The 57,061-nt window shown below is 39.4% G+C and overlaps 1 protein-coding gene and 1 long non-coding RNA gene across 2 annotated transcripts in view; both read right to left on the reverse strand.

Annotated features, from left to right (window-relative positions):
* Window positions 1-643: 643 nt before the first annotated feature.
* Window positions 644-27,817, reverse strand: LOC135479468 (4'-phosphopantetheine phosphatase-like). The gene is made up of 17 exons (XM_064759312.1): window positions 27,565-27,817; window positions 22,875-23,035; window positions 21,916-21,992; window positions 21,383-21,603; window positions 19,817-20,000; window positions 15,818-15,910; window positions 14,860-15,022; window positions 13,453-13,640; window positions 12,104-12,185; window positions 10,726-10,823; window positions 10,243-10,398; window positions 9,273-9,385; window positions 6,947-7,034; window positions 4,940-5,147; window positions 2,516-2,673; window positions 1,898-2,067; window positions 644-1,016 (listed from the first exon to the last, which is right to left on the reverse strand). The coding sequence occupies exons 2-17, from the start codon at window positions 23,008-23,010 to the stop codon at window positions 782-784; spliced, it is 2,370 nt and encodes a 789-aa protein (XP_064615382.1). The 5' UTR covers window positions 23,011-23,035; window positions 27,565-27,817; the 3' UTR covers window positions 644-781.
* Window positions 27,818-53,384: 25,567 nt separating this feature from the next.
* Window positions 53,385-57,061, reverse strand: part of LOC135479563 (uncharacterized) — a 4,912-nt gene continuing 1,235 nt past the window's right edge. Inside the window, exons 3-4 of the long non-coding RNA XR_010445862.1 lie at window positions 54,914-54,962; window positions 53,385-54,039 (exon numbers count right to left, since the gene is read on the reverse strand). This is a non-coding gene — a long non-coding RNA (uncharacterized LOC135479563). The remainder of the gene's footprint in view (window positions 54,040-54,913; window positions 54,963-57,061) is intronic.

Below are 57,061 nucleotides of genomic sequence, written 5' to 3' on the forward strand. Positions count from 1 at the left end.
GATCAGTTAGACTAGCCTTACACCTGTTTGACACCAAATTTGTCAAATGACAATATCTCCTTTATAACAAAAAAAACGATGCGACAAATATCTTCATTTAGTCATATTAAAGTAACGTCTTCGCCACAATTCCAACAATCTATTTGCAAAAGCAATATGCCTCAGATGAATTCTGACCAGGCCTATATAATCAGTACAAGTGTACTAACAGAAACAGAGATCTCTGATGGTCAGTATTTTTGACAACCAAGGTAAAAATCTTGTCCCTTTCTCCTGTCTGCTGGCTTTCAGCCCCCTGTTCCTCTCTTTATCATCATTAAAGTGTAAGATTGTTACAACAACACAACACTTGTATAATGTTAATGCGTTTCACTTGTATTTCACGTGTAAACATTCTGATCTGAATCCTAAAAAATTTTTGGATAATAAAAGACTAAAAAAAAAACAAAAAAAAAAAAAAAACACACACACACACACTTTCCGTTTGAGAAAAAGTTGCAAGTTGCAAGTTTCATAAAACACAACATATGTATTGCCAAAGTAAAATTTTAACGCAGTCATAAAAAAATGATTTCCTGTACATCTTCCGCTGCATCAAAAATCAAGTAATCAAGTAAGCCATGTTCTACCATGGCAACTGTATATTGTAATGATATAAAGTGCACTTAGCCAAGGAGTAAACGCTAAGTACGCTTCATGAATCCAGCCACTGATCACTTTGCAACCACCTTAACCAAAAACTCCCCTGCCTTTACCCTGGTTTCTCCCTGGCACACCATTATCACCTTCCTGCGGATGCAGCCACTTTCCGTGAACGCTCAAACTTGAACATGACATCAAACATGTTTCCTCCCAGTCTATTGGCCAGCCACCTGTTTTTCAGGACAGCCACTTTCAGGGCGTCGCACGCGAACGCTGCATGACAGTTTGTATGAACGGCTCGTCCCATCCCCACTATGACGATCAAGTCTGTGCCCTGCCGGCGCATCATCTGCACAAGCTCATGATCAGTCAGTCTGTAATTTAGAGCAGAGGTATTAAGTCAGTCAGGTAACGTTCAGTCAGAGTGGTTTCGACTTCCTGCTGGTAAATACAACCACCGTTACCAACACCGGCAAACGTGTGAGTACAAGGAAGACTATTATTCCACAAAAGCTGGATTATCAGTGTGTAACCTTGGTAACTCTTGGTAACCTTGGTAACTCTCCTAAAATTTCACCCAAGAAAGAGCATTTCCACTGAGAGGCAAATAAACATCATGAAGTATTACTTTTGATGCTGAATCTCTTTTGCTAAAGGATATCCTCCTCCCTGTCAAATTAACTGGAAAACACTTTTTCAAGACCTATAAAACTCTGAATCCTGCAAAATGAGTAACTTAGTCATAGACTAAATTCTAGGCCATTTATAGACTAAATTCTAGGTCATTTATCAGGCATACTTTACAGTATAAAAACAGAGGGAGCTTGGATCACACTGAGCCTGGCTGTTGGTGTTTCCAAAGTGTACAGTATGATGAAATCAATGTATTACAAGGGCATTATCATGGACTTATTAAAATAGGCTACTATTTGTCACCTGCTGGAATAAGTGTAGCGAAATTGTACCAACATTTTGTATTCAAGACTGACAAATTATTCATTTTGTCAACTTTAATGAACAAATGTCCTCAAAGGAATTGGAAAGTTTTCTAAAAGTGAATTCATATAAAACTTACATGTAAACATGACTCCGTCAGTAATCTTGGTAATGGTCTTCCCCTTTTTTATTTTTCATATTAGCTAGTTTTACAGTGCATTACAGTTTGTACTCAAAACACTAATTATATAATTTGCATTTTTGTAACATGACTGTAACCAGTTGGAATATACAGATATACAATTAAGTATTTCTGTACCTGAGATCTAGGCATGGGGAGCCTTGGCCAGACTCCATGACCTTGAGATGACCTTGATCCAGAGCAGTCCTGATGACATCACTGACAGCAGCCACTCTCTTCACCAGAATTAGCAGCTCTGTGAAGGTCACATCATTCAGAGTGGGCCGAGAGTTGGCACACAAAATCACCTGATTATAAATATGACAGAATGGAATAGATTTATTTATTTATTTATTTGATTAGTGTTTTACGCCGTACTCAGGAATATTTCACTTATACGACGATGGCCAGCATTATGGTGGGTGGAAACTGGGCAGAGCCTGCGAGAAACCCACGACCATCCGCAGGTTTCGGAAAGACCTTCAGAATGGAATAGAAGTAAATGAAACAAAAGTATATGATATTACACTGTAAACTTTGAATATATCTCGACGGCCAAGGTATGAAATGATTTATTTGATTGGTCATAATAACACTTAACGGATTTCAGCACAATGCAACAAAAAATCTACCGCGACTATACTGACAGATGAACAGACAAACCTAAATTAATATACAATTTGCTTCTGCACAAGCATGTGACAATGAAGTTTTCTGACCCATTACAAACAGCACTAATGAAGTTTTCTGACTTACCTGAGTGCCTCGCTGTAAGAGGTCCACAGTGAAGGGCATGACCCCCAGGATGATGTCAGCCCCACTGTTATCACAGAAGATGGCGGCACACTTGTGGGGAGGGCCCTGGCTCACACGTTCATACCAATGGTCGTAGTCGTCAAACAGCCATGGACGCCCTGTTACAAAATACACTGTACATATACTGAGAAAAAATGCCTTTGTGGAATTACAATGCAGCACCTGTTTAGCAGTATGTTACCATGAGGGCATCTGAGAAATGTAATTATGACTTCAAATCCACCAAAAACAATGGGTTAATAACCCTAGCCGATCTTCAGCCATCCTCTTGGTAAAGCTTAGTGGGTGACGTCATAGCTGGGCAACACAAGACCAGCCGGCCAGTATAACCTGGGAATTGGTATCCAAATGATGTCATTTTCAAGACAGATTCTAGCTACACAGAAGTAAATATACTGTCATATCAATTTGAACCCACAGTGGACGCAATGGAAGTTTGGATTTATGACAAAGACATCTTGGGTCAGATTTCAGACTCCGAGTTTTCAAAGGTTGAACTTGATCGGTCAGAAACCGTTAGCACTGCCATAGCTGTCAAACAACCATTGCACTGTTGTACACGGTTCACAATTTGTTAGAAGCTCATTCATTGGTCCACAGTAGAGACATAGCCAATGAGATAGCATGTATCAAGCATCATTGTATGTACTTTTCTTCCACTTTACCGGCATATCAAAGACTGATCAAACTAATGACAAATGAACTCCCGCTTTGTTTCACACCCACCCAGTCCTATCACCAGAGGTTATATACAAGTATTTAAAGCCTAATTTTGTCTTCCTGCTGTTTTGCTGCAGCCTGCCAGGATTTCTCATCCCAACTCCTGCAAGCCCGGACAAAGATTTGGCTGTGTTTGGTGGGTATAAAGCCCTTCTGTCTTGTGCCATGAATCCATGCTTTCTTGGGGGCCAAACTGTCTCGAAACTTGAAAAACTAACTCGAGGGTTCTTCGACAACATGTTTTTACAGCCATACGCCAAAGAGCAAACCATTTCATGGAGAAATTCGATATGCTTGTTGTCACTTGTGTGGCTTTGTATGATGTCAATCAGGGGGAGACTACTATATACAGGGGTATCTAATTATGAATAAATAACCAATCAGAACCCTCATCCCTAATCCTCATATTAGAATTTAATTTAATGAACGCTCATTCTTAATTTTGTCATGAAAGTCTCAGGCAACTCTCAGTATTAAAATAAGAATTCCTCAGATAATTCTCAACTTTATCAATGGCCCGTATTTATCAAACAACTTGAAACTTTACCAGTGTTTAAAAAGCCCAAACTCAGAACAGGACGGAACTGAAATTGTGGTAAGTACTATTTTTGTAGTACTTTTTTTTTTTGCAGTAAAGAATCAGTGTGCAAATTTTTCCTTTCTAGAGCAAAACATTTTAATTGTAGCTGCGTTCAAATGTTTAATTCAAGCCTTTACGTAAGACATTTAATAAATACAGGCTGGGTACATGTAACCTATTTTGAAGTTAAGACCGAGTCTGGCTTAAAAACAGCTTTGTGATTCTGGCGCTTGGAACTGTATTTCGCCACAGACTGTAGTGGTGTCATGAGCAGACGACACCATCAGACTGTCCAGCATATTCAGTCACCAGGTGATAAACTTCCCACATGGGTACCATTTTCACCTGCAGTGCAATTACAGTGAGTAGCCCACAGTGTGATCATTAACAAACTTCATGAAAACCACCGAGGCCCACAGAACAACAGGGGCAGAGTATGCAGCTTTACAGGCTTACAGACATGCTTCGTGCAACAACGTGCAGCTTTAAGAACACAACAAACACATGTAATTATGCGGGGGTCCTTCGTGACAAATGTGGTTTGTGTGACAGCGCAGCTCGATGACCCAGGAGCCTCTCACCAAGTTAAAGTCCAGCTCCTGCTGGCTTCCTCTCCGGTCATATGACCAGAAGGTCTGCCAATGACCAGTGGATGGTCAAGGTTTCCCCCAGGCTGTTTCCGGTTCCTGCCCGCCATGATTCTGGCTGGCGTTGTAGAAGTAAGATATTCTTGAGTACCACGTAAAACACCAATCAAATAAATACATAAATAAATACATGTACAAAAATATGACGTTAAACGATGGTTTAATAACATTTACCCAAGAGTATGATGAAAGCTTCACTATAAACATTCATTTTTTTTTATATTTCATTGCAGTTTTATGCCGAACTCAAGAATATTTCACTTTTATGACAGCGGCCAGCATTATGGTGGGCGGAAACCTGGCAGAGCCTGGGGGAAACCCACGACCATCCACAGGTTGCTGGTAGACCTTCCCACATGCAACCTGATAAATAATTAAGTTTATTGTACATATAGGTATCACCAATGGTGCAATTACCTTGCAGCTTATCCTGAGCCTCCAAAAAGCCAAACTCTTTGTTCTCGGAAAGGATCTGAACCACCTCCTGAGCTCCCCAATCAAACACATTGCCTGCTAGTAAACCCTTGGAGATGGCAAACTGTCGCTGCTCAAAGGTCATCTCGCAATGCTGTCTTAGAAGATCTGGCAGGCATTTCAGAGCCTGGTCATTTTCAAACTGTTTTTGCTGAAATACAACAAAAATATCATGTACGCAGGATCAACTACAACTCTGATGCATATATATTAAGTAATGACTCGGGATTTACTCTGTGGGGCAAATGATCCCGCACATGGTACAAAAGAGCCCTACTGACACTGAAATGTAAACATCTTTCATACTGGAACAGCCAGAAATATACGCTCGTAATATATATGATAGAATGCCACGGTAAAACGTACATAAAATCTTCATAAACCTATATAAAATGTACAGGTGAACATATATAAGAGTACACGATCATGTCTGCGCGAATATATGTCCAATGTCAGTTTAGTGATGTGGGCCCGCAAAATTGTATTAGCGGTTAAGCCCGGTACTAACTTTCATCTGGACTGAAATGCCGTTAGTTTTGCAGTATGTTGCGTCTGGTATTAAGATTTAAGCCTCGCTTAACTTTTCATACACTTCTGAACAACCGGCCTGTGGTTGTTAAAGAGCCAGTAGTATATTGTATTCCAGATTAGAATATAACAAGCATTCTGGAAGTTTTGCTTTGCAATACATGATCTCTACTAGTTTGTTACACTGGATTAAAAGCTACAGCAATTCAGTCCACAACAGAACAAAAAGAACCATAATTTAGTTGAAAACAGACAAAACTCTGAACTTTGTCTCTAACTAGTCTTGGTGATATCAAGTACCAAGTTTTCAATTCAGAATAACCCAGTGTTCAGAAAAAAAAAAATACATAAAAGGACAAAATGGCCAGGATTAGCTGAAACTGAATATGATAGTGCAAACCTCAATTTTTTTCATTTATTTATTTGATTGGTGTTTTACGCCGTAAGAATATTTCACTTATACGACGGCGGCCAGCATTATGGTGGGTGGAAACCGGGCAGAACCAGGGCAAACCCATGACCAACTACAGGCTGCTGGCAGACCATACCACGTACGACCGGAGAGGAAGCCTGCATGAGCTGGACTTGAACTCACAACGACTGCATTGGTGAGAGACTCCTGGGTCAAAACGCTGCGCAAGCGCGCTAATCAACTGAGCCACGGACGCCCCTCCAAACCTCAAACTTGATCTGTCCCTTGTAATGGTGAAGCCACGTACCAAGGTTCAATTCAATATGACAGAATCCTTTAAGAAAAAACGTCTTGAAAACTGATTTGAGATGAGCTGACAGACTAACTGACCAGAGGACACTTGCACAAAGGGGGGGATTGTAAACCTAAGCTGAGTATAAATCACTACGTTCTTCATCATAACCTTTGCTTACAATCGAAACCCTCTTGCACAAAGTTATTCTAAGCTACAATAGTTGTAACTTACTATCAGAAATTACATTCGGGTGGACCTGGTTGTGAATACTTACAATCACCCCAAAATTAACCTTAAGTACAAGTAGGCTGTTGTGTAGACTACAGGTAGACTGTTAGTTGGTAATTTTAGACTCGGTTTACAAAGATGCACAATGTAATTGTCTGAAAAAGATGCTATGAGCATTTTATAAGATATTAGCTGTTGAATCATTATGACGTAGAACTCTTTAAAATGAAGGCAAGAAAAGTTACTGACTGGTACATTGTCCATTCACACAAGCCACCTTTATACACAAGTCAAATGTGTCCTACAATCCCCGCTGTAACATCAAAAATTGACAATTGCCTTAAAATTCCTTGGCTCAACTTATTTTCACAATCAATTGTATTCTCAGTTGTACGGTCTACAATGTCTTTGTGCAAGCCTGCTCAGATGTAAACCTCAGCTGGTACCGGTATTAATGAGTTCCTCAGCATAAAAGTTGATCCCCCACCTGTAGGTATGGATCTGTGAAGTTGAACTCCTGTAGACAGTGGTTGACCATGTCCAGCAGACTCCTCACGGTCAGGGTTCCGTACGCACTGACAAACAGACAACAGATTAATTCATTTCTCTGTCCAACATTTTACTTTTAAAAGCTACACAAGAGTATTAATTAAGTGAATTTGGTCATATCACAACATGCCAATCTCAGTGTTCACATACTTTGCTTTGTCTTTGTTTATTTCATAAATTTTATTGGCATTTAACATCATACTCAAGAACATTTCTCTTACAACTGACAGTCCCACATCTCGTGTTATGGGTCATCAACAGGTGCGTGTTCTTATAAAACCTCCAGACTTCAAGGTACACCTCAGTGGCCAAGGGCCTGAACAAGCAATGTAATTCAATGGGTCTAAGGTGTGTAATACTTTAACATGCCTGTACTGTGATGAAACAGATAAAACCGAGTTTTGTGAGGGTTCACAGTAACACAGTCAAAGAACCTACCATGAAGGTGAGAAGGTTTAATACTGACACTGCTTAGAAATGTACCTACCCCTTTGTTTCTGAGAAGGTTTAATACTGACACTGTTTAGAAATGTACCTTCCCCTAGTTTTCTGAGAAGATTTAATACTGACACTGCTTAGAAATGTACCTTCCCCTAGTTTTCTGAGGGCTAAATACTGACACTGTTTAGAAATGTACCTACCCCGAGTTTCTGAGAAGATTTAATACTGACACTGCTTAGAAATGTACCTTCCCCTAGTTTTCTGAGGGCTAAATACTGACACTGTTTAGAAATGTACCTACCCCTAGTTTCTGAGAAGGTTTAATACTGACACTGCTTAGAAATGTACCTTCCCCTAGTTTTCTGAGGGCTAAATACTGACACTGTTTAGAAATGTACCTACCCCGAGTTTCTGAGAAGATTTAATACTGACACTGCTTAGAAATGTACCTTCCCCTAGTTTTCTGAGGGCTAAATACTGACACTGTTTAGAAATGTACCTACCCCTAGTTTCTGAGAAGGTTTAATACTGACACTGCTTAGAAATGTACCTTCCCCTAGTTTTCTGAGGGCTAAATACTGACACTGTTTAGAAATGTACCTACCCCGAGTTTCTGAGAAGATTTAATACTGACACTGCTTAGAAATGTACCTTCCCCTAGTTTTCTGAGGGCTAAATACTGACACTGTTTAGAAATGTACCTACCCCGAGTTTCTGAGAAGATTTAATACTGACACTGCTTAGAAATGTACCTTCGCCTAGTTTTCTGAGGGCTAAATACTGACACTGTTTAGAAATGTACCTACCCCGAGTTTCTGAGAAGGTTTAATACTGACACTGCTTAGAAATGTACCTACCCCTTTGTTTCTGAGAAGGTTTAATACTGACACTGTTTAGAAATGTACCTTCCCTTAGTTTTCTGAGAAGGTTTAATACTGACACTGCTTAGAAATGTACCCTCCCCTAGTTTTCTGAGAAGGTTTAATACTGACACTGTTTAGAAATGTACCTTCCCCTAGTTTTCTGAAGGCTTAATGCTGAAACTGTTTAGAAATGTACCTACCCCCAGTTTCTGAGAAGGTTTAATACTGACACTGTTTAGAAATGTACCTACCCCTTTGTTTCTGAGACGGTTTAATACTGACACTGTATAGAAATGTACCTTCCCCTAGTTTTCTGAGAGGGATTAATACTGACACTGTTTAGAAATGTACTAACCCCCAGTTTCTGGGTTTAATACTGACACTGCTTAGAACTGTACCTTCCAATAGTTTTCTGCGAGAGCTAAATACTGACACTGTTTAGAAATGTACCTACCCCAAGTTTCTGAGAAGGTTTAATCCCCACACTGTTTAGAAATGTACCTACCCCGAGTTTCTGAGAAGATATAATACTGACACCGCTTAGAAATGTACCTACCCTGAGTTTCTGAGAAGATATAATACTGACACCGCTTAGAAAATGTACCTACCCCAGTTTCTGAGAGGGATTAATACTGACACTGTTTAGAAATGTACTAACCCCCAGTTTCTGAGAAGATTTAATACTGACACTGCTTAGAAATGTACCTTCCAATAGTTTTCTGCCAGGGCTAAATACTGACACTGTTTAGAAATGTACCTACCCCTAGTTTTCTGAGAAGGTTTAATACTGACACTGCTTAGAAATGTACCTTCCCTTAGTTTTCTGAGAAGGTTTAATACTGACACTGCCTAGAAACGTACCTTACCCTAGTTTTCTGAGAGGTCTTAATACTGACACTGTGAAGAAACCTGCCACAGGTTTTGCTAGAGAGTTTTTTATGACAATGTGTAGAAACCTACCATGGGTTTTGTTTCAGATCTTGAAGCCGAGACAGATATTTCTCTTTGAACTTTGAAGCCCGCTGTTCCACATCATCAGAGTTTGGCTGACTACTTACAGCTTGACAACGGGTCTGCAGAGTACAAACAAACACTCATCATTACCAAGCATCAAAGTTGTCCATGGTTTAATTACCAGTATTTGACTACACGGATGCACATGACTATTATCTAATATCAAGTCCACAGTGTAAGTGAATTTACCCTTTCTATAAACCTCTGAGAAGCACTACAGTCAGTATTCCCTGACATCTAGGCTATGTGAGTTTACTCTCTCTATACTCTCTGAGAAGCGCTACAGTCAATATTCCCTGACATCTAGGCTATGTGAGTTTACCCTCTCTATACTCTCTGAGAAGCACTGCAGTCAGTATTCCCTGATATCTAGGCTATGTGAGTTTACCCTCTCTATACTCTCTGAGAGGCACTGCAGCCAGTACTCCCTGACATCTAGGCTATGTGAGTTTACCCTCTCTATACTCTCTGAGAAGCACTACAGTCAGTGTTCCCTGATATCTAGGCTATGTGAGTTTACCCTCTCTATACTCTCCGAGAAGCACTACAGTCGGTGTTCCCTGACATCTAGGGTATGTGAGTTTACTCTCTCTATACTCTCTGAGAAGCACTACAGTCAGTATTCCCTGACATCTAGGCTATGTGAGTTTACCCTCTCTATACTCTCTGAGAAGCACTGCAGCCAGTACTCCCTGACATCTAGGCTATGTGAGTTTACCCTCTCTATACTCTCTGAGAAGCACTACAGTCAGTGTTCCCTGATATCTAGGCTATGTGAGTTTACCCTCTCTATACTTTCCGAGAAGCACTACAGTCGGTGTTCCCTGACATCTAGGGTATGTGAGTTTACTCTCTCTATACTCTCTGAGAAGCACTACAGTCAGTATTCCCCGACATCTAGGCTATGTGAGTTTACCCTCTCTATACTCTCTGAGAAGCACTGCAGCCAATATTCTCGCGCCTCCCTGTCATGTGTCAGGTCCACAGTGTCCGGGATGTAGCTGGCTGGGTCCAGCAGTAGAGGACAGCAGATCAGGGGTTTGGACAGCTTATCCAGCTCTAACATATCAAACTGAAGCACAAAAGCAGGAAGACATGCAAAAATTAACAAGTGTACATGTAATTTCAGAAGAAATTATTTGGACTTCCACGTCCAAATTCCACCAATCTACCAAGAACTCCAACCGCATTCGTTCACGAATTTCAGATGGTGAAATTTCAAATACCAATAACAAATCTGTTGATTTTATCATCTTTATAGTTGAGGTTCAAATTTGTGTATTCATCGTACAATGAAAAATAGATGTATGGATAAATCTTGCCAGACTAATCTACATCTTCCCAAAACAGAGTTGATCACACATTGGAATTTTCTGCTGAACATATACATAGATCGTACCGTGGAGCTTCTGGTCTTGAACTGGAAGGCACTACCCTGGGGGGACTGTAAGCCTGAGCTACCTGCGTAATTCTCCCCCCAGCTGTACAGCCCACCATCTGGTAAAACAAGAGAAACATTTAAAATATTAACACAGTTGACAACTGGACAGAGGTTTTCAGTGGCTCCCTGCCAGCTCATCACTAGCACACCTCTAGGAAGGCTCTATATGCCTCAGCTATCCTCATAATTCTCCATACAACCACTGCCAACGGTACATCACCCACCATCTCGTGAAACGATAGAAACATTTAAAGTATTGCCATGATATACGGAAGGACAGACGTACGTTCTCAGTCACCCACCACTTGCTCACCACGAGTACATCTGATATACACAACAGACAGAAACATTTAAAGTATTGACATGATATATGGAAGGACAGACGTACGCTCTCAGTCACCCACTACTTGCTCACCATGAGTACATCTGATATACACAACAGACAGAAACATTTACAGTATTGCAGTGACATATGAGAGGACAGACATACGCTCTCAGTCACCCACTACTTGCTCACCTCGAGTACATCTGATATACACAACAGAATTGCCGCTTACACATTACAGGATACAGGTTCTCACTGGCCCAATTGTATTTCACCATTGTAGCATTATGTATTCAAATGTCTGAGGTACATTTCGTACCCATGTACATGTAAATCTCCTACCCCCTCCAATCTAGTAAGATAACACCTAGATAAACAAAATATCATGGCAACCATTCACTCAAATAATGAATTTGTAACCACTGACTAACAAAGATCCAAGCTGTCTAATCTAGCAGACGGGAAACCCACGGTCATCCACAGGTTGCTGGCAGACCTTCCCATGTACGACCAGAGAGAAGGATACAGGTTGATATCCAGCCATCACAGAACTCAAGAGTAATTTATTTATTTTCTACGTTGTTGTACAAAGCCACTCCATGCACCGTTTTACTTTAAGTTTCCGACAAGCTTTGACATTTGTGTTGTACAGATACACGTATGCTCATCATACAGGCATCAAAAAGTGGTCTTCAACTGATATTGGACTGTGCCGTCAGCCACTTTAATATTGTCAGTATGTCTCCACAAACAGTGAGAGAGAGTGGGGAATCCCCTGGCCAAGACCCACACCACCTTATGTGTCCTAGCGATTGACAGATAAGCACCTCTAATAGCCATTCAGCCAATACCAGCTCCATTATAGCCTACACGTATATGTACGTATATAAAAGCTCGGGGCAATTTTCATTTAGCTCAGTTGGTAGTGCTAGATCTCCAATGTAGAGATTCAAGTTCAAATCCTGGTGTGCCCCAAAGACAAGACAGAATGAATCCTTGAATCAATTGTACCTTCCTCCTCGGCACCCTTGAGGAAGGCCCCAATGGCCCCCAGGTAACCCTCGTGACGCAGGAACAGAGCCTGTATGTCCCCCTGGAAAACAAGAAAGTCAAAAAAAGTGGTGCTTTATTGGCACTAATGTGCAACTGAAATATTATGGAAAACTTGATCTGATTAGCAGAAGCTTGTAAAAAACTTCAGCAACACTAAATGATTTAAAATTTTGTCCATGATTAAGTTGCTCATTTTTCCAGATTCTGGGAGTTCTATTGATTTTAGAAAAGTGCTATGAGAGATGTTTTGAAGGTTGGATGATATCCTACTGGGAAATGTAAAGTTTAGCATCAGAAGTAGTGTCTGATGACATTTAATACTTCAAAAAATGCTCCTTTGAGGTCAAATTTTTAGGTCAATTAGGGTACTTTTCACCAACTTATCACCTTTCCTTTCTCCAGCTCATACAGCAGGGAGTTTAGTTGGGGAAGTATCCCATGAAATTACATGTGATTTACTGTAAATATGTTTCTATTTAATAATAGAAATATGTGTATAACAGGGCATCAAAATATAGTTCTTGTGATATGTAAGAATTTCCAGAAGAGAAATGTAAATTCATACTCATGGAACTGCTCACACTGATTAGGAGTGAGTGTTAAGCTTTCCATCGTCCTTCAGTCTGCTAGGCCTAGCAGTCATGGCTAATGACCTTGTAGACTGACTGTATGCCCTAATCCCTAACATGTCCTATGTACACTGTCACATGGTAATGGAAATACTCCTCACGTGTTTATTTACTTATCTGATTAGTGTTTTACGACATACTCAAGAATATTTCACTAATACGACAGCGGCCAGCATTATGGTAGGAGCAAACCGGGCAGAACCAAGGGGAAACCCATGACCGACTACATGTTGCTGGCAGACCTTCCCACATACGATCAGAGAGAAGAGTATAAATAAGCCAGTAACCAAAAGGCATTATAATACATATAGTTAAAAGTATATACAAGCATCAGCAAATGCATAGGGATAATAGAAACCATAGGCTGGCTAAACCTAAGCCGACCAAAGAATATTTTACCTGTATAATGGCTGTTTAACTGGTAGGGTACAGAAAAGCTCAATACTAGAGTAAAGCTGCGACGCTCTTCACCACCTGCTGGCCAGGCATCTTAATGTTTTGTGGGCACAAGAACTTGGGCAGCCATACCGCTCAACAGTATAAAAAATGTTGTAGATATGTCATCAAAAATAGTTACACATGTAAATCCAAATCGGCCTCCACCCCGCACCCTCCAAACCTCACTACCCATCCCCCCAACCCTCACTGTCCAACCCCGACGAACCCCTGAAGCCTCACCTTTGACCAGTAGTTGATGGCATAGGTTATCGTATGCATGGTCATGGGGTGACCGCGGATGAAGAAGCCACCAAAGTAGATTTTTTTCAGGTTGTGTAGTTTGGCATGGAGACAAGAGATCTGGCCAATGTCATTACTGATACTCAGCAACAGGCTTTTGGCGCAGTCAGCTTCTTTACTATTATGATCTGTGAGTTAAAGGTATGATACAAGATTACAAATGAGTCATGATATCTTTCCCGATATAGCGTACAAACCCTGGCAATTTATTCTTCCAGTAGTAAGCACATTACCATAATGTGCATAAACAGTGCGCGCATTTTATCCTAAGTGCAGCATTTCTCAAGCAGTGCCACAAGAGAACTTTGATGAATTTCTTAGCAGAAAAACTTAAAGGGGTACAGAGTGGACGCTGACTGGTTGGAAGTCCTGGGTTAAATCTTGCAGCCTTGGTCACGTTTGAATAAATATATCATACCTAAAATTCAGCTTAGGCAAGGCATAACCTGGACCTGAACCTATATGACACCAGCCAATCTGAATCGATTCTGTATCTCTTTAAGTGTTGGCATCATTAGTAACATTTCAAGGCCATTCAGTGATTCTGAGAGTCCCTTTTTACATTCCAAAACTTTAGCTGAAATACGGTAAAGTATGATTTCCTGGAATCTGCTTGTTAAAAAATGAACTGAAACTTTTTGTAACTAACTATATATATCACCATTCAGTACTAAATCTTCCACATCATGGTTATTAGTTGATGAAATATTCCATACAATTATATGTGATCTCTCCTTATGTTACACTGCACAAAGTACAATTTGTATACAAAAAAATATGATGCTTGTAGACCGTCATTTGGATTTCATTCCATAAACAATAAAATATAACTAATAATCCAAATATCATAAGGATATGAAATAACACATTCAATTTTATTCCAATAACCTGACACTTATCCAAATATTTCTAAGTACAGCGTTAAACTGTAATAAAGGTGTGATATTTTAGAAAACCCACATTTTTCATGCTATATGAGTCTTTTCCAAAGAGGTGTCAAAAATGTCAGGCACTTACATGTACAACCATGTATTTTCAGACTTGAAATCAAGAAATGACCTAAAATTTCGTCCATGACTAAGTCGCTCATTTTTCCAGATTCTGGGAGTCCGATTGATTTTTGAGGGTGCTTTGAGAGGTGTTTAAAAGGTAGGATGATATCCTACAGGCAAAATGTACATTTCAGCACCATCTCATAAATAATATCTCATGACATTTATTTGCCTTCAAAAATGTTTTTTTTTGAGGTTGAATTTTTAGGTACATGTAAAAACTGAATTCTGCGATATAAAAATGCCATGCTGCATTAACCAACTACACATATTCAAAATAGTCTGTATGACTCACTGTTCTGATGGGTGCATGACCTGGCTGCCTTCCCGAAGCTGCTGGCGATTACCTCCCCTGGCAGTCCCACGCAGGTGTACGCCCCTCCGTAGATATCCTTCACCAGCATGTCTACGGAGCGGTGGTCACCTGACTCGGCCAGTTCCAACAACTCGTCAAAGTCCTGTGTAACAGAGTGAATAGCGAGAAAAAAATCAGCAACATAATACGTCATTTATAAAACATTTTGTATGCGATAATGTATAGCAGGGCATGCAGAATATGTCAAGAAGACCACATGTATGGCGTAATTACTCAGAAGCCTCTTACTAATAGAGTTGCTATATGTTCAAGTTCAACTCATGCTGGCTTCCTCTCTGACCACACTGCAAAGGTCTGCCAGCAACCTACAGATGGTCGTGGGTTTAACTTGGGCTCTACCTAGTTTTCTCTCACCATAATGTTGGCTGCTGTCATATAAGTGAAATATTCTTGAGTATGATGTAAAACACCGATCAAATAAATAAATAAATAAATATCTACAGCTTGATAAGTTGCAGAGGACAACTATATGTACAGCAAATCACTGTTCTGGATAGACAAATGCTGTTTCCACTTCTACATGTACTTACATACAAGAGTAACAAGAGTTCCTGAAACTGTATTAAATACCTTAGTACCAAGACTTCAAAACACTTATTTTGTCAGGGGATTCACTTTACACAATACACGTATGAAGCTGTTGTGTATTTCTCACAAACATAAAATGCAAGATACATTGATGTTATGTATTAGCATTGTTCCCAGTTAAAATCACTCTACAAACACCCCCACACCATCACACAATTATTCTCCTGCAAAGATTGTCCCCAAACCCTGTTATAAAGTACCGTGATGGAACTTTGCTCCCAGTTAGAGTGACCCCCCCCCCCCCCCCCCCCACCCACCGCCAGTCCTGTAATGTGATCCCCTGACTCACCTTGGCTCCTGTGAGAAGTGACCCCAGACCCCAGAATGTACCCCCACCTGTAGATGTGCCCCCTATCCTCTCAAACTGATTCTCAGCTTCCACCTGTAACATAAAAAAACCCAACTATCAGTCACTTCTTATCAGCTGTTCAATTAGACAGATATTTACAGACACATAGACTTACTGATTTTCAGACACCGGGAACATCCACAGCTCCTATGTTGACTGGCAATAGAAATATTTGTCGCAGTCGTAACTGACAGGGTGCCAAATGGTTTAATTATTTCTTTAGTTGACTGCTGTTTAATGCAATTCTCACGAATGAGACACCATTCCCACTTATATGGCATCAGTCAGTTTAATGGGAGGAGGAAACTGGAGTGCCTGGGGTAAACCACTGACCTTTGGCAAGTTACTGATGAACTTTCCCAAGCCACGGGATGGCGATGTACATGTTACAGATTTGTATGCCATGTAGGTGGAAGACAAGTGGCTTTCCACGTTCGTTTAATAGTGCAGATGACCACATGATTGCCAATAACGGCTTATTATCAAAAAGGCTCAGCTGGATAGCGCACTAGCGCAGCGTAATGACCCAGGAGCCTCTCACCAATGTGGTCGCTGTGAGTTCAAGTCCAGCTCATGCTGGCTTCCTCTCCGGCCGTACATGGGAAGGTCTATCAGTAACCTGCGGATGGTCCGTGGGTTTCCCCCAGGGCTCTGCCCGGTTTCCACCCACCATAATGCTGGTCGCCGTCGTTTGAGTGAAATATTTTTTGAGTACGGCGTAAAACACCAATCAAATAAATAAATAAATAAATAAATCAAAAAGGCCAAACAAACAAGGCGAGTAAGGGAACCAGCTTCCTGTCCAATGTCAGGTTTGAGCCCACACCTAGTGTGTCCTACATGTGACGACTGAAAGGTAAGTACTGTAAATCTTCAACATTTTCCACCACTAAAGCACTTTTTTTTTAGTGGAATTTATGCACACAATTATTATGAAAAACGATGCTAAAAATGATTTGTTTATGTAATTAGGGATACAAGCTTCATAAAACTGTGCAGATTATTTCTGTACACAAGATACTTATCACAGAATGTTTCAAAATATTGGATGCGTTTGCAGTTGAAAAGGTTGAAGAATTATAGTATATCTACCCACCCAGATCATGGCCTTCTCCCCAAATGGTAGCTTTGCCTACACAGATGCATATGTACACTACAATACATACATGTATGAACTTATTATTGTAAAGAGCTGCTACAGTGTCCAGGTCTGTATTTCTTAAAAGATGGGTTAAATGTTAAGGATTGAGATAGTCCGAATGACTTTTTCTAAAGTGTAAAAAAATTGCATTGCATTAAAACTAATGTTGTCTTTTCAGAGGATAATACAGAAACAAAAGGTTTTCTGTCATTTTCCAATTTTGCCAGGTGTCACATCATGCATGAAACACTTAGGCTCACCCATCGCTGACATATAGCCACAAATGACGTCGTAATATCAAATGCCCATGACGTCATTCTAGCATAACTGCCTTGCTCAATGTCACATTTGCCTGAGTCATCATCACTCAAGGAATATGACCATGGTCACATCAGTAAAATTTATGGACTCTGTTGAAGATTTGGTTTTTTCAGGACTCTTCATTTACTGAGAATAAAAAAGAATATTCATCATAAATCTTTTTGAACCCTGGTGTTAGTTCTGTTTCATAAGGTATCCTTCATATCATTTTAATATTTCCCCCTGTTTTCTCTTGGGGACAGAAGTAGCACTTTTTTAACAGAACTATTCAATGGGAGCATCATGGAATTTGGTGTACAGGTGCTATCATTATTTAACACTAACCTTGATGATACAGACACCTGGCCCAATGTTGACCAGCAGGTAAGGGAAGATGTCATGTTCTACACTCTGGGACTTGTACTGAGGTGTATCATGTAACACACACTAACCTTGATTGACACTGACACCTGACCCAATGTTGACCAGCAGGTAAGGGAAGACGTCATGTTCTACACTCTGGGACTTGTACTGAGGTGTATCATGTAACACATACTGACCTTGATGATACAGACACCTGACCCAATGTTGACCAGCAGGTAAGAGAAGATGTCATGTTCTACACTCTGGGGACTTGTACTGAGGTGTATCATGTAACACACACTAACCTTGATGATACTGACACCTGACCCAATGTTGACCAGCAGGTAAGAGAAGATGTCATGTTCTACACTCTGGGAATTGTACTGAGGTGTATCATGTAACACACACTAACCTTGATGATACTGACACCTGACCCAATGTTGACCAGCAGGTAAGGGAAGATGTTCATGTTCTACACTCTGGGACTTGTATTGAGGTGTATCATGTAACACACACTAACCTTGATGATACAGACACCTGATCAATGTTGACCAGCAGGTCAGAAAAGATGTCATGTTCTACACTCTGGGAATTGTACTGAGGTGTATCATGTAACACATACTGACCTTGATGATACTGACACCTGACCCAATGTTGACCAGCAGGTAAGGGAAGATGTCATGTTCTACACTCTGGGACTTGTACTGAGGTGTATCATGTAACACACACTAACCTTGATGATACTGACACCTGACCCAATGTTGACCAGCAGGTAAGGGAAGATGTCATGTTCTACACTCTGGGACTTGTGCTGAGTGTATCATGTAACACATACTGACCTTGATGATACTGACACCTGACCCAATGTTGACCAGCAGGTAAGGGAAGATGTCATGTTCTACACTCTGGGACTTGTATTGAGGTGTATCATGTAAACACACACTAACCTTGATGATACAGACACCTGACCCAATGTTGACCAGCAGGTAAGAGAAGATGTCATGTTCTACACTCTAGGACTTGTACTGAGGTGTATCATGTAACACATACTGACCTTGATGATACAGACACCCTGGCCCAATGTTGACCAGCAGGTAAGGGAAGATGTCATGTTCTACACTCTAGGACTTGTACTGAGGTGTATCATGTAACACATACTGACCTTGAGGATATGGGACCACGCTGACCCAATGTTGACCAGCAGGTAAGGGAAGATGTCATGTTCTACACTCTGGGACTTGTATTGAGGTGTACCATGTAACACACACTAACCTTGATGATACTGACACCTGGTCCAATGTTGACCAGCAGGTAAGGGAAGATGTCATGTTTTACGCTCTGGTACTTGTACTGAGGTGTATCATGTAACAGACACTAACCTTTATGATACTGGACACCTGACCCAATGTTGAACCAGCAGGTAAGAGAAGATGTCATGTTCTACACTCTGGGACTTGTACTGAGGTGTATCATGTAACACACACTAACCTTTATGATACTGACACCTGACCCAATGTTGACCAGCAGGTAAGAGAAGATGTCATGTTCTACACTCTGGGACTTGTACTGAGGTGTAATCATGTAACACCATACTGACCTTGATGATACAGACACCCTGACCAATGTTGACCAGCAGGTAAGGGAAGATGTCATGTTCTACACTCTGGGACTTGTACTGAGGTGTATCATGTAACACATACTGACCTTGAGGATACGGACACCCTGACCCAATGTTGACCAGCAGGTAAGGGAATATGTCATGTTCTACACTCTGGGAATTGTTACTGAGGTGTATCATGTAACAGACACTAACCTTGACGATACAGACACCCTGGCCCAATGTTGACCAGCAGGTAAGGGAAGATGTCATGTTCTACACTCTGGGACTTGTACTGAGGTGTATCATGTAACAGACACTAACCTTGATGATACTGACACCTGACCCAATGTTGACCAGCAGGTAAGAGAAGATGTCATGTTCTACACTCTGGGACTTGTACTGAGGTGTATCATATAACAGACCCTAACCTTTATGATACTGACACCTGACCCAATGTTGACAAGCAGGTAAGGGAAGAGGTCATGTTCTACACTCTGGGAATTGTACTGAGGTGTATCATGTAACACATACTGACCTTGATGATACTGACACCTGACCCAATGTTGACCAGCAGGTAAGGGAAGATGTCATGTTCAACACCCTGGAACTTGTACTGAGGTGTGTCGTGTCTGTCGTACAGGAACACCTCATCTGGTATGTTCTTCAGGAGAAAGTTACAGCCTTGATTAGGCAGGTCTATCTCGTCTTCTTTGTCTATCCTGCAAACAGAACATTGAACAGCGACTGAAGAACTGAGTGGTGCTCAGGCCAAAAACGAGAAAGCTAAACTACAGTACAGCTCAGGCTAAAATTCAAAACCAGGCAGCAGATTAGCACGATCCTAGAGGTCTTGTAGAGAGCCTGTTGAGAGCTCTGGGGACAGACGGTCGACTGCAGAGTGATCTGTCCACTGTGACTGATCACAGACATGTGGCTAAGCACTGTTATGATGTGGAAAATTGATGACGGGAAATTTAGTTCTTCAATAAAATGATTTCAAGAATTTTTGAAAGACTAGCACCATAGATGATGTAAAAAAATATCTGATGTGTGTCTTTTTGATTTCAATGTGGCAATCTCCTCTTAAAATAAAAGTGATTTATGAGTGTGTCCATGCGAGATTCATAATGGATCACCACGACTGCTAAACCTAGCTCATTCTTCATCTCCCTTAAAAGTGGACAATTAAAGTTTCGTTTCTTCCCTAAAAGGTTTCCCTTGTTGTGGGAGTCATTTGCCAGTGAAAAATTATCTCCAAGTCAGTAATTTTGCAGACAATTGACATGTGCAACAACAACAGCAACAACGCGGTATTACAATACGAATTTCATGTACAAACATGGAAAAAAGTGAAAAACAGGATGTTAAATTTTGTCCATGTACTACAACTTTCTGAAGAATCTTCTGAAGAAAAGCACCCACATGGCAAACACATGAATGAAAAGTTTTTCTCAGAGAAAAGAAAAAACTTTCCATTTGCAAGTGTCAAACTTTATTAACTTACACACACTTTACGGTTTGGAAAATCTTAAACAAAGATTTGTACTATGAAATATCTGCTGTAAGGTTCTATACAGCATAGCATACATGTACATCACAATTAGTATGCTGACCGTCGATACCAACCGATGACTTTGATTGCATATGTACTCCCTTAATTAAATCTCTTAATCAAATTCAGGAACTGATTTTGTTTTGCCGAGGTAGGTTACATAAATTGCAAGATAAACCTTCCGCTTTTCGCTGCTAGTATGTTCACATAGCGGAATAGCCCTGCAACTCTGTAGACGGAACTATATTCACACCTTCTATGACAGTCCTATGTGCCTCAGCAGGTTTCAAACACAGCTCAGTAGAAGGTTTGTCATGCGTCACTAGAGCATTATTCAGTCTCTCGGAGCGCAATACGAGCGGTAAACAATTAACTTTAAGCTGAGCTGTACTGTAAGTAAGCGTCATACTTACACCAACTCAGATTTGGCATGGGTATTTTCCCATTCAATTCGCCAGTTTCAACACCATGTCAGTACATACAGGCACATGCACAAGGAAAACCAAAAACTAAAAACCCGCAAATGGTCCCTGGATCCTTACTGTACACTGAGTTCGAACTGTGAGGTCCTTGTACTTGTAGGCTCCTCCTCCCGTTGTCTTGACATGCTTCTCTTTCAAAGCACCGTAATGATTCACGTCATCCACCAGGTTTTGACAAATGAAGTCTAGGCACGTCTCAATGAATTTTGTCTCAAATTTGATGAAATGTAAGCGATTACCCGTCTCTTCCGTCTCAGAAATCTCATAGATGTGTCCTGATGTGGTGTTCTAAAATTACAATCACAGCACGTATATTTATTTATTTCTGCATTTGATCATCAAGTAACATCACACCCAAGAATTTTTCCCAGACAGTATCAAGAGTGGAGGAAAGCGTAATACCCATGTAAAACCACTGAACTTTGGCTAGTTAATGACGAACTTTCTCACATGCTGTATTATTTCACACAAACTTATACAAGTATTTACGTCAAACTTCGTACTCCCAATCTGTTCACTGCTGAGGCCAAACACTGGAGAAAATTGCACAAAAGTTTACATCAAAGAAAATGTGATAATCTATTATATCAACAATCTTACCTTATTTACATCATCAGAGACTAAGGCTGTCTTCCTCTGGAATGTTGAGGAGTAGGCAAGTTTTGCCAAAGATCCTCCTGCAAATATGAAATAAGTCAACAGCTCGACTTCAGAATGATTTACCCTAATTCCTCAACGTTTTTGCATGTGAAAGAGCAACTTTCAGTGCAATTTTTGCACCTTTTTCATTTGATTATGGAGATAAGACTACATTGGTTATGTGGGCTGATTTCAGGGCGCCACAAAAAGTGTAATTTTATCAGTCTACACAAACTACTGCCTTCAGAATATGGTTAAATAAACACCAAGTAAAAAGGTTAAAGAATTACAGTAGTTCTTTTACTGTCAACGTTGAAACAAATCACATGTATATTGTTACAACACATGATACCCAGATGTTAATGGTTTTACATGTAGCTATGAAGGACTTTTTGAGTTCAAATATTAAGAAGTGCTGAATATAATTTATATACAAATGTTGTTAGCAGGGAAGAACAAATGCTCAGATTTCACAAAATAACACTGTATTCAAAGATTTCAGGTATGATTTTGTGGGTTTTTCCTTGTTTCACAATGTACGTTTTGCCTTGAGCCCTTTGGTCTCACATCTCACATTATGGTTTAATTATTCAGAGAGCATTTGGTTGGCACACACAAATGCAAGATCCATGTACATCCTTTATACATGTAGATTTCTAATATGATGTCTGAGTTATCTCCCCTTGCTCTGTAAGGCTATGTAATCTTCATGCAAATCTTCTACCATGATTACTCAGTACTTTCAACAATTTTAATCACTTCTCTTGTCAACTGTTACAAAAGCATATCTGAAAAAAGAGTTTTGTTTGTTAGACTGTGGCCTGTTTCGGTTTAGTTATCTCTCAGATTAAGATATCCCTTCTGGCATTAAGACAGTCCTTCTACATGTATCTTAATCCCAGGATACATGTAAGTCTTACCTATATCTATGGCAAATCTGTTGGCATTTTTGAGGTTACGGAACACCTGTGCTGAAGGTAACTCTATACTTGTGGAGTAACCTGCTGCCGACTCCACCTCCTCGTTAGCATTACCCTCCTGATGGGTGTCAGACATCGCAGTGCTTCGGGCTCACAAATACCTGGGTAAAATACAGATGTTACACATGAAATGATGACAATGTACAACATCAAAAGTGAATAAATAGCTATCTGCAGGTTGTTGGCAGATCTTCCGACCCATGCAAGGCCATAGACAAGTTTTCATGTTTTTTGGGGGGGCTAATGGCAGACTGAGTATCACAGACAAACCATGTGAGAGTCCAGGGGCCACCTAGGTCCCTGAAGCTCCAGGATCCTAGACGGCTAGAGATGCAACCTCGTACTTACAGAGCGACTAAAATTCTATTGCCAAAGGGTATCTTTTATCACACCGTGCATGTGTTTTCTCTTGGGAAAAAGAGTCAAGTTCAGAGGGCTTTCGGTAATTAACGTTGCACTTAGTCAACTCAGCATTTTTTTTTTTTTTTCACTTGGGTACAGATAATTAAAATTTAGGCGTACAAGTGAGCAAACACCAGGTATCAACTGCACAGATTAGGATTGTCCGGAAAACACTGACTGCCGACATGTTTTTACCAATGAATTCATTGGCTATTTCTTCCAGATCCAGCTCATCATTATTGTCTTCGTGGACATGTTACACAACTATATCCATATTACAAACAATGTTACCCACCCTATGTAAATAGTCTGTCATATATTGTGTATCGTTAATTTATTTTTTTCTAAATAACTGTTCAGCTGTTTGCACTTTGTGTGTAGTTAAAAGTAATGACTCATAATCTTTTTAACTTCATTAAATTCTTGTACAATGAACTTGTTTTAACTTTGCCTTCAAATCTTATTTTCAACTGTTCTTTAACAAACATTGTTTCTGTATACATATGCCTAATCATAGATTCGTTTAAATAATACTGAAACATTGAATCATGTATGCCTAGCGTCAGTTTTGAAATTGCTGCTAGGGGCCTCCGTGGCTCAGTTGGTTAGCGCGCTAGCGCAGCGTAATGAACCAGGAGTCTCTCACCAATGCGGTCGATGTGAGTTCAAGTCCAGCTCATGCTGGCTTCCTCTTCGGCCGTATGTGGGAAGGTCTGTCAGCAACCTGCGGATGGTCGTGGGTTTCCCCCGGGCTCTGCCCGGTTTCCGCTCACCATAATGCTGGTCGCCGTCGTATAAGTGAAATATTCTTGAGTACGGCGTAAAACACCAATCAAAAAAAAAAAAAATTGCTGCTTATGGCAACTAGAAATAAAATTCGTTATTTGGACACTTCACTTACTATTATTATATTAAAGCACCACTTTTTAAAGCATGTAGAATGACTTCATCTCCTGATCACATGTAGTTGTCACCTCCATATATTAAAGCAGTATGTTCCAATAAATAAAGATGGCCTTCTGCGATTTTTTTCGTTTTTGCTACAGATCCTATAATTGATATTTAATTTAGTCGTGCCATCTGCTACGATAGCTGAAGGTCGGTTCCCATTTATTAGATTTATGAAAACGATATTAGCGTCGCCATGAATGATTACATCGTCATTCTAAGTACACACAAAAGTGCATAACTCAGTACTTGCAACCAGTGCAAAGTATACTTACGCTGTGTACCACAAGAACAAAGCAGGCGCACGCAGACGATGAACGATTCTGCCAGGGTGCATGAAAACTAAACAACATAAGGAAGTCGAAAATGGACTGAATTTCATAAGGAGTAGAACAGATAAAGTTTTTATTTGTCTTTGTTTTGGTTTGTCTGAACCTGCGTTAAAGATCTGTTTATTCATGTGATAAATATTTTCTCCAGATCTCCACGAAGTCTAGCCAAAATCTGGTGGGGGGGGGGGCTATAGCGGTATGCTTTTCAGTTTATTCACTGCATTGACAGAGGACTGGCCAGAATATGTCTCTGGTGATCTGCCAGTCCGCATGCTGTACATGTACATGCATAAGTGGGTGGCTTCCAGTGCCTAGATGGCCCCTGGAGCCTCACCTGGGCTTGCTGAGACAGTTGATCTGCCCACGCATGGCTCAAAATCCACATCAACACCAACAGGCCTAAATGTATGATCTATGTATAATTTCTGTATTACTGCCACAGCAGTACAGCTTTCACACACAAAGCAACGCAGCTCCCCAAATGGAATTATTTACATAGAAATGCCTGCATAAATATGATGTTACATGTACATAAATTGCCTATGAGGTTATAGTATTATGTTGTCATTGATCTAAACAAAAACAAAAGTAATCAATGTCTAGCTGTTGGCACAGACCAATAAACATCATGACTTTAATACAGGTCCTGTATACAGGATAGAAATTAGTGAACTGAAAAATGTAAACAATTCATTTATAGTTATCAAAACAATGATAACAACAAAAATGAAACTGTATCTGTACAAGACCTTTAGTCCACGAACACTGATTAGAAATATGGATAAAGTATAATACTGTACAGTGGTAGATTTGATACAGATTTGATATCTGTATTCAATTCTATCTAAAACATTTCTTTGGTTTACTTTATTCCATCTTAAAACATGTAAATACAGTATGTATGTGCATGTACATGTACATGTAGTTGTTACAGGCATTTCCAATGTTCAACATGTACATGTATATCTTATTCCCACTGAGGAGTAGAAAACTACACGATGTTAAGACGTGTGCTTGCATCCTGAGACATATGTACACGCATAAAAACCAGGTCACGGTGTCATGATGAACTGGCTGTCCTATTTCCATTGAACATATATCCATTGTCCCCAGCCCCCCCCCCCCCCCGAAAACAATGGTTATTCCACTATTAAATATAGTATTTGGAATTTAACCTCATGCACACACCATTTTCAAAAGCAACGTACTGTAACTATAGAAAAAGCCAAGCCATGAGGTAGTGCATCTAGCAAGGCAATTCCAGGACTATAACATTATTAGTTGATCTCAAGGATCTGTGGCAAATTCAATGGCGACTGATGGACACAAATGTAAGCCAGGTTAAAGAAGTCACCTGAGCTATTGACATGCAGCATGTACATGTATGTTAACATGGGCCACAGATTCCACTGGCGTGAGATTCTGGGGGAGAAAGTGATGCCACTGATCTCCTCTGGTGGCCAATAGGGAGGAGAATGTAACAATGTAAATGTGGGTGCCTTAACCCTTTGCTACAGTTGGGGTATTTCAAATATATTAAATATTTAGGTCAGAGAGAACTCCATTTAATTGAAAACCTGAAGCAATCACCTGTCCTGTTTGTCAAATATGTCAAAGCTGTCAGTAAAGCAGGTCACTTTGATTATTGAATCTTGGGCTCAAGTGACCAAACAAATAACTGATCAACGTTGTGCTTGCGAACTGATGGTCATGGAGACATATTTGATCAGTAATTCCTTGTCTCCCATTCATCCCTGAAGGAAAAATTTCAGAAAATAGTCAATCGCTAACCTCCTGGGCCTGTCCAGGTATTCTTTTATAATGCTTAGGGTTCTAGACCACCAGACTGATAAAATCGTGCACTGCTGATCATCTCAAAAGCAAATATTCATTCAACAAAAATGGTTGCCCATCATACACACCATCTGGGTTCCTCGGCCACAAATTCACATTGCTTGCTTTCGTGAAGCCCGAATAACCAGCGTATCCTCCATCATCACAGACGGAAGATAGCGGCCATTTGAGGAATTTTGAATCATCAGACAGGTTGAGATTGATGATGTATTATTAGTTACCCTAATTCCTCAACCGTTTCATTCATAAAGGAGCAACTTGCAGTGCAATTTATGCAGCTTTTTACTTTGATTTTGGAGACAAAACTACAACGGCTGGATGGGCCAATTTCAGGGCTTCACAACTGGTATAATTTTATCAGTCAACACAGAACATGTTTGAGCAAACACCATGCAAAAATAGGAAAAGGATGAAGAATTACAGTTTATGGTTACTGAGTGATAGGATACGGAAATATATGGTGTTAGTAATCATTTGAAGGTTACTGACAGTATATATTTCTGTATCCTTTCACTGAGTCACCTTGAAACAAACTGATCCTGCAAAAGTCTCATCAATTCAGTGCAGAAAACCAATCGATGTAAGTACATGTAGGTGAATTGCTCTTTGATGTGATAACCTACTCAGCAGACACATTTGACTTCGTCTGCTGGATTTGGGAATATATGGGTAACCAATGTTGTCCAATGACAAGTGGAGTATTTTGTCTGATGCGGGAGAAGGATGGATATTAATATGTAACGTTGGAGATGAAGAACAGCTTGCCATTTTTCCTGATTGGCAGTCTAGGACACTAATCACTATAAAAAAGTAACTTAACAGGCAATCAACTGTTTTCTGAAATTTTACGATGCATCCTTCAGAGGTGAATTTGGCCAGAGCTGGCCAAAGATAAAAAAGCAAACAGTCATCCAGGGCTAGCCTACAGTTGCACAGATTATATGGAAAATCTTAGCGATCTTTACCAAGATGTTATATAAACCGCAACACATTATTGTGATGTCTATCACGCCCAGTTACAAATGGTGCATAACACAAATGAGATGTCTTGTATCCTTGCATCACCACGAATGACAGTGTCAAGTTGAACATACCGAACGCTCTGGTCTCTCTTTACATGAACTGTTGTTGTTGTTGAAGACAATCTGTCGTCTGCTACGGTGTGTGCATCTGAGTAAAAAATCTGCCTTCTGCTTGGATGACCCAAGTGGTAAACTCCTCAGTCACTGCGACATGAGTTTTATCAATTCACGGACACGTTATTTTGTCAACAGCGATCAATTTTGATAATATTAAGGGTGAAAATAAAGCGTCACATCTGTCATCTTTAGACTTTACTAGCTTGACTTCGATCAATTAAAACATCCGGCAACCATTGCCTGGGACAACTGCGCCTGGACCCTAGCACGCCGCGCTCTCGGATTAGTGCAAAATATGAATCGCATAATATATCGAAGGAGTGGAAGAAACCCTGAAGTGCAAAAGGCTTAAATATAGCCTAAAGTGTGACGCTTGTTTCGTGCATGCGAGTAAACTTGGTCAGACAAGTTTATATAGCCTATACACATCACTGAACGAATGAGTTGTATTGTATTGTATTGTGTTGTATTGTATTGTACACAGTTATAGAGCATCTTCACAATCATATGTGAGATCTTAATGTGACAAATTTTGAACTGCACCGATCTTCGCATTGATGAATATTGTTCCGTCTTTAAGTGGTCCAAATGATAGTGTATCGTCTTATTATAAAGTGGACATTTCAATCTAAAAATGTAGACTACCGGAAAACCTATGCAAAATGAGGGGAGTTGTATATCAAAGCTGCTACATCACATTGTATTAATCGGCAGCTGGCCACAAATAACCGGCGATATAGGGTCAAATGCTCAAGAAGTCAAGGTTTTTAGCCTATATTACATTTTAAGACGGTGCAACGTCGGCGCGCTTCGACTAACATATCTTGAACCAATGAGGACGCGTGTTCGAATCCAGCTCTCACTGATTATGTGACTTTAAGCAAGGAGGTTTGTGAGGTGCAATCAAGGTCAAGAGCGGTGGATTACTGCGGGCTTTCCTCCAGCCATATATAGACCTACCATCATATCAGTGAAAAACTTCAGTACAGCGTTGATTGTCCCTTACAACCTTACGAGTCGGAAAAAAAAACGCATTGAGCAAACTTTACTTGTTATTTATTTCATTGGTGTTTTACCGCATGAGCTAGACTTGAAGTCACACCGACTGCATTGGTGAGAGGCTCCTGGGTCTCCAAAAAGAAATTTTGGCTGAACGAAAAGTTTCGTATTGCGATGATAGCTAGATGCGGGTTATGAAGTGCATTACACAAGCACAGCGGAGGGACTGCATTTTGTATTATACATGCACATATGAAGAAACCACTGCCCTTAAGCATTACTAGGAAATTTACTTGACTTAAAGCCACATCAGAACCAGACATTGTGAACATTGGAGCATGTGTTTGGCTTTGTAGCCAAGTTAGTAAATAATAAGACAGGACAAAGGACAGAGGTATCCTTTCTTCGAACTCCACGAGGTGGGCGAAAGCTTTCCCATGCCGGCTACTTGTATCGTGTAAACCGTCATCATTTACCTAAAGCATGGCGGCGATGTACAAAATCCGGGTGTTCGTCTGGCTTGACTACTGAGAATGACATATAAGTTCATGTGACCAATGCCCACAACCATCCTCCCAGCCCTACCGATATAACAAAAATACACAAAGGAGCCCTAGATGAACCTACCCCCATGTCGTCTTTTTATACGGAAGAGATATCTTTACTAAGATCAGATGAGACTGAAGTAACCAAAGTTCTAACGAAGACTGGACGCCAGGCTGAAAGACCTTAAAATGAAATTTGAGCAGAAACTGATTGATGTAATGCGATATGCTGATACTTTCTTGCAATATAAATGTGTATTCAATATCATCTGTTAAACATTATTGTATTGTTCTTATACATTCGGTCACATTGTCTAAAATGTTTCTTATTTAAAAAAATAAATAAATGACACACTGAAATTTATTCAGTTTGTTTGAGTTTTTGCACATAGTAGACATATATGACATAGTAGATATGTCTGTCAATCTCCAGCCATTGTAGACGCACCCCCACTCAGTAATCGCATGTGGCGACAATCGAAGTTAATCATTTTAGCTTATAGCACATTGGTGGGCCTTAGGCGTTAACGGAATAAATTGTGAGAACACCAGCACCGTGCAATGACCCAGCAGTCTCCGCCAAGGCGGTCGCTATGAGTTCCAGTCCAGCTCCTGCTGGCTTCCTCACCGGCCGCTTGGGAAGGTTTGGCAGCAACCTGAGGATGGTCGTGAGTTTCACCCAAGCTCTGCCCTGTTTCCTCCCACCATAGTGCTGGCCGACGTCGTATAAGTGAAATATTCTTGAGTATGGCGTAAAACACAAATCAAATAAATAAATAAATTTGCCGTGATGCTGTATAATATACATCCCAGTTTATGTTCACGTTTATTTACTCGTCTATGTCGCCTTCCCTCTTATGCAAGACTGTAAAGGAAGGAAAATATAACAAATCCAACATTCTTTGATCATTAGATGTCCGTCGACTTGCCTGATCTCGGTACGATGTAGGAAATAGGTTGGTAGTTTGACGTCATATCTGTAGTATGCACCCCTATAATCCATCACGATTGGTGACATTTTTAAGGGAGAAGAAATCACAAAAACAATACCCAAAATCAGGTATGAAAGGGGCGTAAAAATTTATTTACAAATATGGTTTTTATAATTTTTTTATCACCTCTTTCAGAAGAAAAGGGTATTTGAATATATTTTTCTTTGGTGGGTATTTGGGACCACCTCATGGTATACATCATCTCTGCATAATAATTAACTTCCGGTAAACAAGTGTTTCGCAAAAAACATCTATAGCCAAAATTCATGGCAACTGTGCCGATCGTTGTATACATCAATGTCTATGTCTAAATTATCTGGACACAAGATAATATATGTATGTGGGCTAATATATGATCCTTTCAGCTGCTTTTGTTATGTTTAGGTTTGAAACATTATAATCATTTATCGTATGAAATCCTCTTTAGTCATTGTTTCTCGAACTCAGTTATGTGAAATTTTATTTGCACACATCCAGTCTTCAATAAGGAGTAGGCAGATCAGATATACTTACTGTGACCTCTTGACATCTCTGACTGTAATACAGAACAAAAATTACATTTTTTATTTGTATATTTGATTGGTGCTTTACGCCCGGTGACAGACCTTCCCATCACACATAAAAAAACTAACTTAACAAACGGCCTGAGAGGAAGCCGAAAGTCAAATGAATGAACTGCTCCAAAACCATTGCTTTCAAAGGACACTGAGCCATAGAATGACAAAATTTTTGCAGACCACCTTCATTAAAACGTGCGTGTTTAAAAGTGTGGCTTCATTTGAGGCTTTTGTCCATCTGGTTGAAGAACTACTCTCTGAAAGCAATTGTGCGCAAAACATACTCAAGCTGTTGCACACACATTAGCTGCCACAGAGTAACATTAATGAGTAATTTGCATACATTACCTTTAATGTGTACCAAATTGTGTACCTGTGATACACATCTTGTTTACTTTGCAGGCTACACAAAAATGTGTACAAAACGGCACACGTTTGCTTTGTGAGAATATTGAAAGTGACCAGTACAATTTGCGTATAAGTATGCCTTTACTCCAAAAGACAGGTATACCTATATAAATTGCATGTGGATAGTCATGGTCGAATGACCAGATTTGTACATGTGAAATGTATTACTGATGGGCTTGGTCAGGATTAACTTGTCAGTGACGTAAGCGTACGTCAGTGACATAGGCCTATTAAAAACGTGCTGACCGCTTCTCAGCTGCACGAATCCATCCTAATTTCTTACTTCATACATAGGCCTATTTTCTTAGCTCTTTGGAAATTGTTCATGAAAGTTACCTGGAACGACTGGTATACCAATGTTCCACGCGCCGATACAAAAGATACAACATAAATATAGTTTCAATGGCAAGCCTTACAGTTTGTATAGGCATTAAATGATCAGTCTTTGAACTGAGTAATTTTGCCTCTTGTGGATCTGCCTCCAACAAAGTGCCATTCGTGTCATATTTTTACAGCACCAACATAAATTCTTATCTATTTTCACTTTGGTGACAATTCGTATGTCTGTCGTCTAATTCTCTACATCCCACTAACTTGTGCCATTTAACATTATCACAGGTGGACTAGTATGGACCAGTTCAAGATATAGAGCTACTTAGACCAGAGTTCTACTTATTTTAAAGTAAAATATATTTGTCACGTTAAAACAGGCTGTAATATTAAAGTTGATGGAGGTAGGAAACATGCATTATTTATAGGCATCTGTACACTACTCGTATCTGCATAAAGTTTATACTTTCTGGGTGGTTTTGAAGAAAAATGCAATATGTAAAAATAATGAACGTACCCAAGGTTACCGTCACAAGCATCAGCATCAGGAAGAGCTGTGTTGTTCGCGCCATTTTGAGCGCCAAAGTGATTTCTATGTCGACTGAAGTGTCAGTAAGGTCGAAAGGAAAGAATGACTTCTCCCAAGCTCCATACATATAGAGGAAGGGAGGGGCAATTATACACACCGTTCGTCAACACTCAGTGCTGATAAACCAGTGGCTGACTGGTCAATTGAAAACTCTTAATACGGTTCGAAAGCCCAAAACACGTAAAAACAACACGTCTACGAGAGCACAGTTTTTCTCCACTGGCGAGATTTACAAGGTAGAAAAGCAGTACAGCTGACAAACTAAGCTAGGCAGCACACTTTCATTCGATAATTTCTGTATATCTGAAGTCAATTATTGGAAGTAGTTGGAAATAAACCAAAATATTGAGGTACAATATGATGCCTTGCATCGTTTAATGACGTTAATTGTTACAAACGTACAAAATGAACCACCGTCAAGCGTAAAATTCTAGCTATACACGGCATGCTTTCGGAAAAATGTGCCGATTTACTCCGGAAATTGCCGAAAGGACGAGTCATGACGTAACGAGTGTTTCCCAATGTCGCATGTCCAAGCTATGACTGAAGCGTGTATCTCATGGCTTTGATAACTAAGATCCCAGCCTATGGAGAAAAGATAAAGCTGTAAAAATGTTACCGAATCCACAGGTATGATTACATCCCAATACCTCATTTTCAAGAATGCAAAATTCCCAACCTATGACAAAGCCATGTATGTAGTGGCTGAAACGTTCCAAAATATACTGTTACTATTAGACGCAAAGGAAACAAAATTCCCGATTAATGGCAAAACGGTGGCAAAGTTCGATAGTTTGAAGATTATTATAGCAACTCTAATCGTCTTTTTGTGAAGAATAGTTCCACAAAATTGTACAAATGTACATAATGGAATATTTTTTATAAGAAGTCATAATTAACCGCAAAACATCTTTTTTTGTATAAATATATAACATGAGTTTTTCTGAAATATCAGCAATTTGGCGTATCACACACGACGGAATGTTTCGATGCACCAGCGAAAACCTCTGATTTTTAGCAAGTAAATGACACACTTCTCTAACGTAAGGTAGCCCTACAGATATGCACTTTATAGCTAGACAAGTTGCTGGAATCTAAGCGTTAGAACGCACAAACTGCCACGCGAGCATGGGGCGTTGTGCCACGAACATTAAGAGTGTTCAAAGTCAGGATTTGAACCCGCCCCCATTGTGTGCATGCTCTAGTGACTGAAACATCGAAGAGCACGATAACCACCGTCTTCCTACACTACAATAAAGCCGACTCTACGGTGTAAAACAACAGTCAAATAGATAAATAATTCTTGTATCTTGCCGCTTCACGCTAAATTTCATTCTTTTCACTGAAAGTTTGTAAGTCCTGGGAAGAGCATTGGAGCAATGCTCTTCCCAGGTAAGTCTTTACCTATATAGGCGATGATATAGACTGTTACTGAACCTCGGCTGTATTAGACGTACTCAAGAATATTTCACTTATACGACGGCGGCCAACAAAATAGTGGGAGGAGCCCAGTGAAAACCCACGACCATCCTCAGGCTGCTGTAAGACCTTCCCACGCACGACCGGAGAGGAAGCCAGCATGAAATGGACTTGAACTAACAGCGACTGCATTGGTGAGAGACTCCTAATTCACTGCACCGTTCTGGCGACAGAGACCCAAGCAAAAATTATTAAATGAATATTAAAATTTAAGATAATTGCACTGAATGTAACGCAGGACAAAACTATAGTCAGTGCGACTGTAAATGGTTAAACAAATATAAAATTCATCGCCTGAAAACTTGGACCCTTATGTCTGTTCAGAGCTGTCAGCGTTATTAATTGGAATTTGGACTCGTCTGTTACTGTATCAAGTTGTTAGGTCAGTATGTTTGCTTCTGTAACTATAGAACCCATCTCGAAATGGAGAAAGAGAGCTTAAATTATTGGTGTCTTCCACTCCGGATTGGGGATGATGCGTGCCACAACTTTGCATATTCCAAATAGGTCAACAACCAGGCATTAAGACATTGTGTTGATACCACTTCCCAGTTTTTTCTTAGTACTTCCCAATATTCATGTGTGACCTCCCCGATGAGGCACCACGTGGCCAGCTGGAGATTGGCTTGGAGAATAAATCTCTTGCTTTTAGTGATTATTATTTTAATAATTATTGTTTTTCTCAGAACCCGTCTGATATAGTATTCTGTTTACATAGCTGATAATCTTTGCAATCAGAACCTTTTACTAAATCTGGACACCAATCCTTTAACATGTAATACACTCAAAAAATTAATCTGTTAGTTTTAACAGAAAGTATATTGTCTGACAGATGCTAGAATATATTCTGTTATTATAACATCACACTGTTTCATACTCAACATAAAATTCTGTTAGTCCAATAGAATCTTTGTGTTGAAGTAATCGAATATATGTATTATATATAACAGAATAATCTGTTCCAATAGCAGAATGCATTCTAGAACCACCCAGGTGACATACTTTCTGTCAAATTCAACACGTTATTTTTTGAGAGCATTCTGAACTCAGCTGTCATGTGGACTGAATTCGTTTTAGCTCTCTATAGCAGCTACAACCATCACATGTGCGTGTGTACAGGTTTCTGCCAAGGGCGTATGTAGTGTAGTGGCATATATGCTCAGCATTATTAATGCTGACTTAAGCAGCGATTATTAAACTCGCCTGAATGCGCGTGTTTTTATCTCTTTTGTGTCCCCTATGGTCATGCTCTTAATTGGATTTTTGTGATTTTCATAGCCTAATAACCTTGTATAATTAGCTCCTGGGGAATCATGTCCGAATTCTAACTAACATAAGAGACTGTATTTTACTGGAGTTATGAATGTTAACAAAAACATATATTTGATATACATATACTGTATTTTACTGGAGTTGTAAATCTTAACATAAACACATACTGCGTTTTACTGGAGATATAAATGTTAATATAAACATATACTGTGTTTTACTGGAGATATAAATGTTAACTTAAACATCTACTGTATTTTACTGGAGACATAAATCTTAACATAAAAATATACTGTATTTTACTGGAGATATAAATGTTAACATAAACATATACTGTATTTTACTGGAGATATAAATGTTAACATAAACGTAAACTGTATTTTACTGGAGGTATAAAACGTTAAAATGTTAATTACTGCAAGTAAAAATACTATATGACTTTCGTGAATCCTGTTTATAACATAAGAAAAATGCTAAGATATTTCGCGAATCTTGTCCTAGCCCTTACTAAAACATAATAAAGTACATCTTACCACTCCTTGCGGTAAAAATGCTAAAAATAGGTTCCTGAGGAAATGCATGTATGTCTTACCCTCACCGTGGCACAGTTGGTAGAGCGTCCGCTTCGGGGCCGGTAGATCCAGGATCAATCCTTGATCGAGTCACACCTAAGACTTTAAAAGAGGAAGTTGTAACTTCCTCGCTTGGCGTTCAGCATGAAGGGGATAGTGCAACGACTGGTTGACCCGTATCAGTATAATGGCTCGGGCGGGGCGGCTTACTTGCCTTCGGTAAGTCGTCTCAGTGACGCAGCACTAAATAAAAGAGCGGTGGAAATTCGTCCTGCAACAAGGAGGCACATTACACATACATGCACCCTAATGGTTCCTTCGTCACCATATGACTGAAAAATTGTTGAGTACGACGTTAAACCCCAAGCACTCACTCACTCACTCACCCTCACTTTTTTTTTTTGATTGGTGTTTTACGCCGTACTCAAGAATATTTCACTTATACGACGGCGGCCAGCATTATGGTGGGTGGAAACCGGGCAGAGCCCGGGGGAAACCCACGACCATCCGCAGGTTGCTGACAGACCTTCTCACGTACGGCCGGAGAGGAAGCCAGCATGAGCTGGACTTGAACTCACAGCGACCGCATTGGTGAGAGACTCCTGGGTCATTACGCTGCGCTAGCGCTTTAACCGACTGAGCCACGGAGGCCCCCACCGTGTTTTAAATACACTAAAAAATTAATCTGTTAGTTTTAACAGAAAGTCTGTTGTTTAAGTGATACTAGAATGTATTCTGTTATTATAACACAATAATCTGTCCTATTCACCATAACATCCTTTTAGTCTAATTTTTATATTAAATTGATAGAATATGTGTGTTGTATTTAGAAGAACAATCTGCCACAGAAAACATTCAAGCATCTCTCATCCAACAGACTTTCTGCTAAAATTAAGAGATTATTTTTTTGTTGATTTATTTATTTGATTAGTGTTTTACGCGATTAATTTTTTGAGTGTACTATTAGCATAATGTATTTTGATAGGGATATAAATGTTATACAAGATATTCAGTGAATCCACTTTACAAGGGTTTGGAGATCGACTCCAATATGAGAGTTTGATATATACATGTATATAAAAAATTCCTGAAGAATCATATCATAAATCGACCTGATTATCTCATTCAAAATTAATTATATCTCAATCTATTTGTTTCTGCCTTTCCAAACATAACCCCGTTGTCTTGGTAAAAACATAGACTAAAGGACCGTATATACAAGTGGACGTCTAAGTGATTAATTCGTCAATATAGATACATGAATGATTTATTTTACTCATATTCATGTTATTAACTCCCCAGGGTTTAAAGAATCAATGAAATCAATGAAATCAATCAATGAATCAATGAATAAATGAATAATTGAATGAATGAATGAATGAATGAATCAATGAATGAATGAATGAATCAATCAATCAATCAATCAATCAATCAATCAATCAATCAATCAATCAATCAATCAATCAATCAATCAATGAGATAAAAATAACTATAAAACGTGCATGCGGTGTTTGCCAGATGCTTTATTATAATGAAATATAGACTTGTTTATGACAATAACAATGTTATACAGAGAACTCAAAGAAAAGAAGTCTGAACAAGATAGTTTTATGGATGGTTTTATCTTAACAGGAAGTCGGTTGTCTTCTGTTGTTATGGTATATGTTTATTATATAAAAGACCAGCGTGTACATTAAGGGAAAAATCCTTCTGTATAGCACAATCGTAAATACCCTGATTGGAACTTCGTTGCGAAGTTCTAACATTCTGATTACATAACACGCTATGACTCTTGTCACCGCCATCCTGGATACCTTAAGGGCAAATCCGGCGATATGCGATGGCGTAAGCACTGCAACTGCTTACAGCTCTGTAGGCGTATTGTTTGCACTTATTGCTATTCCAAAACCATCCGTATTTCGAGCAGTATTTTTGACTCTGGTACGTATACGACGAGCAATATGCGTACGACTGGTTGAAGCAGTTTGGTGACGGCGCCTTACGCTTATCACGTCTTGAGAGAAGATCTACAAACGAAATGGTATTTATTTATTTACTGACTAATTTATTAAAGCTGTTTTCAAGAAATATTGTCACTTATGCACCGGTGGTCAGGAAAAGACTGTAAAGACTACCGCTAGACTCCAGAAATACACCAGACACACCTGCCAACGTTAAGACAAGCACGAACCGGCGATGGCTGAATTTGAACCTGCGACCGCACTATTTGCACGTAATTTATCAAGTATGATTCCCCTATCTTAGTACTATTCTCATCATTTGCACTCGTACATTAACTACATGTTATTCTCATTTCTCATCCCCATTGTATCATGTTGTTCTCATATCTCATCCCCATTATATCATGCTATTCTCATATCTCATCCAAATTGTACCGCATGTTATTCCTATATATCATCCACATTGTACTACGTGTTATTCTCATATCACACCACATTGTACCATATATTAACCTCATATCTCACCCGCATTGGAGCACATGCTAATCTCATATCTCATCCCCTGTTACTCTTCACATATTTCATCCCCATTCCGGTTGTACTGTGTGCTATTTTTATATCTCTATGCCCACTATACCACATGTTATTTTAATTTCTATAGCATTCAATTCGCGTGTCTCACACCATTGTGCAAAATGTTGTTCATATCTCGACCACATTGTACCACATGTTATTCTCATATCTCATATCCTGTGTACCATGTGTTATTTATCTCATCCCGGGGTCCTCAGTGGCTCAGTTGGTAAGCGCGCTAGTGCAGCGTAATGACCCAGATGCCTCTCACCAATGCGGTTGCTGTGAGTACAGGTCCAGCTCATGCTGGCTTCCTCTCCAGTCATTAATGGGAAGGTCTCTCAGCATCCTGCGGATGGTCATGGGTTTCCCCCGGGCTCTGCCCGGTTTCCTCTCACCACAATGCTGGCCGCCGTCGTACATGTCAAATGCTCTTTAGTATGGCGTAAAACACCAATCAAATAAATAAATAAATAAATACATAAATAAATTAATATATCTAATCCCTATTACACCAGCTGACATTCTCACATTCTTCTTACCATCACGTTCCCCTGCGTCGTTGTCCTCAGCGGCCACCTATTTAAACAAGGGGAAAAAAAAAAAAGGAAATGCACTTAGTTCCGGTCAGACGAGTCGTGTTGGGTAACATCTCCCTTAAGTGGTACAGACATCTGCCCACTTGAGTCAGAAGTCATCTCTTCGTGGCACATGCATATGGCCAGATGAGTCAAGGCGGATGTCGTCCTTTCTATGTCGTATAAACGTCTGACCAGATGAGTCGACTTGGAAGTCGCCGTCATGTAGCAAGGTGAGTTGAGTCGGGTGTCGTCTTCATGAATAAAATGACGACATTCGGCCTATCTATTCAGCCAAATATATGACTCCACTGCTAAAGAGTAGAATAGACTTAAACAAAAACATTGAAACTGGTGATGCAACGTAAGATATTGTTTAAATATATACCCGGTTGACCAGTTTCAATGTTTTTGTTTAAAATGTACTCTACCTGGATGGCTCAAAGTATTCATTCTTACACTAGAATAGACTTAATTATTTATTTATTTTATTTATTTATTTATTTGAATTTTGTTTACGAAACCATGAGAAGGATTTGAAAGGCGACATAGTTACGTTGTCAAAAAGAAAAGCACCCCCCTCACCCCCTCACCAAAATAAACTCCGGATTTATCTTCCGCAGTCTAACGAATGTTTGACGCCATAAACGGTTAGACTACCGTCGTTTAGAGCATGTTGTCACCATGGCCTCACAGTGGGAAGCACTCCCAAGGATTATTTAATTATTCATTTATTTGAATGTTGTTTGACGCCATACGGTACTCAAGGGTTTTATTTATTTATTTGTTCTATTTTTTTTTTACTTACACGATGGCGCTCAATCAATGCAACCGTGATGAACAGAATAGAATATTCTGGGCTGTATGTTTGGATAGCCCAGAATGTAGCAGAATAGAATATTACGTGACGTGACATGACCTGATGCAATAATATGTAATGCAAAGCATGTAGGCTAGTGCAACTAAATTTTATTGTATAAATAATGATATACATGTTCAGTAATATAAAAATAATTTAATGTAACGTATGGCGTGATAAAGTTTGGTATAGTGTATGATTTCTATATTATTTTTATGTATATTTTATCATACCTCATAGTTTCTTTTCTAGAAAAGCCAACGCATTAGCGATGGATGTAAATAATTGTAAGAAACTCGAAAAAGATAACTTTCTTAACCTTAAATATATTTCAAACGAGGTATAAAAAGTGTTTAGGTCTATCCAATGCAGTTTAATGTAATTGTCCTGGAGACCAACAAGTGAACTTCGTATTTTAGTCAGATAATTTTTAGTCAAACATAGTGGAAATCATCAGTGAGGGGTAACATACGAAACTGAAGAAAATATCACAAAAGTAATTCGACACGTATATAAAAATGCATCAAACACCATTAACTGTAAACTACAGGTCTGACATTTCATCGGAGTTGAAGTATTTATTACTGGAACTATTGAAATATTACTGAACCTACCCGAGTCCAGCATGCTATCAGCGATACCAGGAGAAACGTTAGAAGGAAGAGTTTAGCAGTCATTGTTGATCGTTCTGAAAAAAAATCATTAAAAAAAATTAGTTTGATACCACACTGGTTTATTTGAAGAAACTGATTAGCGAAGAGTGAAAACAGATACTAGTACTCCAAATGTGAAAATCACTATGTTTCTTTTATATATATATATTTTTTGTAGTTTTATAGTTGTAGTGGTATAATTGAATAGCAAATTAAAAACTTTCTCGTAACGGTTTAAATATGACAAAAAGAAATGCATAAACCAATAATAAAGTTATATGAAAAAAAAAATTCATAAATGGAAAAAGTAAATGATTTTAGGTACTTGGAAAATGTCATCTTTTGTCTCTATAAAGACATTACTTGCTTATCAATATTTCTGTGTATAGATATACGTATCATACACACTTACCGATCCGCTCGCAAGGTTTGAAACTTCTTAGTGACCACTGGGAACAAAGAACCTACTCTTAAAGAGCGTTTTCCTCGGAGTATGTAACAAGGTGTGCGTTCTTGTTTTATTAAAAAAAAAATGCGTTAATGGCCACGTGATATACCCTGAATATACATGTAGAAACATTAGTGATAAGACAATTTGCTTGACTGCTCTCGTAATTTTCGTTTCCTTTTTAATTTTTTTTTATTTGTATATCTAGGTCTACAGCGTCACAAGTGTTGGTATATTCAGTACAAGTGGCCTACATCTACTTATTGTTTTTTTTTTTAAAAATAAGCCACTTGCTTTCATTGGCTACCTGTAAGCCTTTTTATTTGATGAGATGTGAGATAAAATGTGTTTATGCTGAGAAGTAATTTATTACTGGATTGGTTTTGTAGGTCGAGGTCAGAATGTCTGTTCTAGATCTTTATATGAAAGTGGTCAGGTTAAAGTATATTCATTTATTTATTTATTTGATTGGTGTTTTGCGCCGTACTCAAGAATATCTCACTTATACGACGGCGGCCAGCATTATGGTGGGTGGAAACCGGACAGAGCCCGGGGGAAACCCATGACCATCCGCAAGTTACTGACAGAGCTTCGCACTTTGGTCAGATTTATAGGTACTGGAGACGAAAAGCATTCCCAGACCGGCTTACGGTGCCAGCCTCAACCACCACCCTTCTTTTGACGTCTTTTGTGACGACCAATAGGTTAGAGCATCCGCCTCGTGAGCCACCCCGAGTCCGGTCATACTTTAGACTTTAAGTACACCACACCTTGATACAATTTTAATTTACGGTCAACAAAAGGAGATATTACAAGTTCCACACGGCTTGATGTATTCATTTATTTGATAGATTGGAGTTTTACGGCGTAGGCGCACACAAGAACATTTGTAAACCAAACAAGCAATCGTCCGCAGGCTACCGAGGGGGCTTCACATATATGCGACCAGAGAGGAAGCAGAGAGGAAGTTTTTCGATTTGAACTCATAGCGGTCGCATTAGTGAGAGGCCCATGAGTCATTGCGCTGCACTACCACACAGCTTGATGTAAGTATATTGCGACTTGAGGGACCATCATGTTCGGTGTCGTCGGCATGGTATTCCAGTAAAGCAGCGCTATATGGCGGCATTAGGATCGCAAGGAGACACCGCCAGAACGTGACCTGACCAATCAATGAATTAATCAATCAGTCAGTGAGCCAGTCATCAAGCTTCACCAAATTATAGTCCTGAAACACGAGAGGCGGGTTCAAATCCTCCCTTGGGGTAGAGGCCCCTCCCCCCCACTCTCTCTCCCCACCACCCAAGCTTTCACTGCATGTAGGGCCTTAGTGACAATAATCGGTCTACGACTCTTGTGTCGTCGTACTCGGGACCATTTCACTTAAATTCGTTTTCGTTTCATGGAAGGACGAAACTAGAATGTCTGAGAGAAATCAATGGTCTGCATGTGACAAACTGAAAACTGACAAACATTCACGGCTGTGGCACATAGCTTCCTTTAACAGCAAACGAGCTTTATGTGTATGGTGCATTAGTGTATAAACCATTTCATTTAAGACCTCTCAAACAATCTTTGGATCAACCTCGAAAACTTAGAAATAGTCCTGCAGAATTAAAGAAAAATGATCAATCAAATCAAATCGAAAGGTTCTCAGTGTCGTGCAATGAAATATTTGTACACAATGGTGGGGTTTATACACCAAGTGGTTAGACACTTACACATCTTAAGAGTTTTTCCAACTCTAAGTAAAAAAGAAAGTCAGAGTGCTTTGTGCCCGGCCATAATATCTACATTACAATTCGAATGTTTAACGGCAATTAATTCAGGGTAAAAAAAAAATAACCTAAAAAGTATAAAAAGTAAACAAAGGCTATTTTAGAGAGTTTACAATTGACTTTCTCCTGCGGCGCACTTCATTTTATTTATGGTACTTTTCATTAAGGCATACCGGATGTCTGCAAGGTGTATTCGGCTGACTATTAATTAATTGTTATCAGGAGCCGAGAATTGTATATAACGGTTTTTAGGTTTAGAGGTGGAGGGAAGTGGAGTGAAATGAGTAAATCCCCGTCTTTGTTCACGTACATTACCTGATACAAGATTTAAGATTTAAATTGAGGTTTGATGTGTATGTTGAATGCTTGTTTTATTTAATTATTTCTTTACATATTTGATTGGTGTTTTACGCCGTACTCAAGAATAATTCACTTCTATGACGGCGGCCAGCGTTATGGTGGGAGGAAACCGGGCAGAGCCATGGAGAAACCCATAACCATCCGCAAGTTGCTGACAGACCTTCCCACGTACGGCCGGAGCGGAAGCCAGCATGGTGAGAGGCTCCTGGCTCATTACACCTACGCCAGCGCGCTAACCGAGTGAGCCAACGAGGCCCGGAATGCTTGTTTATGTATGGTGAATACCGATATTTACCAGCATTTCCTAACGTTTCCAGTACTTTAAATGTTCAATGTTGTCAGCAGTTAAGTATATAGTTAAGTTGGAATAGGCCACAAATAACTACACATGACATTATTATGATAAACATCGCAAAAATCGTCAAATGCCCATGCATTTACACTGTTACCTTTCCGGGTAATGTTAAGTAGATACTTAGTTATGTGAAAATCAGTTATAAATACAACTTCTCATAATATTTACATACTGTTATATTGTAGATTTCACTTTTATCCTAAGAAACATTTCACATGCATATACCAAATCTTCAAATATAAGACATTTGTTATCTTTCAATATGGTCATATGTTATAGGCTATTTTAAAGTATAGGTATATTTAAACCCTGCTTACTGCATACAATATCCCAAATATACACTGACTTCCCATGTACATTGTTATAAGCGGTAAATAAATTTCATTTGATAATATTTCATGTACTATAGTTTTACCTACTCCATGTATGAACCCAGTATTTTCACATTGTAAATCGTTACAAACTGTAAGTGACATATATTTAAATGTAGCTGGTTTAATAATATTTAACATATGGCTTCTTGACAACCTAGTCTGAAGATTTCAGTAACAATCAGTAATCTTAGATTCTTTTTCTTTAATTTGATCATGGGGGGAGGGGGGGATGTTACTTCACACGATAGTTTCCATGAAATTAACCCCCAGGAATGAACTTTTCACCCTTACATATCCAGTTTACTTTAACAGCCATCAAATGTGTCCAATACATAACATTTCCGGCAGTGCGGAAGTGTTACCTCATGTACTAGTTTGCCAATATCCTCTGTAGTGGAAAAGTGTATAATTAAATATTTTCATATCTGCAGAATTACCATATGCGTTGCTGTGGTTGAGTTTTAAAAATAATTTTTTTGACGAAGTAGCTCTTATTACGGTACTTTTAATCGAATTCAGTATAGCTGGCATGTGTCTACAGATCTACTACCAAATGCTGAAAACTTCTGTATTTCTTATTTTCTATTATATTTGTTGTGTTTTTCCACCAACGAAGCATGGTTAAAACTGTTAAGGAATGTAAACCAAATTAGCGATACAAAGATGGGACAATATTAAAGTTTAGTTCCTGGACAGTGTCAAAGATAGAGAGCCATTATGGGATGTAGCCATTATAAGGCATATGCAACTAAATGGTTCAAGCATGCTTCTGGAAAGAGTCTGAAGTTGAAGGATCACGCTTATTCCAAACCCATATGTCCAGTGTTTTAACATAACATGCTCAAAGTCCATTGGTTAAATCCTCAAGCGTCACAATACAGATCCGTGCATTGTTTGGCACTTCGTCCGTTAGTTTCAATCTGCGAAATCAAATAGCTGGGGTGGGAGAGGAGGGAGGCTGTTGATTTGTAATGGCGTTTTCCGCCAATAGGGCGATGCACGCCAGCCAATTACCTTCAATTCAAATAAAAATTCTTTCCATAAGAAAAAAAAAGAAACTATACGTAGTTCAATAGATTAACTGGCCATAATCACTTATGTCATTTCCTTAGAGCAGCTGGAATCTGTGGTATCAAGTTAGGAATATGGCGACAGTCTGAAATACCTTATTATGATTTTGCATAGGGCTCAACACTGTTATTTCGTTAAAACGACGGATGCCGATGGGCCGTAATTCCGCGTACAACAGTTGTTGGGGGTAAGTGTGACGTGGGCAACGAAGTATAAGATGGGGAATTAAGCCCTCGACAATACACTCCTCGCAAAGCCCTGTATCGTGGAGACCAAATCTGAATAAGTATAGGTTGGTCGGTGGATAACCATCTAAACAATAGTATTTCATCATGACGACAATTAAGCGTCAGGTCATAGCATAGAGTAACAGAAGCGTTACATTCAAGGAAAAACCTCACTTTGTCAGAATTATCCCATTAGTTTTGCCAGATACCTATGAACTTCTGCTTTATTGAACTAATTGACAGAGTTGTCTTTATTCGCTAAATGTTTAGATACACAATATATATCATACTGTAGAGTGTTTCACTGCGGATGACTCGATATGCGTTTTAATCGTTTGGACTGTATAATTTACCAGATGTCTTGCCTTGAATTTTAAAAAGAAACACGCTTTCTTTCAGACATTGCTCTTATGTAGCTTAGGTGGAGTGTCTTAGGTGTTGGCAACCTTGACTTTTGCCTCTAACAGAGTTCAATAATTTTATTCGAATGGCTTATTATCGCTGCACGTCGGTGGAGTTTTCAATGAACAATTACATATGTGGACGTTTTGTACATTTGCATTTAGTTTACATTGTCATCATAACGCCTCGTATGTAAAGATATGTACGTGAAAAAACAAAGCCTGGATTTCTACATCACTCAAATTCTAACAACTGTTTCAAACTTCTCTTCTCAGTGATATTAAATGATAGTAGTGTAAATTAATGATTTTGAACAGTAAGATAAGCTTTTACATGGCATCAACACAAAACCAGAAGCCGTAAGAACTCCGGATGTAAGTGGGAAGGTCTGTCAGGAACCTGTGGGTGGTCGTGGGTTTCCCCCGGGCTCTGCCCGATTTCCTCCCACCATAATGTTGGTCACCGTCGTACAAGTGAAATTCACCAGTGCAATAAAACAAATAAATAAATCAGAAGCGCCGAGTACAGACTCCAGTTTAACACAATGCAGAGATTAAATAAAAATAATCCTGACAAAATAGCACATACATGGACAAACAGGTCTAAATAACTCCAGTATAAATAATCCTGACAAAATAGCACATACATGGACAAACAGGTCTAAATAACTCCAGTATAAATAATCCTGACAAAATAGCACATACATGGACAAACAGGTCTAAATAACTCCAGTATAAATAATCCTGACAAAATAGCACATACATGGACAAACAGGTCTAAATAACTCCAGTATAAATAATCCTGACAAAATAGCACATACATGGACAAACAGGTCTAAATAACTCCAGTATAAATTTGTATCTGATAAACACGAATCAAGGACAGTGATTTCCATTTAATAAAGGCTGATGTAGTTCAATGAATATAAGTTTTTTTTAGCATCTATCACGATTTGGACGCAAGCTCTTGGTTTGTTACATGCTAAGGCCACCCCTTAGCGATTCAGATAGTTTAAGCTTACCAAGCTGTTCATTACCAAGAATTTGGTACAATGGCAAAGGCACGTCTCCCTTTGTACAGGGAACATTTCCTCGTGCATGTAAAGCATGGTTTAAAGTAATGTAATAGAGCTGAGAATCTATAGGCTTTTCAGAATGTCCACAGCCACAGTTGTTTTTGCAGATTTTTAACCAGGATATAAAAAAAATGGTATTCTGCAATCGCTGACATCCATAGTGAGTATGCTTTTGAGATCCGGTACACTAAGTATGTCATGCAGATAATCAGTGCCGATATTTTACGGCCAGAAGATAAAACAATCGATCTAGTGTCTGCGCCATATTTTGTTAAAATGTCAGTGATTATTGATTCAGGAAATCTACTAAGCAGGTAATGCATTTCCTCTGTAGCCATTGCATACAATATATTACACAAGGATTTTTTAAACATGTTATGGACGATTTAGATTTTTGAACCAGCCACCTGTTGACGTGGAGGTCGAATCCAGGGTAGCTAGCTTGCAAAGCTGGCGTGCATAATTTGTACTATCGCATATACTGCATTTGAACATTTCAGTAAACTAATTTAGAGCGCAGCGTATGTAAATCAGTTTTGAAACAATCAAATTTAGATGATGCAAGGAGCATATTTCTCATGGTTTACTTAGAAAGAAAATTAGTAATTTGAAATATACCTAAAAACATAATATATCTTTTCGGTTTATTTTATCAGCAACTTACATATTTTCTTCTATAATATCCTGTTGCATTCTATACATGCTTGAAATTGTCTAATTAAGAAAAAATTACACATTTTACAGATGGGGGTAAACCGGACTAGCAGGGATAAACCACAGGCCTTTGGAAAGCTGCTGACAAACTTCCCACGTGTGACGTACAAAAATGCTCATCACATTAGTTGTGACTTAGACCCCACGGACAATAAGAATGCAGTGTTCTAAAAATTCATTCGTCGACTATATTGTTTATTAATCCCCTGAAACCTGGTACATGGCTTTACTCTTATAAGTTGTAGATCAAGTACGACTTTCGGACCCATATGTCTAAGTTCGACAAAATTATGTCCGTTTTGAATTTTTTACAGTTCTCCGGACTGATTTTAAATTCAATTCGTTATTTTTTAAAATGAATCTTGGTACATGCCTTACCTGTAACAAGTTACAAAGCAATTTCGAGTTTGGACCCCTAATTCCAATTTCCACAAAATTATGGACACTTTTGTCCAGTTGTGGACTTCAGTAGTTTCCCAGGTCTCTTTTTCAGACGGGTTCATCCTGCTGAATTGGAACCTCCTACAGGACTTCGCTGTGATGACTGACATTCAGACCAAATTTGAATTTTGGACTGTTTCGTCCATTTTGAACAAAATTATGTCCGTTTTTATCCTGTTTGGGGTTTTGATAGTTATATTGATTATTTTCATACTGGTTCATTGCATGGAGCTGAAACTATGAAAAAAGATTCAACATTACACTTTTACAGATAGAGTTAGAATGACCGGTTGTATATTGTCCATTTTATTACCATTTTTCCTCTGTTGGGGACAGACATAGCTATTATTCTGATGGCTTAAACCAGCAGTGGTCATATTATGCATTCGCAATACTTCCAGAATGCCTGTTTAAGAACTAATAATGTATAATGTACATTTGCCCTTTCAGTTAAGAACGAATTTACTGGAACCAAGATGCTGTTACATGGTATATTTGCTACACCGATGCATTTGAGTTTCCTTGAGACCCTTGCATGCCCTAATTTTAGAACACTTCCCACCAGGTCCGAGACTGATATCTTCGGTTGACTGATTTCCCACTGGACCCTGTTCCTTAAGCCTGCTTCCCAATATTAGTCACGGGTAATCAACACAAGGAGTTGTGGAGGCTGTAAGGAGATGCGGTACATTCTGCTATGTGTTTGTAAATGTTCAGCCATGTGGCGCAATCAAACATGGATGCCAAAGGTTTACAGGTATCCGGCTTGAGTTAAGTTGGCTATGGGCCCTTTAAATGCGATGAGAGTATTACGAAGTAGAATATTGAGGTAACTCCAACAAAAGATACAAGTCGATGCATGATTCAATATTTCGGTTTTATTTAAACCATTTCCAAAAATGGAATTTCATTCTTAAAAATAGTTTAAATAAAACCGAAATAATCTACTCTACTCTAACACTCCACTTATGAGTGGAAATTTAAATATGTGAATAGTACAATGCCAACTAAACACCGATGAGATAAGACCCTTTTTCAGATTTCATCCTGAACATTTTAATTTGATTTTTAGCAAATGGCCATATGTTGGCTTAATTCAATTATACTTTGCGTCAGTTCGTTTGTAACATTTGGAAACTCTGATATACATGTATATACAGTGGCAGTAAGATTTTAGACTGTGAAATACGACCCCTTGTCAGTTTACCTCGGTAGGGTTTTATTCTAACTGTTCATATAAATGCATAAATAGTAGCAAATTACACGCCCCTTTGCAGAATGGCTTAAAAAATTAAGGTAATTAATTAATTAGGTAAAAAAAATATACAGTGATGTTAATTGCAATTCTTTGACGTCACTGGTCTAGAAATACTCAAAATGCAGCGATGTCATCACATTTAACATACAATAACATTAAAACAATGCGAAGGGACTTGAGACGTGGGAAGTGTCCATTCTGACTGGCCATATCCACAGTACTATGTCAGTATATGTAATTCACTTGTGATGTACGTATATATGTATTGGTTTATGGAAGATTATGTATTGTATTTTCAGTTGAATTAAGGTAAACTTAATTTCGATCTCGGCCAACTTGTAGGCTAGTGCAGTGTAGTACTTTTCAGTTCTATAAATTTTCAGTTACATGTATATTTAGAACTGAGTGTTACAACCCAGTGCAGTTCGGTACTAAGAAGGACCCTATTCATCTGTTGTAGTACCGATCGGCAGCTCTTTACCCATTGAGTCTCATAAAACATCGATGTAACACTACATTGTGGAGTTATAATAATGAATTTTAAAGAATCTAAGTATGTAAGATGAAATCACAAGACATATCCCCCTTGTAGTAGAAACTGTAGAAGCCGTGGTGGTTAACGTAACAGCGCGGCGCATTAAACCGGCAGCCTCTAACCGATGTGGTCGTTGTCAGTCCAAATCCTGCTCATGCCAACGACTTCCTCTCCGTCACGTAAGTAAGAAAACACTAGCAGCAACTGTGGATGGTCCTGGGTTTTCCGCTGGCCCTGTCCAGTTTCTCCCCTCCACAATGCTGACCGCCTTCGTACAAATGAAAAAAAAATGAAAATAAATTTACCCCTCTGGTACATAGCAGAACAAACGAGCTATGAAACTGCAGCAGGGCGGTACATGACGGAGCAGGACGGTACATGACGGAGAAGGGCGGTATATGACGGAGACGGGCGGTACATGACGGAGCAAGGCGTTACATGACGGAGCAGGCGGTACATGACGGAGCAGGGCGGTACGTGACGGAGCAGGCCGATATATGACGGAGCAGGGCGATACATGACAGAGCAGGACGATACATGGCGGTACTTTTTCCTGCTTACTATTGAGTTTGCTTCCATCAACACCCAGGATGGTGAAACAATCATTGGCTACACTGAGAAACATGGTCCTTGGTTTCCTCAATCTCCCAAAGCATTATCTTCAAAGAGCCATACTTCACATAGTTCCAAATGTTTGCTATCAGGATGTGTTATTATGAATTCTAGCACTTCTCTTTCAACGGGGTTCGTCACGCATCATTGAACAGTATTACAGACAAAGCTGCCTATATACTCGCTAATTGGTGAGGTACAGAGGAATAGATTGAGTTTGGTAACGGTTATCGACCGGCAGTAATTATAGCATTTATACAAATATTTAATTGTTACAGTTGGTTCTGAATCTAAGCCCGCGCATTTAGCACACGTTAAATGGTGTCGCGGCCTTTTTCGATACACCGGCATCTTTTCATCCAACTAACCAGATCAAATCCACATTTTTGGCCGGAAATGTAACTACTGGACGTGAAAAGCTGCTCAGGGTCGCACTATATAATAAAATATGGCAATGAACAAGGATATCGAGAGGATCTTGACCTTTTATGTATATTTCAACTTTCAAATGTATGTACGGTAGTCATGCGCTGTCCTATTTGACAAACGTCAATTAAAATGTTACGGTTAAATATTTTTGTACAGTAAAATCAGAATTATTGTGATGAAAGAGTTAGTCGATAGCTTCCATCTCGTAGAACAGCGGGCGCCGACAGAGTGAGATATTCAACGTTATTTGTGCATGGGAAGGTCTGCAACTAGCGGCTCTGCCCGGTTTCCCCTCATCATAGTGCTGCCCGCCGTCGTATAAGTGAAATATCCTTGAGTACGACGTAAAACACCAATCAAATAAAGCTCCAGATTGAAAACACTGTCGATGTTTCGATGCACCTATCCATTAAAATTCTAAGCTCGGTTCCGATACATGATATTCATCAAATCAGACAGATTTAGAATGGATGTAGGCCTGTAATTTGAGCTTTCCATTTGGTGTTTTTTTATATGAAATTGGTGGGGATGGTAAAGGGCTATTGTCTAAGATGTCAAGGTTGAACTACTGGTTGCAAGGGTACTCAAGAAGATATCATGTCATTTCATAACATGAACCCGTGTGTATCTCACCGTAGGGTTACTTATCATTCGTTCTGTTTTGTTTGTTAAGTTTGCCTTCGAAAACTTTAACGCATGTTGGCTGAAGCTTTAACATTTGTCTGTTTCTGATAATCCTGAATTATGTTTTAATTGGAGAATTAAATTGCCTTTTGATGTATTGTTGTGATATGCTTCCAAAGCCTGAGGGCAGAATCTCTGGCCTGGTTCACACTCAAACGGTCGACTACATAGTGTCATATTAACCCGAATTAAAGACCTAATCTGTGTTTTCCAAACACGTACCCCAAAAGAGTAATCTGTTAATTTTAGCACAAATCCTGAATGTATTCTATTTATAACACACCATACTGTATGTTATATTCAACATCTTTCCCGGGTCTGCCCGGTTTCCTCCTGCCAAATTGCTGTTCACCGTCGTATAAGTGAATTATTCTTAAGCACGGCGTATTAGGCGTAAAACGCCAGTATAATATATAAATAAATATATTCAACATATCATCCTGTTAGCCTAAGACAATTATTAGGAGGAATTAACAGAATGCTCGTACTATATATCAAAGAATAATCTGACAACTTAACAGAATACATTCAAGCATCACTCAAACAACGTGCTTCCTGTTACGTGTTTTTCAGAGCAATCCTGGACTGTTATGTACATGGCTATTTACTGACCCAGCCTCCTGTGTTAAGATCGTCCGTCTGACTCCTAGAAGATTCATGTGTACTTTTTTCACATTTAAAGCCTCTTTTTTTCTGTTCGCGAAACCTTGGTGATAATAAGTGGTCAACGGCGTTAATCGGGTCATTCACGCAATTGTTGCCTACATGGACCTTTATGTCGTTCGGGCAAATCTTTACTGGACAGGTGGGAAAGTTTGTCAGATTCTTGCCAAAGGTCGGCCGTTCTACTCCGGGCACGACAAACAAGTTAATCAAATAAATAATTCAAACACATACATGTATTTTCTGAACCAAACCATAATCCTTTGGACGAATGCTTCCCTTCAAACCTATTCTATAACACAGTGCATAGATTTTGCAAATTTCAAGCAAACATTTTCAAGAATAATTTAACATGAAAATGGAATTCCTCACGTAAGTAGCTGGCTGTTTAAGATTGGTGGTTTAACCCGGGCTCCTTAGACACACACATCTCATGGGCTTCGTATAAGTAGGCGTGAAAATCCTTAATTCTTATAAGCATTGTATTTGTGTAAGTAGGCGTGAAAATCCTTAATTCTTATAAGCATTGTATTTGTGTAAGTAGACATGAAAATCCCTATAAGAGGAGATGATGATCTCTGCTTCTGAGTCTGACCTTGGACTCTGGGATTAAAGTAGCCAAGTTTTATTTTTTTATTTTTTTATTTTTTTTTTTTTGATTGGTGTTTTACGCCGTACTCAAGAATATTTCACTTATACGACGGCGGCCAGCATTATGGTGGGTGGAAACCGGGCGGAGCCCGGGGGAAACCCACGACCATCCGCAGGTTGCTGGCAGACCTTCCCACGTACGGCCGGAGAGGAAGCCAGCATAAGCTGGTCTTGAACTCACATCGACCGCATTGGTGAGAGGCTTCTGGGTCACTACGCTGCGCTAGCGCGCTAACCGACTGAGCCACGGAGGCCCCGACAAGTTTTAAAGGCAAGTGTTCGGTAAAATTTAATCGGATTTATTGGAGTAAACTAGTGATGTAAATGTTCCATCGGGAAAAGCTCTTGAGTGCTTGAATGTAAATAGACAGATAATCCACTAATACCTGTGCGTTCGATTCCAGCTCCTGGCCGACTTTGTTGACATGTTGCTGAGTTTTTACTTGGGATGTTTTCCTCATACATGTTAATTTGTTTACGAAATTGTGATGAAAATGCAACCCATAACCATGATAAATAAAGACTTCAACACTGAAGTTCAATCCCGGCCTTGGGCAAGGAATTTGTAGACACCCTCGCCAGCATTGACCACAGGGGCATTGGTGACAATATAGGATTGTTTGAGTAGCTGTACATTTGCTGAACACCTGCTTGTCTTCCACTAATGTGTCGTGGAAGTCTGTTTAAATCATGTACATTATGATTTATTTATTTATTTGTTTGATTGGTGTTTTACGCCGTACTCAAGAATACTTCACTTATACGACGGCGGCCGGCATTATCGTGGGTGGAAACCGGGCAGAGCCCGGGGGAAACCCACCACCATCCGCAGGTTGCTGTGAGACCTTTCCACGTACGGCTGGAGAGGAAGCCAGCATGAGCTGGACTTGAACTCACCGCGACCGCATTGCTGAGAGATTTCTTGGTCAACGACGCCGCGGTAGCGCACTAACCAACTGAGCCACATTATGACAAAGATTATCAGTAACTTGCCAAAGGTCGGTGGTTTGTACCCTGGGCTCACTGGCATCCTCCATAAAGCTGACCATAATCGTATAAGTCAAAAGGGTCTTGATTATGGATTAAAACTGTCTAATAACAAATAATAATAGTAAATATCTGATCTGATTGAGGGAAAGCCACGATCATCCACAGTTTGTTGGCAGAACTTCCCATGTACTAATAGTAAACAAATAATTGTACTCTTGCGATCTGCCGTTCACATGCCGTTAATGTTTGTTTACAACCAAACAGATCAATAAATTATGACGAGAAATGCAAATAAAGAAATTACCTGGTAAACATATGAAAGTAAAGAACAAACAGAACAAACGTTACTTTTCTGTGTATATTCAGCTGAACTCAGACTCTAAAGAAACATTATTGCGATAAAAAACACGTCTTCTTTGATTATTTTAACATTACGATATAGACAATTTGAGAAGCGCGCAAAGTAATACTAAAATATACTAAAATACTGTAAGCCAAAAATTTCAGAAATGCACGTCTAATTCATATCCTTTTGATCATACTTACATACAAATCATACATTAGGATTCATTGTGATCTCTCGTGATTTACAAGCAATTATATGGAACCATTTTCTAGCAAACAGAAAATTATTAAGGCGCTATGTCATATTGAGGCCAGCATGTGTACAGAAGTTTGTAGAAAGAAAAAGTAAACTGCGTGTTTGGACGTGACTCTGCATCTAGTCTCAACCACACTGCCTCTCATACGTCCACTTGTATTTGCGGCACTCCCTCACGTAGCTGTACCTCGTTCGTCTCCGCCACCACCATCCTGATTTTTTTGCCACGCGTTTCGTGCCCCACTTCACACATTTCTTCACCCTTACACTCCTGCATGGCTCTGGTCTAGGCCTCCATTCTGGCTTTGGTCTAGGCCTCCATTCTGGCTTTGGTCTAGGCCACCGTTCTGGCTCTGGTCTTGGCTTTGACAGGCGCTTTTGTCGATCAAGAGATGGCTCTGCAATGACAGCCATAACGACAATGAAAAAGAGAGTGATAACAGGTATTGGGGACGATGTAAAGAACGACAGTGGTAGAGTACCACCCTGCAAACTTGCATGCTTACAGATTATAAGGGCGTTTATGATAACACGGAAACACCGGTGATGACAGACTATTCTAGTTATTCACTGTTATTGTTACATGATTGGTCCTCATAATAGTGGCGTCCCTTTGTTTTACGGGCGTTCTTCTGTCTTATACTGGCGTCGTAATGTTTGACTGACGTCGTTCTGTTTTATACTTGAAGGGCGTCGTTCTATTTTTCTGGCCTCGTCCTGTTTTATACTGGCGTCGTTCTGTTTTTCTGGCGTAGTCCTGTTTCATACGTCGTTCTGTTTTTTTGGCGTCGTACTGTTTTTTTTTGGCGTCGTCCTCTTTTATACTGGCGTCGTCCTGTTCAATAGTGGCGTCGCCCTTTTAATACTGGCGTCGTTGTGTTCTTAGGGAGTATTAGGCGTACTCCCTACGTGGGAAGATCGGCGAGCAACCTGCAAGTGGTCGTTGGTTTTCCCCCCAGTATCTACCCGGTTTCCTGTAACCACAATGCTGGCCGCCGTCGTATAAGTGAAATAAGTATAGCGTAAAACACCAATGAAATAAATAAAATAAATATTAGGCCTACTATTATACGTCTACTTTAACTCACGCTATACTACTACTATCGCTATTACTGTTACTACTACTGGCATAGGCTTAAAACTACTGACTACGGATACGTCCCTGCTAATCTATACTGTCATCGAAACATTCTTGGGTATGGTGTAAATAAAAAATAAATAAATAAAATATATCAAATAAATAAATAAATAAATAAATAAATAGAAGCTCACCATTGTTCACATCAGCGAGTTCCACGTCATCTTTATCAGCTGCATCAACCTATAAACATACAATTTAATTGACATATGCCTATCAATCCTTGTATTTTCTTTGTTGAATATTGCTTTCATTGCTTTTCTGCTTTGCAAAACAAGCTTGCATGCACTAGTATCGAGTCTCATGATTTCAGTGCAGAAAACACTTTCCACACTTACTCAGTGCCATTCTGTGTTAGATGCTAAATATGTCATTTATAATCCAAATAACGTCCAAGAAATAATTGTTTTTGAAAATAAACCCGCTTACAGATGAAGTGAAATGTCCTCATTTGCTTTTGGTTATTTGTCTTGTTTTAGCAATGGTCATTGTGTGTCTTAGCAATGGCCATCGTATGTCTTAGCAATGGTCACTGTATGTCTTAGCAATGGTCATTGTATGTTTTAGCAATGGCCATTGTAGGTCTTAGCAATGGCTTTAATGACCATTGAAATAACTAGAATGGCAAAAGTGGAACAGAAACTTCATCAATGCACAGTTTTATTATTTAAGAAAAATACTGACGGCTGTTTGGGCAAAATAAAAACAAGAACTTGGGTCCAGGATGTGCTCCCGAGGTGAAGAGTGAAGGATCACTGATTGGTAATTGCCGCCAAATATACATTTTAGGTTGTTGATATACTATAAATTTCTGCACTGTTATTTTGCACCAAGTTAAAATAAATGAGAATTTTGTGTGCTTTGGACAGAACTGAGAACATTTTAGCGGGTGTTACTTCTCTCTTCCCCTGGGCCAATGTAACAAAGTAACAGAATGTTATGAGTTCACTCCCAGCAACCGCAGCTCGAAGTAATGGTGGAGAGCCTAGGTTAATTTATTGATACGTCGTAGAGACAAATGGAAGCTGCTTGTGGTGGTATGGCATTGTACCATGCGAAAGTTTTCCTCCACAGACCTCCACAGGTCATATGATCCCTTTCTGTGAAACGCACGCACTCCGAGTAACGTAGGCTATAGACAAGGTTTTTCTATGTAATATCATGTGAAAAAATTACACAAACGTAACGGAGACCTGTATGACATATACCAACTGAATTTGACGCGTATAAAGTGAAGAGGGAAAATACTTTTCTTCGTGTGCGTCGCTCGATAAATTATTGATTTATTCCATTCTTGTTTATCGACAAACTCAAGAATGTTTCATTTTTACCATGTCAGCCACTTTTGTGGATGGAGGGAACATTCGTATACCAGCCGTCAACCGATAAGGACGTTACAGGTCAACATAATCGCACTGTCGATTCCCAAACTGACGTATAACACAAACCACAAAAGAACTAAGAAAGTCTATAAAGTACGAAAATAGGACGGAATCATGTAAAGAAAAGCATTCAACAGTTTTCATTGATGTTGGGAAGACGCAAGTTATGTCCTAGGCGACTGGGTGAAATCAGCACTGGAATCGTGCACCGTGCTAGAATTTCAGTTGTGGAAAAGACAATATGTATTGCGTTTTGATTGCAACTGTTTGTATATCCAACTCGGTAATCTAATTCAACACGATAAATACACAACCCTAGCCCCGAGTTAAGCGGAATTAAACACAATTATGAAGCAGAGCGCCAGAGATTCTGGACGTTCTGTCCAAATTTACTTACAAAAGAATTATACTTATTGTAAATCTTAAGAAACTTGGAGTGAAGGCGTTTGATTGAATAAGCTTGACACAGAAGTTTTGCAGTAATAACTTGGGACGTTTATTGAAATCGTCAGACAACATGCAGGGTCTGACAAATGCTACAAATAATGCTACAAACAAGACTCTCTAGAAATACTCACTAAAGACACTTGCTTAACAGTCCAAATCAAATCTTGACTGTGACTCGCGTGTGCTCGTGTTCTCACTAGACTTAATTAAACGGGGTGAGGGGAGGTTACTCTTGGGGGTTAATGCCTTGATCCATTATCTGTCACTAGTTAACGTCCTTGTTCCAAGCAGAGTCCAGTCTCTTGCTGCTATTCATTACACGGCTGTTTACTGATCGTGTAAACAATTCACTACGCTTAGAAATAGCGAATAAACGGCTCACGTCAATCTTTTGACATTCTATGAAGCAACTAGAAACAGTAGATTATTGTCTTACGCTGTGCCAAGGGTTAT

The sequence above is a fragment of the Liolophura sinensis genome, chromosome 12 (assembly GCF_032854445.1).
Source record: "Liolophura sinensis isolate JHLJ2023 chromosome 12, CUHK_Ljap_v2, whole genome shotgun sequence".
NCBI classification, from domain to species: Eukaryota; Metazoa; Mollusca; class Polyplacophora; order Chitonida; family Chitonidae; genus Liolophura; species Liolophura sinensis.

Bases quoted from the DNA above. Each gene is read 5' to 3' on its own strand.
- LOC135479468 (XM_064759312.1), bottom strand. From the start codon at position 23,010: ATGTCTGACACCCATCAGGAGGGTAATGCTAACGAGGAGGTGGAGTCG. The intron at 20,001-21,382 runs GTGTACAGTAAG...TTCTGTTTGCAG, and splicing joins GACCTCACAGTTCGAACTCA to GATAGACAAAGAAGACGAGA. The intron at 15,911-19,816 runs GTCAGTATGTGT...TTTATGTTACAG, and splicing joins CAGGTGTCAGTATCATCAAG to GTGGAAGCTGAGAATCAGTT.